The sequence below is a fragment of the Capsicum annuum genome, chromosome 11 (assembly GCF_002878395.1).
Source record: "Capsicum annuum cultivar UCD-10X-F1 chromosome 11, UCD10Xv1.1, whole genome shotgun sequence".
Lineage (NCBI taxonomy): Eukaryota > Viridiplantae > Streptophyta > Magnoliopsida > Solanales > Solanaceae > Capsicum > Capsicum annuum.
The window spans coordinates 64,623,310-64,695,398 of record NC_061121.1 but is presented as its reverse complement, the minus strand read 5'-3'; the positions used below and the strand labels follow the sequence as shown (position 1 = coordinate 64,695,398).

The window sequence follows — 72,089 nt, the reverse complement described above, 5'->3', positions numbered from 1 at the left end:
CTACTTACTTTATTACCTGATAAAATAACTCCAAAGGAAAATATGTTAGATTCGGTTAGTGATAAATAATTCAAGATATCCGACATAAAGCACACACATAAAGTTGCTTTCATCTTGGGAAAATTGATCCAGGGGTGGGTATTGACACAAAAAGAATTAACGGGCAGACTTTGTCCATTGATTTTTGGATAAATGGGTCCTAACGGGATTTTTTCCAAGTTTTCTAATTTTGGACTCATACGACTTTCTTTTGATAAAATGAGACACAGTCATTTTAAAGGAGAGTGGTCGGGCCGAGAGGCTTCCTACGTATCCCACAAAAGAGAAATCAGGCCATACATAGTTCAAATAGGCAAGGATAAAAAACTATTTCATTGAAATACCATTAGAATTCATTTTATTAGAAGAACATGAAAGGGAAAATGACAACAAAAAGATGGAACTGAATGACTAAGTCTTAGATGGATGCGGACATTCCCATTTCATTCTGCTTCTTCTACATCTTGATCTTCTACGGGTGGTATGGAGGAAATTCTAGCTCGACCCTTCTTGTATACACCAAGCTCTCGAAATCTATCTTAAAAGCATGGCAAGTCTCCATGTTGAGCCCTTCAATGCCTCCATGATAGTGACAAACCTCTCTGAATTTCTAACAACCCTTAGACATTGTATTAGGCTTTCTTTCCAATGGTTTTAGAATTTTGGCATGGATTAGTTTTGAATAGATTTCATGGTATGTATTTTCAAACCTTGTGAAGTCGTATTTATAAATCTGCATGTCTTTAGTGATAGGCATGCCTGGATCAACCTGATCACAATAGAGATTAGTTGTGGTCCCTATAAATTATTTATTTGACCATTGAGGATCATGTTGTAAATCCTGGCCTTCAGATCAAGACACTTGTCAGTGGTATGGACAAATTAATTCGGATGATAATAACATCCCTTGTGATCTTCCTCAAGAAAATAACCAAATCTTTCTGTTTGATCGGGGTGAAGGACCCTCATATCTCTTAGGATTTGATACACTGCCGAGCATGTCACAATCTGGGTGCACCGAGAGCATCCTCTAAAGAAAGCTATGAGTATGATCTTTTCACTTCCCGGCCTGATCCTAGTTAGCTAGATAACATCTCCTTTAATTTTGTCCTAGCGGTCCTCTCTTAAGTTTGAAGATAGAGCTTGCTCAAACTTCGTCTTTTCCTGCGCGATCAAATACTTGAATTTGGCAATTTCCTTGTAAGCCCGATCGACCCTCCTAATCAGTCTCTTGATCTCTTCTTTTTATATTTCTTCCACTTGGGTTAAATCCTCTATCCATCTTTTCAGTTGTGAGGTCCTTGAATCCATGAAAAAATTTCCTGAAAGAATAGGAATACGTTTGGAGTGGTTGACAAGGTTGTTTAACATCATTTTTAGGGCAAAGAAGATATCTGAAGCATAGAGGTGGAGTACAATGATTCCATTGTATAAGAACAAAGAAAACATCCAGAGTTACAACAACTATTGAGGTATTAAGTTATTGAGTCATACTATAAAGTTTGGGAAATGGTGGTAGAGTTGAGGCTGAAAAGAAGCGTGACTATCTCTAAGAATCAGTTTGGTTTCATGCCAGGTCACTCGACTACTGAGGTCATTCACCTTGTGAGGAGATTAGTGGAGTAGTTTTGGGAGAGGAAGAAGGACTTGCACATGGTGTTTATTGATCTTGAGAAGGTATATGATAGAGTTCCCAGGGAGATTCTGTGGAGGTGTTTGGAGGCTAGAAGGGTGCCCGTGGCGTATACTAGGTCGGTTCAGGACATGTATGATGGCACGAAAACTTGGGTGAGGATGATAGGTGGATATTTGGAGCACTTTTTAGTTTTGATAGGGTTGCATCAGGGATTGACTCTGAGCCCATTTTATTTGCCTTGGTGATGGATGTTTTGATGCAACATATTTAAGGAGAGGTGCTTTAGTGTATGTTATTCATCAATAATGTGGTACTGATTGACCAGATTCGGGGAGAAGTTAATGATAAGTTGGAGATTTAGAGACAGACCCTTGAATCTAAAGGACTTTGGTTAAGCAGGACCAAGATGGAGTACTTGGAGTGTAAGTTTAGTGATATGTCGCAGGAGGCTGACGTGGTTGTGAAGCTAGACTCTTAAGCCATCCAGAAGAGGAAGAGTTTCAAGTATTTGGGGTCTATGATTCGGGGTAATGGTGAGATTGACGAGGATGTCACACACCTTATTGGGGTAGGGCATTTGAAATGAAGGCTTGCTTCGGGAGTTAGATATGATACGAAGGTACCCCCAAAGCTTAAAGAGAAGTTCTACAGAGTGGCGGTCCAGTCGGCTATGTTGTATGGAGCGGAGTGTTGGCCAGTTAAGAACTCCCACATCCAAAATTTGAAGTTGGCAAAGATGAGGATGTTGCGACAAATGTGTGTCCATACTAGAAAAAATAGAGTAAGGAATGAGATTATTCAGGAGAAGGTGGGAGTGGCCTTGGTGGAGGATAAGATGCGAGAAGTAAGATTACGTTGTTTTAGGCATATGATGAGGAGGGGCTCTAATGCTCCAATGCAGAGGTGTGAGACACTAGCTTTTGATGGTTTTAGGCAGGGTAGAGGTAGGATGAAGAAATATTGGAGAGAGGTGATTAGCCATAATATAGAGCAGTTGCAGCTTACGGGGGACATGACCCTTGATAAGAAGGTGTGGAGGATGAGGAATAGAGTAGAGAATTAGGGGGCGAGAGTGCGTTGATTTCTTTATTTATGTCTAAAATTTCTTGTTCGTGGTGTTGAGTATTGTGTATGGTTTCGGATAGCCAGTTTTTAGCTTTATCTAGTGGTTGTAGTATTATCTTAAGACAAGTGGTGTTAGTTTATTTTGTAGATTGTACTAGTTTATATGCATTTATGATTGGTGTTTGGTATAGTGCTATCGGTCCTAATCCGGGGGTCAATTGGAAATAGCCTCTCTACTTCATCTAAGGTGGTGGTATGATCTACGTACACTCTACCCTCCCCAGACCCCACTATGTGGGAATACACTGGATATGTTGTTATTGTTGAAATTTTTGGATTTTGAGTTGAAATTAGAGTTGTATTTGGTCATATTTTTTTTCGAAAGATTTTTTAAAATTCAAAGTGTTTAAATATAATTAAAAAGTAAAAAATGAGATGAAAAAAGTGAAAATTATTGTGAAATATAAAATAGAGAAGAACAAGAGTAGAGAAAGGATAGAGAGAAATTCTTATTTCTCTTGAGGGATGAGAGATCATAAGATTGAGGATACAATGAAGAAAACTCCTCTATTTATAGAGGAAAATACTCTTTGTTTCTCTCTAAAAATATATAATTCATATCCTAATAGATATCAAATAGATCTTGATAGATCTTATCTATTTATTTGATAGATATTCACTATAATTTAAATACATTATACCACTCCCCCTTGAATGTCTAATTGATAGATAATGTGCCTCGTTAAAACCTTACTAGAAAAAACCCAGTGGGAAAAAATCTAGAGAAGGAAAAAGAGTGCACATCTTTAATAATACGCATTTCGGTTGCCTCATTAAAAACCTTACAAGAAAAACCCAATGGGATAAAATCGTAAAAGAAAAAAAGAGTACAGTGTGTATTAACTCCCCCTAATGAAAACATCCTTGAATCTTTGCATCTCGATCTTGTGCACCATCATCTTGAAAGTTGCAGTTAGAAGAGACTTGGTGAATAAATCAGTCATATTATCACTTGAGCGAATCTGTTGCACATTAATATCACCATTCTTTTTGTAGCTTATATGTATAGAAAACTTTGATGAAGTGTGTTTCATTCTATCTCTTTTTATGAATCCTCTATTAAGATGTGCTATACATGCTGCATTATCTTCATACTAAATTATGGGTACTTTGTCACATTTCAAACCACATTTTTCTCAAATGAGATGTATCATGGACCTCAACCACACACATTCTCGACTTATTTCATGAATAGCTATTATCTCAGCATGGTTCGATGAGGTGGCTAGATAGACTACTTTGTATATCTCTAAGATATGGCAGTATCCCCACGTGTGAACACATTAACGTTTGAGGCTGAGATTTATGCGGGTCAAATAAGTATCCAACATCAACATGATCAAAAGATCGGGACTGCAAATCATTAGAATAAAATAAGCTCATATCGATAGTCTCTTTAGGTACTGTATATGTGCTTGATCTTATTCCAACGTCTCCTAGTAGGAGCAGAACTATAACTTACTAATAAATTTACCGAAAAGCCATATCAGGCCTTGTAGTATTTGCAAGATACATGAGTGCACCAATTGCACTAAGATATGGTACTTCATAACAAATCCAAATTGGTATATTTCTTAATTCAGCGAATAATCTATTCCTTTTGAAAACTCTCCGAGAGTTTTAATAATTTTCAAGCTATAAGATTATACAATATAAGAATTCTAAATAAGTTTCCTAGAAACTTTTATATGCTTCAGACAGTTTGAATCCTTAGAAAGATTTCATTTAAATTTTGTCAAGTGACAATATTCAACATTTCATATGTGACATCTTCAAGTGTCTGCACTGCAATCAAATAAGCGTTATGCTTACCAAGATGCATCCTTCCGTGTCACTTGATAAATATTTCTACATCAACATGCTTAAATGTAGAATTCAGATCCTCGTAATCTTTTACAATATTACGTTAATATTGTATTAAAGATATTAACGATATATATCATTTTGTATCGGTTCACAGTGTGACATAACATTTTGAGATCTCATCACTTCATTATTTTCAGGTACCTGAACCTCTTCATGAAGTTTTATGTCGCAGGCTCTTTAAGAGCACATTGCCTTCTTATTATAATTATTTGCTCTTTATCCTTTTCAAGGATTATTTTATTTGGAACCGATTGGTCTAACACGCTTCATACATGCATAGACTTTGTCCTTTAGAGACACAAAATATGAGCACTTACAGCTTAAATATGAGATGTTTTCAGTAGTTGACTTGAATTATCTTTTGAATGAGGATCTGATGATAATTCCTAACATATTTCATAACAGCTTATAGTCTCCCCCTTATGTTAGGAAAACTAACATACATCTCAATTTAATTTAGATAATCCATCTTTGTGCATTATGATATATTCATTAATCGTATACCGCACATCAAAATTGTTAGATGGATAATGTGTGGTTCCTGACTCAGAATCAACTTTGAGGGAAAATTAATCATAATTTATTGGTTTAATACATGCAAGTACTTTTGTATATAATATATCATATTTCAGACCAATACATGAAGCTTTGTTCTCATTAGTAATGGTTTAGCTATTTATCGAAGTCATTTAATGCCAAATCATTATCATCAAGATGAATTGTCTTGATTACACAATATGAAAATTATGCTCTTAACTCAATTTTATTGAGAAAGCAACTTAATGAATATGAAACTGTAGGTAGATAATAAATGTACATGTGATTATCTTATTGATGCATCTTTTCAGCATATCACGTGATGGGTGAACGGGCCCTTATTCACCTTTTATACTTTTCAAATTTTGAGGGATCCAATCCCAATATTAGTTTGTTCAACCAACTTATCATGAGAACAAGCGACATACACAATTCTTGAAGAATCTTCTAGCTCTTCAATACATGTCTAATACTCAATATGCACATCTTCAAGATGTCACAATCATTTTCTTTAGTAAATTTCAAATTTACTATTACATGAATACATTTCAGATGTACTAATTTAAAAGTAGATTTCAAAATAACTCTTCTCAATTATTCTGACTCTTTCGGAGGTGAGTTGTGATACCATCACAATTCAGTGCACGATTTTATTAATAATGTAAGTCCCCATAAAATTCCAAGCCTAACTTAGTCCGTTATAGCGTGAAAGAGGTCCCAGACTTAGAAAATTTCAGCTAAGTTTGACACTTAGTCTCATTTTTTGGCTCAATAATTCAATGGCTTTATTCTCAATCATTATGACCTTAAAATATCGATTCTCAGATTTATTCATGATCAAGGATGTCAGTAGATATTGTCGTACGAGTTTCGAATATTTCAGACGTCGTTTGAGGCATGTTTGGGATTCCAAAATAATGGATCGACGCGATCTCGATGCATCGCGTTGACCAGGATTTTGTCACCAGCCTTCAGTGTAAATTCCAGTGAGCCAATGTGATTCAATGCATCACGTTGGCTATCGCGTTGACCATCGTCATGGCGCATCGGTCTGTGTGTCACTGGTCATAGTTTTTGCACTTTTAATTCTGTATCCAGAAGGGTTTAAGTCTTTTTCTCCTTTTAATCAGCCCCAAAAAATATGAGGTTAAGCCTTTCTAAAGGCAAATATCATTCATCATTCACTCATTCTCTCAAAAACACTCAAAAACAAAACCCTAGGGCATCCAATTCCAAGTTCAAGCATCAAGAACACTCTAATGATTTATAGAGAATTAATAATCCAGGTATGTTAGGTGTTCATCCTTGGGTTTCCTTTCTTTTAAAATCTCAAGTTAATAGTTTCATGAATTACATATATCAATTGGGTTGTTTTCATGCTTATGTTGTTTGTATGGGTTTTCAATTAAAGATTTAATTGTAGTTTTCATGAGTATAATCATGTATGTAATTGTTCTAATCCCCATGTCAAAACCCTTGAATTGTGAATTGATGGTTGTAGTCATGATGCATCAACATGTTGTTCATGCCTAAGTACAAGATTATGCCTCCTAGGTGTTTGACAAAATGCTTAATTGAGTTAATTGTGAATTTGTGATTCAGTAGTGACCTTAGTGTTGAACTCAAGCTATTACTACATGTTTAAATTACTATCATGCTAAAGCTATGCCTTGCAAGTATTTGTTGGAATGCCTATGTGAATTGAATGGTGCAATTATGACATGTTCACATGTATTCCTATTCATGTACATGTTCATGACTTCCAAGTGCTTGATGAAATGTCTCAATGATTGCATTGTGAACAGCTGTCTATTGCCACATTTTCAAGTATTGCCATGTTCTATTAGTATTAATGCTATTGAGCCTTGGGGGTATTCAATACCCGACAATCTAGCTGTTTACCTAGATTATAGTAGCTACGGGATAGTCTCAATAATGCCATGAATAGTAGAATTTAGTCAGTTACAGAACTTAGTGAACTCAGTCCAGTTCATTCCGTCAATACGATCAGTAACAGTTTAGTCAAGCCTAGTACAGTCTAGTGATCAGTTTACTTTCCTTTCACTTAGGAATAGGATTCATCACCGAGCGAACCCAGGGATAGAGGCATTCCTGCAAACATAGGGTTTGACCCTTAGTAGCAGTTCCTGCATTACAGAACTACATAGCCAGGGTAGGGTAAGATATCTTCCTGCCAGACTAGGGTTGATGCAACCATACATATAAATTATGGGTCTTCCAGCTAGATTAGGGTTTACCCAGCCCTATTAGTATCCTTAGGAAAGGTGCTAACACCCTTCCAAATGGGGTTATAGGTTGTACCCTAACTCAGCTTATATTGGGGTAGGTCGGTTAGAACACTCCCACAGTTACAGTTTTAATTCCAAACTCAGTATAGAACAAAATTCAGTTCTAAAGAATCAGGACTGTCAGAAATTGTCACCCAGTTTTCAGTAATTTAGTTATCAGGAATCTCAAATATCAGTCACCCTATTATTAGTAATTCAGTTATCAAAAATCTCATATATCAGTCATCCAGTTATCAGTAATTCAGTTATCAGAAATCTCAGATATCAGTCACTCAGTTATTAGAACTCAGTATTATTTTTCAGTATGATCCCGAATATAGCATATATTCATAGTATTGCATACTCTCATTCAGTCATGTTTATATCATTCAACAAGTGATTTTCTCATACATATAAACCCATGTATATCAGCCCACCTCACTTAGCATACCAGTATATTCAAAGTACCAACACACACCTTTTCTTTTGAACTATGATGTTTCATACCATAAGTTTGGATGCACAGGCTCCAGATCGTACCTAGCAGTTCAGATTATTAGCAGTGACTACAGTGGTGAGCCCTCATATTTTGAGGACTGAGTTATTCTTTGAAATGACCCAAGACTACCCCCCAATTGTCACACGATGCTTACGACCCCTCGAAGGACCATAAACTAACCCATGACTGATATCTGTTATGAGCACTGAATAATAATACTGTAAATAATGTAGAATCAGGCCAAATTTCCATAAGGCTAAAAACATCTAAAATATTAATAAAATGTAACGCCTGATAAAACATCTGAAAATGTAACACTGTCTGAACTGGTCTAGTCTGAAAGCCTCTAATTGAACTGTCTGAAAGTGGAGTTGATGGGACAATCCCCCAACTAACTCCAACTATTGAACTACTGAACTACTAATAAACTAAAATACTGAAATAAAAGCATATCCTCGATAAATGAGGACTCACTACTAACTCTGCTCCTCAATCTGTCGAGCATAGACCATAAGCCTAGAGATGTCTATCTCCTTAATCAATATCACAGTTCTGTACTCATTAACCACACTATATGATATCCTAGACACAAACTTGCTTATTTTGGACCTATTGTCTGCTACTACATGGGGAGCATACTTTAATAACTGAGTGAACTTAAGGGAATACTCTTTGACACTATACTGCTTTGCCTGAGATTAATGAACTCTAACACCTTGGCTTCTCTCAGCTTTAAGGAAAGAACCTACCTTGAAAAGCAGTAGCAAACTCTTCCAGTTCTATGGTCTCTGCATTTGTGCCCCTTTCTACCTTCCACTACTTAAACCACGTATAAGCTATATTTTATAGATGATAGGAAGCTAAATCAGAACTCTTAATGGAAGTCACTCCCATAATATTTGTGACTTTTTGAACCTGATCGAGAAACTTTTATGGATTCTCTTCTGACTTAGATCCTGAGAATAGTAGAGGATTCATTCAGGTGAAGTCCCAAATCCTGGCCGCAGCAGTATTAGTCACTAGGTTGGCCTGAACAGCAGCTGACCGTTCATTCTGTGCTATGATGGAATTGGCTAGAGTAGTGAATGCAGCTCTGAATTCTGTATGGGAGACATGGTCATCCAGGGGATCTGCCTGAACGGATTGAGTTACTAATTTCCGGTTCTCCTTTTGTTTGTCTTTTTGGGAGGGATGTTCTATAACCAGAAGGGCAAAAAGGATTAGACTGAGAGTTCAACTTGAGCTTATTCTCACTCGCACGACATGAATGCTGAAAGAAGGGAAACTTTTCCTAAAACATCTCATAGCCTCCTGTCCATAAGTATGGTGCGCTACACACCCATGCACAAGACTCTACTAGATGCGGATCTCAGACTCCCTAGGACTCTATTGAACCTTAAGCTCTGATACCAAGTTTGTAACAACCCGAAACCACCCCCTAGTCGTCACACGGTGCTTACGACCTCAAAGGACCATAAGCTAACCCATGACTGATATCTGTTGTGAGCACTGAATAATAATATTATAAATAATAAAAAATTAGGCTGAATTCCTATAAGGTTCAAAGCATCTGAAATACTAATAAAATGTAATGTCTGATAACACATTTGAAAATAAAATACTGTCTGAACTGGTCTAGTCTGAAAACCTATAACTGACCTATCTGAAAGTGGAGTTGATGGGACAAGCCCCCAACAAACTCCAACTACTGAACTACTGAACTATTGATAAACTGAAATACTAAAATAAAAGCATATCCTCAATAGATGAGGACTCACTACTAAATCTATGACTGTTGACTGGATCTGTCTAAGCATGGTCGAGAACTTGAGCGTCCGAACCTATGATATGAAACATTATAGCGCAGAAAGTATGCGCAAATACATGGGAATGTACTGGCATTCTAGATGAGGTAAAGATGAATGCAAGGGTTCATATGCATGAACAATAACTAACTAAATGATATAGAGTAACTGAACATAAGAGTAAATGGATAATTAATACTGTTGTAAATACTGAGTATGCACAACTGTGCATGTAAATAAGTACTGCGAATAAGCTTATCTAAAGCTAAGTAATGAATTTTGATACTGAGTAACTGATATCTGAAGTTACTAATAACTAAATTGTTGATAGTAAATGATTGTGTCTGACAATACTGATTCTGTAGAACTGAACTGAGTTCTAGACTAAAGACTAAAACTAAAACTATAGGGGGTAATCATCTAATAGACATTCCCCTCTCTGAATTGATTGGGGTCCAACCTGTAACCCCAGCTGGAAGGGAGCTAATACCGTGCTACAGGTACTAACACTGGAAAACCAAGATGCCAAGCCTAACTGACGGGTGACACCTGGGCGGAGCCAAGCCTAATCTAATGGGTGACCCCTGGGAGGTAGTCAAGCTAAGTCTGACGGGTGACTCCTCATCCTACTCCCAACTAAAAGACACTGAATCGAGTATACTAAACTGGACTGGACTGGTACTGAGTTTTTGAGTTTTCCTGAGTTTTGTAATTGATTAGATTCTACTGATTAGAACATGACTGATACTATTCTATAACTGACACTGGCTCTAGGTACATAGCTAAATTATCGGGTATTAAATACCCTCAGGACTCGATAGCATAAAATAAATGGCATAGAATAATCTTGAATAACATAACAATGTTCACTTGGTCATAACTCATTCATAAAGGCATTTCATCAAACACTTGTAATGCATTAACTTGTACATGAATGGAGAATACATGCTAACATATCATAACTACACCATTCAATTCACATGGGCATTTCAACAAACACTTACAAGGCATAACTTTAGCATGATAGTACTTTAAACATGTAGTGATGGCATAAGTTCAACACTAGAGTCACCAATGAATCACACATGCACAACTAACTCAATTAAGCATTTTGTCAAACACCTAGGAGGCATAATCTTGTACTTGGGCATGAATAACATGCTGATACATCATGACTACATTCATCAATTCATAATTCAAGGGTTTTGATATGGGGATTACAACAATTACATACATAATTTATTTTACTCATGAAACCTACCATTAAATCTTGAATTGAAATCCATACAAACAACATGAACATGAAAATAACCCAATTGATACAAGAATTTCAAAAAAACTATTAACTTAAGATTTTGAAAAGGATTCTTGAACTCCAAGGGTGGAAGAAAACCCAAGGATGAACACCTAACATACCTTGGAATTTTAATTCTTGAAGTTTTTTAGAGGAATTCTTGAGCTTGACCTTGGATTCTTAAACTAGGATTGTGCTAATTTAAGAGAGAGAGAGAGCTTGTTTATTTGGGGGAAAACTATTAAACAATGAGCTTAAAACATTTCTAGGGCTTAAATACTACCCTGAGCGGATTAAAATTATGGGAAAGGACTAATTTAACCCTGGACGAAACATTTATTTTTCATCAAAGTTTTCCGATTTGGGCCCTTAGCACGACGCAGCGCTATCGCGTCGTGTCACTGGAAATTGACATCTGAGAATTTGGCTTGTGGTATGATGTGGCACAATCGCGGTCCTTTACTGGAAACTGATAACTGGAAACTGAGACATCGGTGCGACGCGGTGGTATCACGATGGAACATGGAAAAAAGATAATTGTGAATTGAGCCTATGGCCCAACGCGCCAATATTACGATGGAGCACTGGAAAGTCCCAATTACCATTTAGCTTGGCTCCACGATGTACTGACTTTCTAGGGGGTAAACTGTCTTACAAAAATGGCTCTAACTCTTCACCCAGGTATCGGATAATTTTATATCATTGGAAAGCAAATTGAATTTTCTACGCAAGGACAGGCTCTAAAATTTTATATGGGATTACTCATGTACTAAGTATTTCAAGAATTTTATATGGGATTACTCATGTACTAAGACTTAAATTAGGCTAGGAAAATACGGGGTATTATAATATCTCCCCCTTGGAAACATTTATCCTTGAATGAGACTAATTAAGCTAAGAAATGCTAATGGACTGAGTTTACACATTGAGCATGCACAACTGAAGCATGACTAGCTGACTGAAACCACTGATACACTGTGTTTACATACTTACCATGTATAAATATGCAAGAAATACATGACTGAACTGATTCATGAATACATGGCTGAAATTGCAACAGTAAAGAATACCAGGTTTACAATGGTAACTAAATCAGGGAAATGAGTAAAGCTAAGGAAGACTGTCACCCTAAGCTGATAATACTAATGAACCTGAGATCATTTACTGAACATATATGAATGGGAACATGAGGGCATGACTAAGTCTTGAACGTGTTACATGAACTAAACATCCTGAACTGAACTGAGCCCCTGAATACATGGCTTACTACTGAGATTGGAATAAGAGGGTCAACTTATGAGTACCTATTACTCCAAACTGGATTCATTACGTAAAGAGAAACTAAAAGGTTTAGGAACTGAAATCTCGGGGGTTATAGTGCATCTTTCCCTTGGGAAATTACGTCCCTCGAAGAATGTTGACTTGGATGAGATACTGAGAAAAGCTGAGATGATGCATGAGGCACCTATGAACTGAATCGCCATTGAATATTTGGGATCTAAAACTAAGGCATGAAACATAAACTAGGATAAACTCATAACTACTAGGATGCTCTATCTTGGAATAGTCATATTTATGAAACTTCGGATAGTACAACTAGGTGGAAAGATGGGGAAATCATATGAACTTGACCGTTTGACCGCTAAACTAAATTATTGGTTGTACGGATTAACTCATGCTGAAAACTTATACTCAACTAGAGCATCTGTTGAACCTCTTTCTATAAAGTTCTACTGACTTTAGGGAGCAAGGAAATCTTGGCATGATCTGAATGAGACTCTGAATAAGGAATCACAACATAGCTAAAATTCTGTAATATGGGCACTAATAACTCTACCTACTGAGGTCTGAGTTGGACTGAATCCTCCTACTAAGTTCAAGCCTACTCAAATCTTCGAAATGTATTTAGCCAACACACATCAACAAGACATTCAAGCTTATCTTTATAACTAAAGCCTCACGTAAAACAAGCATTCAACAATCTTTTCACTACCTAAAACATTTACTCTCTCTCATATAAGAAACTGCTCATCACTATATCATTTAATAGGAAGAGTTCACTGAAGGTTAAACATGAGGACCTGAAGCATAAATGGACACTATACAGAACTTGACACTTAACTGAGGCTTAAGTAATAGAACATCAATAACCTAGATTTTATCAAAAAATCTAAACTGAGGATATACATGACGAAATCCAAAATTTAGATGATCATAAAAAGTATAACATAAGTCATGGAAACTGAGCACCTGTAAGGCATGAGTACATGAGTCATGAGCTGTATGTCCTGAGTTTGGAGTTTCTATATTCATAAAACATTATTTATAACAATGAGGAAACTGGAACTCCTTTATACTAGAAACTATAAGCATACATAATTTTTGATACTGAGCACGAATAGAAGCTATGATCATAGAGTTGACATGTACTTCATGAATAGATATCGTGATAGCTAAAGTGCAAATATTTGCACTGAGGTAAGAACGGGTTAGGCATCAACCTCTCCCATAGCTTCTCTACAGATACTAACATTACTACTAAAATCTGAAAGTCTGACTTGGTCACTTGTTCTACCATCTCCCCCTTAGCTTAAAATCGCTATTCTAAGTCATTAAAACCCTTAATAAACTCTAAATTGAGCTGAGACCACTTTACTCTAGAGTCTGAGATATGAAAATGCTCATAAACACTAAACTCATTATGAAGGACTACTCTTGATAATGTAAGGTCCACTGCTAGTACTTCCTTCTAACATAAAATTCTTAGCTTTGTATTGCCCCAACAATCATCATATAGCAACCTCAATACTGACTAGCTTAGAATCCTCAACGCTTCTTTCTACTAGCTCAATCTTAAAAGATTCAAATTTAAACATCTAAAACTGAGGCACTACCCCTTCATTCAATGATTGGTTCATCAGGAAACTGAAATGGAACGACTCTATTACTGAAATTAACTAAAGGCATTTTTTGGAATACTAAAATCGAGCAATTTTTATATACTTGTCTGGCTATGATAGACTGACCCACTGGGTAGACACCAAGAATGGTTCTATTAAAAATTTTGGTTTGACTTAAAGTTGACTGCTATGCAAGGAATTACAAAGGACAGAGAAGCTTCTGGGCCTAATAAGGCATGAATATGTAAATGACAGATCTATAACATACCCGTGACCGTAATAGGAGGACTTTCCTGATCTTTTCTGGACTGAAGTGCATAAAGCCTGTTAGGGTGTTGCCCACTGGCGGCACTAGAAGTGATACCCTGTTGATTCAGGCGATCGGCCTGAGCTGAAGGACGATTAAATTGACCCTATTGGTGCAATTCTCTTTCTCTATGAGCTATTACTCTACACTCTTGCATCCTATGGTCTGGCTTACCACATCCAAAATATACATCATTGCCAGCTCTACATATACCTAGGTGATGTCTACCACATTCTTTGCAAAGCGGATGGCTACGACCACTGCTCACACTACCCTGGGTTTTGGAGCCTGCTGCCCCATTATGACTTGCATTCCTAAACTTTGGTACTGGCGCACTAGCTGAGGACAGAGCTGGAACTGACGATTTTGTATGAAATTGGGAATGGTTACTGCCCTCTGACTTAGGCTGGTTAAAATTAAAACTACCTATTCTAGCTCTCTTGTTCTCTCTCTCCCACTTCTTAAACTTCTGCTCCTCAATCTATTGAGCATAGACCATAAGCCTAGAAATATCTATCTACTTAATCAACATCGTAGCTCTGCACTTCTTAACCATACTATATGACACCCCAGACACAAACTTGCTTATTTTTACCTATTGTCTGCTACTACATAGAGAGCATACCCGGCTAACTAAGTAAACTTAAGGGAATACTCTTTCACACTCATACTGCCTTGCTTGAGATTAATGAACTCTAACACCTTCGCTTCTCTCAGCTCTAAGAAAATAACCTACCTAGAAAAGCAGTAACAAACTCTTTCCATTATATGGGCTCTATATTTGTGCCCCTTTCTACCTTCTACGGCTTAAACCACGTATAAGCTACATCTTGTAGCTGATAGGTAGCTAACTCAACACTCTCACTGGAAGTCACTCCCATAATATTTGTGACTTTCTAAACCTGATCGAGGAACTTTTATGGATTCTCTTCTGACTTAGATCCTGAGAATAGGGAAGGATTCATTCAGGTGAAGTCCTGAATCCTGGCTGTAGCAGTATTAGTCACTGTGTTAGCCTTAACAGCAGCTATCCGTTCAATCTGTATTGTGACAGAATTAGCTAGAGCAGTGAATACAGCTCTAAATTCTTCATGGGAGACTTGGTCATCCAAGGGATCTGCCTGAATGGGCTAAGGTACTGATTTTTGGTTCTTCTTTTGTTTGTCTTTTGGGAGGCATATTCTATAACCAGAAGGGTGAAAAGGATTAGACTGACAGTTTAAGTTGAGCTCATGCTCACTCGCACGACATGAATGCTGAAAGAAGGGAAACTTTTCCTAAAACATCATGTGGTGCGCCACATACCCATGCACAAAAGTCCACTAGATGCAGCTTTCAGACTTCCTAGGACTTTGTTGAACCTTAGGCTCTGATACCAAGTTTGTAATGACCCAAAATTAACCCCTAGTCATCATACAGTGCTTACAACCTGGAATGACCATAATCTAACCCATGATTGATATCTATTGTGCGCACTGAATAATAATACTGTAAATAATATAAAATTAGGTTGAATTTTCATAAGGTTCAAAACAACTGAAATACTGATAAAATATAATTTCTGATAAAACATTTGAAAATAAAACACTATCTGAACTGGTCTAGTCTGAAAGCCTCTAACTGGCCTATCTAAAAGTGGAGTTGATGGGATAAGCCCCCAACTAACTCCAACTACTGAACTACTGATAAACTGAAATACTGAAATAAATGTATATCCTCAATAGATGAGGATACACTACTAAATCAGCGACTGCTGACTGGATCTGTCTAAGCATGGTCGAGAACCTGAGCATTCGAACCTATGATATAAAACATCATAGCACAGAAAGTATGCATCAATACATGAGAATGTACTGGTATGCTATATGAGGGATCATATGCATGAACAATAACTAACTGAATAATATAGAGTAACTGAACATAAAAGTACATGGATAAGTAATACTACTGTAAATATTGAGTATACACTACTGTGCATGTAAATACGTACTACGACTGAGCTTATCTAAAGCTAAGTACAGAATTCTGATACTGAGTAACTGATATCTAAAGTTACTGATAACTAAATTACTGATATTGAATGACTGTTTCTGGTGATCCTGATTCTGTAGAACTGAATTGACTTCTTGACTGAAGACTAAAATTGAAACTGTGGGGGGTAATCATCTAATAAACGTGCCCCTCTCTGAATTGATTGAGGTCCAACCTATAACCCCAGCTGGAAGGGATATAATATCATGCCATAGGTACTAACACTGGAAAACCAAGATGCCAAGCCTAACTAATGGATGACACCAGGGCGGAGCCAAGCCTAATCTAATAGGTGACCCTTAGGAGGTAGTTAAGCCAAGTCTGATGGGTGACTCCTCATTCTACGCTGGTTATGCAGTTCTGGAGTACAGGGATTGCTACTAACGACTCTGCCTCTCTGATGGGAAAGTCATCATCCCTGCACTCATTTGGTGCTAAATCCTACTCCCAACTGAAAGACACTGAACAGAGTATACTGAACTGGACTGGACTAATATTGAGTTTTTGAGTTTTCCTAAGTTCTGTAATTTACTGGATTCTACTGATTGGAATATAATTGATACTATTCTATAACTGACACTAGCTCTAGGTACACAGCTAAATTATCAGGTATTAAATACCCCCAGGACTCGATAGTATAAAATAAAAGGCATAGCATAATCTTGAATAACATAACAATGTTCACTTGGTTATAACTCATTCGTAAAGGCATCTCATCAAACACTTGTAATGCATTAACTTGTACATGAATGGGGAATACATGCTAACATATTAATACTACACCATTCAATTCACATGGGCATTTCAACAAACACTTGCAAGGCATAACTTTAGCATGATAGTACTTTAAACATGTAGTGATGGCATAAGTTCAACACTAGAGTCACCAATGAATCACAAATGCACAACTAACTCAATTAAGCATTTTGTCAAACACCTAGGAGGCATAATCTTGTACTTGGGCATGAATAACATCTTGATACATCACGGCTACATTCATCAATTCACAATTCAAGGGTTTTGATATGGGGATTACAACAATTACATACATAATTTCTTTTACTCATGAAAACTACAATTAAATCTTGAATTGAAACCCATACTAACAACATGAACATGAAAACAACCCAATTGATACAAGAATTTCAAGAAAACTATTAACTTGAGATTTTGAAAAATATTCTTGAACTCCAAGGATGGAAAGAAATCCAAGAATCAACACCTAACATAACTTGAAATGTTAATTCTTGAAGTTTTTTGGAGGAATTTTTTAGCTTGACCTTTGATTCTTCAACTAGGATTTTGCTAATTTAAGAGAGATGACTTGTTTATTTGGGGGAAAACTATTAAACAATGAGCTTAAAATGTTTCTAGGGCTTAAATACTACACCTGGGCGGATTAAATTATGGGAAAGGACCAATTTAACCGTGGACGAAACATTTATTTTTCGTCAAAATTTTTCCGATTTGGGACCTTAGCAAGACGGTGCTATTGCGCCGTGTCACTGGAAATTATCATCTGAGAATTTGGCCTGTGGCACAATGCGGAACAATTATGGTCCCTTACTGGAAACTGACAACTTGGAACTGGGACATCGACGTGATGCGTTGGTATCGTGACGGAATAATGAAAAAGGATAATTGTGAACTGAGCTTATGGCACGATGTGCCAATATCACGATGGAGCACTGGAAAGTAATAGTTGCCATTTGTCTTGGCTCCGCGATCCACTGACGTTCCAGGTGTTACACTGTCGTAAAAAAATGGCTCTAACTCTTCACCCGAGTATCGGATTTAGGCAATTTTTATATCATTGGAAAGCTAATTGAATTTCCTACACAATGGCAGGCTCTAAACTGAAAAATACTGAGTATTTCAAAAAATTTATATGGGAATTGCTCATGTACTAAGACTTAAATTAATCTAGGAAAATACGGGGTATTACATTTTTTTCAGTATTTCAGTAGACTCATTTTAATCAGTTGTTGGAGTTAGTTGGGGACTTGTCCCATCAACTTCTTATTCAGACAGTTAGAGGCTTTTAGACTAGCTTATCTCAGACAGATGTTCAGTTTTCTTTTCAGTATTACATCAGTATTTTAGTATTGGTTTTCAATGTTTGTGAACCTTATGACATTTCAATTATACTTCTACATTTTTACAGTGTTACTATTCAGTGTTTACAACAGGTACTAGTCATGGGTTAGCTTGTGGTTCTTCGAGATAGTAAGCATCGTGTGACGTTTGAGGTATAGAATCGGGGCATTACAAATAAGCTTCTTATTCCCCAGGAATGGAAATAATTGTCCCTTAATTCTATCAAATTATGATAGCTTAGAACCTCTTTCAAGATCGAGGTATGCAAGCATGTGAAAATATTATTATTTTGTCCCTTTTTCACGTTTATGTGCATTTATTCAACCACTTGTCTTTATTCAAACACGTTATATACTGCTACCACATTCACTTCAGGAATGGAGCATATTAAATAGGACATGTTTCATGACTTTTCACAAAATACACATTATTTTGCCTTAGCCATCATTATATCAACAATATGGTGCATTGAGATTCAAACCCAATGTCTAATCCATATAAAGGCGTCTTAGGTATAATAAATTGATGAGACTTGAATCCAAAATCTTATCATCATGATGCATCAGGATCTTAACCGGATGTCTTATCCATTTGGTATGATGACACTTAAATCAACCGTCTTACCCAAAATTAATACCATAATAGGCCATGTGTGCGGCCAAAAATAAAAAATTTGTGAATTTTGGTTCATCGCATGAGCGAAAGAACAAAAATATAAAATATAACGTTTGTTAAATCATAGAATACTATAATTATAAATACGAGCACCTATAAAATAAAATCATATTCCAATGACTGCCAAAGGTTAGTGCGTAATAGTAGATATAATTATTTACAAGCAATTAAAGCCTTCTAATTCAAATAAAAGGAAACAAAGGCAACCCATAAAAGGACAACAAAAATTGGAAAAATAAGGAGAGGAAGTGATACCCATGTATACAGGAATCTTATGTTTATAATATAATAATATTTTTTCAAGTATAACTTACCTTTGTGATTTATTATTAGTAGTAATAGAATGACTGCCACCCTCAACAAATGGATTACGATTACCTTAATTCAAACTTGACTATATGTACTTGCCTGGAATTTGTTTCACTTACAACTTCGATTATACTTACTACTGAAATTATTTCAACCTAAGTTGGTAGAGTCTTGTGTTGATAATGTTTTATGAAATATAAAATAGAGAAGAACAAGAGTAGAGAGAGAATAGAGAGTAATTCTTATTTTTGATGAAAGATCATAAGATTGAGGATACAATGAACAAAACCCCTCTATTTATAGGGAAAAATACTCTTTGTTTCTCTCTAAAAATAGATATTTCATATCCTAATAGATATCAAATAGATCTTGATAGATATTATCTATATATTTGATAGACATTCACTATAATATAAATACATCTATAACAAAAATAAATATTTAGGTGTTTTTACTTTTCTAAATACGACCTGAAGTTGTATTTAAAATTTTTGTAATTAAACATTATTTTTTGAATAAAGTGAAATAAAATATCAAAAAATAATAAAAAATTCTCATAAGGCCTTATAACACCCCGTTAACCCCAACACATACACAACATAACACCCCCTTAACCCCCAGCCCACACACATACAACACGTAAACGTAGCCTTTTTAATCACATAGCTTACCGTGGAAATTCACACACCCAAACAAACACACACCTAAAAAGGCATTTTTGGCAAACCTTGACATTATACAGTTTCTTCTTGGGCATTTTGAGGAAATTCTCACACATCACACACCCACAACTAAAAAAAAGAAAAATTACCTGAATAAACAACTTATGTTTCTAAATTACTAAAAATCACTCCACTTCTAAAATATTACTTAAATCCCAACATTTATAATTTTTTGGTAAAGTTGAGATACAAGTTAAAACCTCCTTTTCTTTAGTTGTAACTTTACCAAAAATTAACTCATTTTCTCCTCTTTGTAACCCTTAATTCAAGCAGTAGTTTCTATCCAATTTCTCTCTCTAATTCAAACCTTTGAATTAAGGTAAATTTCCTCTCTAAAATCAACTTCAACTTCTTCTATTCTTATCAACTTCAACTTCTTCTATTCTTATTTTACTTTTTTTCCAAAAAAATAATTTTGAAAAAATGACATTGTTTATCGGATTTTTTGTTGTAAATTTTGCGATTGGGTTTACAAAGTGATTTTTTTAGTTTTGGGATTGCACTGGGTATGTTCTTGTTATTGTATTCCTTCCCTTCCAATTTCTTCAAACTAATCTATCACTGACATAACTGTTGGTACTGGTGTCGTTATCTTTATTAACTCTATACTCTGGCTTGGCTTGTCGTATCAAAAGATATTATTAACTCTGTATCATGGTGATATACATTGCAAGGGAAGGGGATTCAAGATTTTAATCATAATTCAACTAGCTAGTGAAGTAAAGTTGTGATCAAAAAGCTAGTGGCTATCCTTTCTTTTAACTTCTTGTGCAGTTCCCCCCTTCTCTGTTGTCCTCATTTTAGCCTGCTTGTTTTGCAGGTTTATACAAGTTCCTTGAAGCTTGTGCGATCTATGGTATGTATTTTTCTTAGATCCTGTAGTTTCTGTTGAATAGTCCCCTTCTTATTTTGTTGTGTTTGTTTTATTACACTTGGATCCTATAGTCTCTATTGAATAGTCCCCTTCAATTTCTTCTATTCTTATTTTATGATTTTTTTTATAAAAAAAATTGCAATTGGGTTTACAAAGTGATTTTTTCAGTTTTTTTGTTACGCAATTTCTTTGATCATTGATTGTTTAGGCTATATTGTTTTGAATTAACATTATGAATAGAGATTTAGAAATATACTGGGTATGCTGTTGTTGATGTTGACTTCTCCTTTTCCTATTTTTTTTGTTTTGTATTCCAGTTTTTGTTGGTTAATGACTCAAATTTTTCTTTTCATCTTTACTAGTTCATATCTATAGCAGCGTTACTGCAATTAATATAACTAAAGATACAATTTTATAAGTATAGATACATGTTGTGATAACTTGTATCTGTGAGTTACTGTTAATGCTTTGATATGTATCTAGTGTTGTTTTAATTTTTTTGAAAGTCGTATTACAAAAGATACACGTTTATAAGTTCATAGATACATGTTGTGTTAACTAGTATCTGTGAGTTACTGTTAATGCTTTGAAATGTATCTAGTGTTGTTTAAATTTTATTGAAAATTGTATTATAAAAGATACAAGTTTATAACTACATAGATACGTACATGTTGTGTTAACGTGTATCTGTGAGTTACTGTTAATACTTTAACATGTATCTAGTGTTGTTTAAATTTTATTGAAAGTCGTATTATAAAAAATATATGTTTTTTCTTCTAAGATACATGTTCTTAAGATTAAACATACATTTTGTATTATTTTTTATCTAAATTATGATGTTTTTAGAGTTTTTGTACATATTATATTGTCTTACTGTAGATTTGTTGCATCTCAATTTATTTTATTTTTTTTGTTCTTTTACAGTTACATACTTTATGTGTAGTTATAGATAGAGGACATTAGGTAGTACAATGTTCTCAAAATAAAAAATATACATAATTTGCTAGTTTTTATCTTTCGACTTCTGTAACTTGGGTTGGTTATGGTGGCTAATGTCTAGTGATAGATCAATAACTGGTTTGTTATAATTCTTGGTCGGTTTTTCCTTTTCTTCTTTTTGATTTTCTTTTTTGCTTTTTTGGGGGGGATTGAACATAACTTGTCCTTGCCATACCTTTTCCTAGTAATGATTGCAGCTACTTATGTTATCTGGTTTTGGAGATTTTAGTTAAGTCTCTGCCGAGAAAGGTGTTGTTATTGTCGTGAATGTTGTTTGACCTCACAAGTAAATTTGTTAGCAATTTAGAGTTTTAATTGCATAATCATCTTGGCATTTTAAGATAGTCTAGTCTGACGTGATTTCTTTTTCAAATAAAATTGATTTTCAATTAATTTATACTCTATTTTGAATCTTGTTATCCATGGGTTCATTGGTCATTCATTGTTCTGTTATTACCCCTTAGGCTAGCATGCATATATATATATATATATATATATACTAGAGCATCGGCTAAAGGAAAACGTGTTCAGGTAAGTGCAATTTATCAACTCTCCTCTCACATGTATTAGCCAATGTGGCAATATGTTTAATGTTAGTATTATGATTAGAACAATGACTAACCACCTGAAAATGTCTTCAGTCCAATATGGGAGCCAAAAATCATGGCGTCGTCATTTCTGATGCAAACATAGATTTCACGATAAATGCTTTAGTAGCGGTTGATTTTGGTGTAGCTGGACAAAGATGCATCGTGTTGAGCACAGTTGTCTTTGTTAATAACTCAAAACCTTGGTAACACATTTCAAATTTCACATTATTACGCCACTTTATTCAAATTTGACATCTTTGATGGATGACAATAAATTAATCTTGCAAGGAAGAAAAACTATTGGAACGTGCAAAAGTCCTGAAGGTCAGCACTGGAACTGAACTTGATGTCGATCTTGGTTCAGTAATTAGCGAGCAGGTACATGGATCAATATTTCACAAACAAGCTACTCAATGACTCCTGCTCCTTTCAATTTTTCATGTATAAGATTCTAGACCGACGTTTTTCTGCTTTTATCCTTTTAGGCCACAAGCTAAAAATGAGTATGTTGATTAGTTCAAATCGGTGTTGATAGTGGAGCCAAATCATTGCTTGGCGGAAGATCCAAACATTGATATGTATCTAGTATTATTTTAGTTTTATTGAAAGACGTATTACAAAAGATACTTGTTATTTCTTCTAGATACATATTTTACTATCTTGTATCTATGGTCAGATGAGTATGTATTTTAATGTATCTAATGTTTTATTAGTTTTATTAGTTTTATTGAACTAAGCAAATAAAAGATACATGTTTTTAAACTTGAAGATACATTTTGAATTATCTTGTATCTATTGTATGATGTAAATACCACTAAAACTAAGCATTTTATATGTATCTCTTGTATTTTTAAGTTATATTGAAATAAGCATTCCGAAGATACATGTTAGTAAGCTTTGAGATACATACTATGGAGAAGGTTGTATTATATGTATCTGTTATAATTTTTTTTATGGAGTAGGGAATGTAACACAACAAGAAAAGTGCACTTGATTAAAGCGGACTTAGATTTTCGTATTTGTTTGAGATACGCATCACTTTTGTTCAAGTATGGGTCTCAAAAGGCAGAGAATGAAAACTTTAATGAGAATGACGACCCACCGAGGCCAAGGAGTAGCTTCATACCAACGAAAAAATATTGTCTTCTGAATATTGAATAGTTGTGTATTAGTTGAATATTTAAAACTTTTCATGAAGTTGATTGTTGGTTTTTACTGTTATATACACTTTAAGTGTTATTTTTGAAATTTTACAAAATATTTGATGAAAAAGTAGTTCAAACATATCTGTGTACCTTTTATATATTTTTCTTGATGGTTCTTCAAGTTTCTTATGTATTATTGTTTTGCCGCAGGTTTTAGTAACATCTATATTGACTGCATTTTATATATTTATATTATGTTGTACGAGATACATGTTGATTTTTTTGTATTTCATATGTTTTTAATGTATCTTGTTTAAAAACTATGGTTGCATAAATGTTTACTAGTTTGTATCTCATTTAAAAACTATGGTTGCATAAATGTTTACTAGTTTGTATCTTGTTTAAAAACTATAGTTGCATAAATATTTACTAGTTTGATGGTGAAGATGTTCTACTTTATCTGTAAAATTTTTATATATTTTTCTTGATGGCTATGCAAATTTTGTAAAAAGTTGAAATTTTATGTAAATATCAATAAACATGCCGTTATATAGGTAATTTTTACTTTATTAATATCAGCAATGCCCAAAATATTCATAGTTGTTGGCAGCTCTCCAAATCTATATATACATGATTAACATTTATTCATTTGGTTACACTTTTGAGAATTGTAGAAACTTTGGTGAAAGGACGTATAGTCAAATTATCCAGCACTAGCATTTGATTGTAAAACGACTTTCCGGCACAATCAATTCAATGTAAACTGAAAAAGACTCACTTCAAGATTTTCTACACTTACAATTTGTTAAATCTTGTGATTTTCACTATTAAGATGTCACGGCACCAGTAAATTGCAATTGCATCAACAAAGAAAATATTGAATAAACAACATATAAACCTAATAATTATTGTGACATTTCTATGAATACGAAACGGATATACACTTGGAGAATCAATATAATTTCTTAGTTAAAAATGAATTTTTTTTTAAGTATTACTGTTGTAGTACTTATGTTGCAAGTATCTCCAACAATGTGTCGAGCCTCAATTTTTTCGCTACCGCCGATAAGATGCTTTAAATTCTCAAACACAATTCTCCAAACGACATCTTAGGACATAGTTGCACTCATGTAAACAAAAAGGTCAGAATATTATACTAAAATAAGATGATTCTTACGTACTAAAATAAAAATATGAGAGATAAATTCACATCATAATTGATTACAATTTGTATCTATAACAATACTCATATGTATTTGAGTATGCATATTTAGCTAAAAATAAAATAAACAATACACATAAATATACACCAAGTATAGAACCACTGATACAAGAAACAAAAAATATATCATGTACAAAAAAATGTATCTCAGTTTTATTAACTTAACAACAAAAAAGTTACGTAGAATAATAACCAATTTAACGTTAGATACATAATTCATTAAATTAGATATAATTTCCAACATCTGATATGTTAAATAAGATACATACATTTTCCTGCCCGATCTTTTAGCATAGAAATTGAATGAATGCTCAATGGCATACTTTGCCATGACTGAAATTAAAATACACTTGTCCTTGTAGATTTGCCCAACCTTAACTTCACTATTTTTGGAATCAGTAATGATCTTGTTCCCCTTCATATCAAACACCGGCATAGGAGCAGAAACTTTAGATTTATAAGAAATTAATTCTGGAACTTTTTCACTAGGATTTTCCAAACACATTACAACACCAACTTTATCATCAAATAACTTCTCACTAGCAGACTTATCTTCTGTTGTGATGATAAGTGCATACATCTCAAAATCAAGCTCACTTTTCTTGATTTCAATATAAAACCTTACACCCATCTCATTACAGATCAACAACAGTGTCGTATTACCATCAACTATGTATTGAGCCTCAATTTTTTTCGGCTTTCGCCAAATTTCACCTCTACCGCAATTGTCAAAATCAACTTTTCATACGACACAAATTCACTAACAACGATTTCATTGCTCTTATAGCCTTCATACTTTATATCGTTATTCCAAATGTTGGAATGACGTAATAACACTGAAATATTCATTGCAATTACCTCAAACAAGATCAAGAAAAAAAAATTATTTCAATTTTTTCTATGTGGAAACTGATTTTGTTTGAGGATTTTGTTTAAAAGGTGGAATAACAAACTAATTACCTTATAATGTAGGATATTATTTACATTTTTACCTTAATTAGTTATGATAATTGCTACATTAATGCTATTTAGACAGTTACATCCCTTAAAACAAGCAAATTAATTTAATAATAATATGTATCTATAGGATGTATCTATCGCAAATTGAATGTATCTTCAAAGGCCATAAATTGAGATTTTAGAAAATTTTGAAAAAAGTTGAGATATTTAGTAAATACCACTAAACATGTTTATATATATGTAATTTTTACCTAATAAAAAGCTCATTTGGCATGATGGTACTAACCTAGAAGTTTTGATAGTTTTCACAAATTATGGAATTTTATATATAATAAAAACAATTTTTAATATCCAAATTATATATTCCAACAATTTCAAATTCTAATTAATGATTTGAAACATTTAGTAAGTACTTGTAAGAAATGTAATAAAGAAAACTATTGGACTTTTTCAATATTAATTGTGTCAGGTAAAATGGAAAGATGGGGTATTCTGTATTACTCCTGTCGTTTTATTATACTTGATTCCTATATCAAAAGTAGATGCTTTATTTTACTTATCCATTTTAACTAATTGAGAGAGTTTTATTATTTATTTTTCCATCCCACATTTAGCGGTTGTTTGATTGAGTATAAAAGAAAATACTGAATAAGGTGTATTAGTAAAGCTTGTATTACTAACGCAAGTATCAATAATGCTGATATTAGTTATGCAGACATTATTTCTTATACAGTGTTTGATTTGATTTATTAAAAATAATATATATTTACATAATTTTTATAAGAAAATACTTATTTATCGAAATATCCTTTTTATACACTACTATCTTTTCTAGCTTAGAGGAAAGTAGCAGCAACAGATTTGTCGATTTCAATTCTGCAGTAAAACTGAAAATTTTCTAACATAAAATTCAAAAAAAATGATATCTGGTTGTTTGGCATTCAAATCAAGAGGAATATGAGCACCCATGTTCTCAAAAATGAGAGAGAATCAACGGTAATACAAAGTCAAAATAAAATGAAAGCAACCACCATTATTATACCCAAATAATCAATTTTCATTGCAAAATGAAATCTGAGGAAGGTACCCAATCTTGAAAAAATAATTTTTACTCCTTCTCTAAATTCACTTTTTTTTTTAAAACTCAATTTTCACGTATTCTCCATATCCAAATGGCCTGAGAATGAAATCGATGAAAGTTGATCGGAATAAAAAAAAAGATATCGAAAAACAAGAGATGTTTGATTAAGAAGGACGAAGATGTGGAGATAGTGGGAAAGAAGTTGGTTATTTGAAGGGTAAATTTATCATTTAATAAGTTAATGCATGTATTGAAATTAGTTGTATTACTAATACATAGAAAAGAAGGCTATTAGTAATACATAACCCAATACTCAATAGGGGTCATTTGGTAGAGTATATTGATAAAACTAATGCATTCTTTAGTTAATCTGTACTACTAATATCTTATTTGGTACATCCTTTTGTCTATGTTAACTCTATTGTGTATTGAGGTGTGTATTAGTAATACACACCATTTCCTATGTATTAATAATATAAAGACTTTAAACACATGCATTAACTTATTAAATAACCTTAATACCCCTCAATTAAATCCTTGACTGCTGCCATTTATCTAAAAATATCAAACTAATTACTAGATCTCAATTCTGAAAACACTCTGTCTTTGAAGAAAACTTTAACTAAAAATTAAAAGTTTGCATTTTCTTCATTTCTTTGGTTCAAAGAAACATCAAAAACACAAACTCAAAAGATAGTGAAATTTTCTTGAAAAAACACAAATAATTTACAAAAGGGATCAAAGAAGTGGGATGTTACAGAAGGGGGAAGATTAAAAGGAATGAAAAACACAAGGAAAAATTTTGAGAAAAAATTATTGATTTTTCTTTTTAATCTTGTATTTTATTTTTGTTTCAATTATGTTAATCCGTCAACGTAGCATTTCATTCGCAAAGACGAAGGTCTTGCAAGTAATCCTATAGCTCTATATACTAATTCAGCAACACAAATTATGTTTGAGATGACAAAAGAATTTTGTTGCAAAGAAAGGTTACAAAGTCAAAGAAGGATGTTTTTGTAAACACATATTTATTTTATAGAATTTATGTCAGATATATTATTTCTAATACATCAAACCAAATAATATATAAGAAATAATATCGGCATAACTAATGCAAGTATAACTAATCCAAGCATTACTAATAGACTATATTCTGTATTAGTCTTATATATTTATATATATTCTGCAGTAGTTAAATTTAACGTTCTATAACATCATTGTCAAGGTTAGTTTAAAGGATGTTGTCAAATCAACATGGGAAAATAATATGAAACGGAACGAGTATATACACCAGCAAGAGAACACGCACACCCGCGTTAAGCGTATGAATTTTGGGATTTTTCTTTTCCCCAAAGTCGCACAACACAATACAATTGTTTGCTTAAACTCAGGTTGACTAGCTATAAACAAACATACATAATACACACACATAAACACAATACGATCTTTGGTGATGTTCAGGTTGACTAGTTTTAACTCGCAAAAAATGCACATAAATCGCAATATGATCTTTGCTTGAACTCATGTTGACTAGTTTAACTAAACACACACACAAATACACCTACGCATAAAACATACACATACACACAAAAGAAATTACTATCAAAATGGTGTAGTTGAATTGGTTTCTTACGCCTATAAGAAGCCTCTTTACCTTGTTGGTTAGATAAACACCATTCACAAAACAAACAAAGCAAAAAAAAAAAAAAAAAAAAAACAAGGAGAGAGAAAGAGCAAGATGGCAGATAAAGAAGGCAAGGCAAAGGGAAAAGCAGAAAAAATTGGAGAGATCGAAAATGGTGTATTTCCATTCACTCCCAAGAAAGGAAGTATAATTCCTAAAGAGAAAAAACATGTTTCCACCATGATGGGTGAGAAAATTGGTCATTCTTTTGTTTCCTTTGTCAAGAATACCAAAAACAAAATCAACCTCATCGATAGTTCCAGCATTGAATAACCAACGACAAGAAAATATTTTCCGTGATAGCAAACACGCCCGTAAATCTTTTTTTTTTTTCGAACATCACACCGTGTAATGTCTTATTTTTATTCTGTACTGCCATTACTTGTACTAAGGTACCTGGGAGGTCTCCCAGTATACAACAATGTTCAGTATTGTATTTGCATATGCTTTTGTGTTTTTGAAATGTTTCTCAAATTGAATTATGAAGATTTTCTCATATCTTCAACTATAACTCAATAAGCTGTTCAGTTCTCACAGATTTTCATGACCAGTGTATCCAAAATCAGTGTGTTACAGTGGTGGAGCCAGGATTTTCACTAAGTCGGTTCAAAATATGAATTAAGTAAACACACGAAGAAATCAAAGTGGTTCAACACCTACTATATATACATATAAATATAATTTTTACCATGTATAAATAGACTAAATAGAGCAATTTTCTGTTAAAGAGGGTTTGGAAGAACGCCCTCGGCCCTACCTTGCTGCGACTCTAATGCGTTAAGAGATGGGTTCTACTTTATAGTTTATATCTTCATCAGAATAGATAAACATATACGCACGGAGGATATATGAGAGAAAAAATGACGTTGGCAATGGTTTTAAATAAAACTTGCTCCCTGTATACACCAAATGCAGTTTGTATATCAAAGCAGCTTTGAAAAGAAACCAACATTTATCGTCATCAACATCATAAACTAGAGCAACTTGATGATTTAGTTTTATTTGTAAAAATGGGCGCGGTGGATTATGTTTATAACCATGCTGGATTCTTCAATGCGGTCACAACTGCCTTCACTTGTAAGTAATTCTTGAGACTGTATTCTGCCTTTTCTCTTCCCTGGCCACTCATCTTATAGCCACCAAAAGGAATTGCAGCATCAAAGACATCAAAGCAATTAATCCATACCGTCCCAACTTTCAAGGCTCGCGCCAAGGTGTTTGCAGTGTCAATGTTCTGCGTAAATACTCCAGCAGCTAGACCATACCTACTGTTATTAGCTCTCTGTACCACTTCATTAAGATCCCTGTAATGAACAAATTCATTATAAGTAGAAGCCAATATAAAAGCCCAACGTTAACATATATATAGATATATATATATTTGATCATTTTCACATACTTAAATTTTAAGATGGTCTGAACTGGACCAAAAATCTCATCCTGTGCAATCAGCATATCATCCTGACAATCGTACAACTTGTTAGTTATGACTGACTATATATGGACACTGATGCTGAGAGTCATGTCTATTAAATTGAAAATGTGTATACCTTAACTTTAGAGAAAACGGTGGGCTTAATATAGTAGCCCTTTTTACCGTGTTGCTCACCGCCAGTTTCAAGAGTAGCTCCACTTTCAACACCAGATCTAATGTACTTCATGATCTTATCAAACTGTTTTGAATCAATCTGTTGTGATAGGAAACTCTTAGGTATAGTATTATTACCTTAAAGACTTAAAAGGAAGGAAATATGCGTTTGTTTTTCCTCATACAGGATAAAAGACACTGTTTACCCGCAAATGTGATATCGATAAGAACAGCAGGATCGTATATATATTTTGGTCTTTAACAGCAATACAGAATGTAGTGATCATCAATACCTGTGGACCTTGCTCATTGCCCGATTTAAACGGATCACCAACAGTTCGTTTCAAGGCACGTGCCTTTGCCTTCTCTAGAAATTCATCATAAACTTTCTCATGGACAAAGGTCCGAGATCCAGCACAGCAACATTGCCCCTTTAGAATTAACGAAATTGGTATCAGAATCTATCCATGAACCTAACCAACACCCTATGCAGAAGTATAAATAGGAAATACCTGATTAAAGAACAAAGCGAAGTGAGCCTGTTCAACGGCTGTATCAATATCAGCATCCTCACAAACAATAAACGGGGATTTCCCTCCAAGTTCCAAGGTCACAGGCTTAAGATTGCTCTTAGCAGCCAATGTAAGTATAGTTTTCCCTGTATCTGTTGATCCAGTAAAAGCAAGCTGTTGTCGGAACAAAAAGTGAATCATTGTCCAATCCAGTGCAATATACTAGTATCTATTTACAAGTGTACAACTAAAATTTCAAGTGCTATCAACCCTATAATCCCATAATACAAACCAGAATTGATTAAGCATGAGAGTAATGCTAATACAGGAATTAAATGCTTGAATATGAACGAGGAGTAGTTGTGGTGTCTCTAGCAATCCTTCAACCCAAAGAAATTGACACTACATCGAGAAGTAGAACAAGCCACAAATTTCAGGTCTTCACATAGAATAGACGAAGAGACTGAAGAAAAGTAATTAAAGATATTACCTTATCCACATCCATATGACTACAGAGAGGAGCACCAGCTGTGGCACCAAAACCAGAAATGATATTCAGAACACCTTCAGGCAGCCCAGCCTGTTAGAGATAACTGAGTATTAGCGACATCCCGTGTCATAGATAACATGTAGCAAGTGGCAACAACAATGTATAAGAAAGAAAATAAGTTGTGCCTTATCCTCATTAACAAGTAGATGCTTCAATTTCTCATTATTATTAACACCATAAACTCATGAAACTATAGTGACTTAGGTATAAGAAGTTATGAAAAATTCAGACTCTAGGATATCATCTGTCAGGGATTAGTTTCATAAAATTTGAAAAGGAAAATCTGATGATTTCGCTCAAGATAGGGTGCCAATAAGATGAAACTTTGTGTACTTGCTGAGCGGTGTGAAATAAAAGAGTAAATCCGAATGCTACCTCCTGCAAAAGATTTGCTACATAGAATGCAGATAATGGGGTCTGCTCAGCTGTCTTTAGCACGATTGTGTTGCCACAAGCTAAAGCAGGGCCAATCTTCCACGAAAGCATGAGGAGAGGAAAATTCCATGGGATAATCTGACCAGCAACCCCAATTGGTTCATGCAATGTTTGAACATGATATGGTCCATCAGCAGGAACGGTCATACCATGAATTTTATCTGCCCAGCCTGCAGAACCAAAAGGTGAACATTAGGTGCTTAAAAATATTTTCAGGAACCAACACGAAAGAAGTGGAAAAAAAACAATTCTGCTTTCCATATGGCTTTCTAACATACCAGCATAATAACGGAGTACACGTACAACCATTGGTACTTCAAGTTTAGCAGCTTGTTCGTAAGGCTTCCCAGTGTCCCAAGCCTCGAGCATTGCAATTTGATCGTTATGTTTTTCAATCAGATCAGCAAGGCGCAGCAATATCTTTGACCTTTCCTGCAGTTATGAACCATTGACAATTAGGTGTAATCTCCCATGTACAACCATTAACATAGCAAAAGACTGTACTAAGAGATGAGAAGAAGATACATAAGCAGTCATCTTAGGCCATGGTCCTTCATCAAAAGCCTTACGAGCAGCAGCCACTGCCCGATTAATATCCTCTGCATCACCTTCAGCAACATGTGCTATTGCCTCCCCTGTCCTGGGGTCGAGGGTCGGGAAAGTTTTTCCTAAAATATCAGGGAATTAACTCCATTGTACAACAAAAGGGCCAAATATAGATATGAAAAAAGAGAGCTGAACTCCATTATGGTGATTGACATGGAGTAGCAAATTTACCTGATGCAGCATCAACAAATTGCCCGTTGATAAAAAGTTTAGTATGTTCGACATTGACAGCTGGCTTGATAGGCTCCTCGACAGCAGCTGCAGTGCTGTATTTATAAGCAGCTATTCTGCCCAGATGAGATCTTTTTCCTACACAAGAAAGTTTTTCTCATTACAGTTGTTCTATAAGACGTCAAGTCTAGCTCCAACTCTAACTAATTTAAAAGGGAAAATAGAACATCTCAGAACGTCATCAAGTCAGTAGGGAACAGCAAAGAACCGCGAAAACCTCCCAAATCAAGGAGAAGGAATGATAATGGCACATTGTAAAATTTTGTGAGAATTTAAGAAAATTGAAAAAGGATTGTTAATTTTCTTTCACTATAGAACTTTGTCACAAGTTCAACCAGAAGTTTGGGTATAAGATGTACAAGTCATATACTACTTTTTCTGTAGTTATTACAATTCACAGAGAGAACCAATTTAACAAGTAATGCTTCACAAAATAAAACCCATTCATCTATAATCTATGTTGCTCAGACTATTGTGTGTCAGATTTTTCAAAAGTAGTTTATTTTTGGAGAATCCGAGATAGATGATGCATCGAAAGTTAGAAGTCCACCCAACTTAGTCTATAGTCGGCCTTTGAATAATTTATAAGTATAATATTGTTCATCAAGATTTGAATTTGGTATTCAAACAATTCAATAAGTGTATTGGCTTAAGATTCAGAATGGTCAAAGTAAAAAAGGACTAAAACTCTTTAACATTCATCCATGGTCAGCCTTTAAATAGTTTATCAGTACAAGGTTGTTGATAAAGACGTTAACTTTATCCAATATGTCAATATTCAACAATTTTGATAAGAGTTCTGCCTTGAGAATTAGAATGGTCAAACTGAAAAAGGACTACAAAGTCTTTTAACATCCTACATTAATGAGAGAAAGAAAAATTATGATAATTTAGTTTTAAACATTCTTTGATTAATTGAGTTTAATTTTACTAAACATGTTGTTTATCGTTACAAGACTAGATCTTTAATTATCCTGAATTCAAAACCACTAAAGAGAAAAACATATGATCACCGGTGGAATTAGGAGATTTTTTTTACTAAGGGCGTGTTTGGTATGACTAGAAAATGTTTCCAATTTTCTTATGTTTGGTTGGCTTGTATGTTTTGAAAAATATTTTCTAAACCAATTTATTTTTCTTAAATATAAGGAAAATGACTTCTCCTCAAAAAGTAAGCAAAAATTTTTTCAAAACTGTCTTTCAACCTCACTTTAAAGTTGAAATATTGATACAATTCTCAAAATCATCTACCTCGCTCCCAATACCCTACCACCCCGACACCACCCCTACCCCCACCCCACCCTTACCCTTACCCTTACCCCTACCCTTACCCCATCCCCCCCCCCCCCCCACCCCCCCCCCCCCCCCCCCCCCCCAACCTAAAAAAAAAAAAAAAAAATTAAAAGATTTTCAATTTTTTTCTTCCCTTTCTTCCTCACTCCTCTACCATGACCCCCAACTCCTACAACCCCTCCCCCGGGCAATTTTTATTAATTTTTTTTAACAAAAAAATTCAAAACTTTTTCTTACCCCACCCCTACAGCCTATTCTGACACCCCCAGTCACCCGCCTATCAACCCCTTTCCCAAAAAATAATTTAATTTTTTAAAATTTAATTTTTAAAAAAGATTCTAAAATGTATTTTTACGCTTTAACTAAACACTAAAATGTATTTTTTGAAAAATATTTTTTTCATTCACCAACCAAATACTAAAAAATATTTTCCGAAAAATATTTTTATCCACCAATCAAATATAAGAAAACAAGTAAGAAATCAACTTATTTTCTAGGAAAATACTTTTCATTCATACCAAACACACCCTAAATGGTTCAAAAATTTAAAAGTAAACATAGGAAGAATTCGAAGGGGTCCAAGGGTAGTTTTAACATGTACTATATATGCGCAGGCAATAATTTTAACAATGTATAAACTTCCGCGAAGAATACGGCTCTACCTGGCTTTGCGCCTGCATGTGATGGACTCCATTATTATTGGTAAAACACACAAAGATTCAGAACTTCCCCTTCCAAATCTTGAAATACTATTAACAAGGTCATGAAATCCAATCACCCATAACAGATCATGAAGAAAAACAAAAGTGTTTTTTAAACAAACACCATATCATTATTTCAAGAATGCACATAACAAAATCATCAACAAAACAGAAAACAAAATCCAAGAAAAACAAAACATAAATAAATCTCTTAGATGACAAAACTCTAATGATTCACAAAGAGAATATACATACATATTTACATACCCTTTGAAAGAAGACGAGAAGAGGAAGTGAAAAAGCGAGATGCAAAAACACGAGCCGCCATTTTTGGAGATGAAAACTACACCACTTTTTGTATACAAAGGTAGTATGGACCAATATATATACAGAGAAAAGATTATCAAGTGAATAGTTTGTGAGTCACGGATACTATGGCAACTGTATGACTTAACTAATCCAAAACTACTGCTCCCACGTGTCAATTTGTTTATCTTTTAATTAAAATTTAATCCTTTTTTACCATAAATTTTTCAGGATATTTCGTTTATAGAATTAAATTATGTTTCAATTGAATATCTCAATTTTTATTAAAGTGTTTCAGTTAGAAATTTTTTATTTAAATTTCAAATTATGCATTTTTCCATTAGCTTAATAGGTAGTTAAGTTCATTCATAAATATGTCATCTCCTTTGATTATATATATTAATCTCAAATAGAAAATATTTACAATTTTACTGCTAACCGAGACAAATACATATCTTCAAAGAAAATACATAGTTTATGTGGATGAATGAGAACACAAAAAAATTAAGATGTAAAATCAAAAATGTCTGACTAAAACATTTTATTAAAGATTATGTTCAATTGAGTAGTACTTCTTTTATGCAATTAAAAAAAATTAAAAATTCTATCTATTCATACTAAATATTAATTAATTTAATCTTCATTATCAAACAAATTGATTTTTTTTATTTTTAAGAAAGGTATGCATGCAACTGGAATTAGTAGGGACAAATCATCCAAAAAGTTCTTTTAAATTAGCTGGCGCAATCTTTTCCTGGCAAAATCATTGCCCTTGTCATCAATAATTATTACTATTTTTTTTGCCGTTATTATCCATCGTCATTCATCACTTCAAGGTCGAACTATAAGTATAAAACACTACTTTTAATTCCTTATTTAATAATAGTAATAAATCTTAATACTACTTTTGATTCCTTATTTAATAACAATAAATTATAATTTTGATTCTTCTGATTCCTTATTTAATAATACAAAATACCAAATTTTAGATAATAGTATTTAATTTGAATTAATTAAAATATATTTTCATGTCCTTCTGTATATCGAAACTTGTAATGTTTAGATCATTTCTAGAACTAGTCAAAGTATACGTGCTTTATATGTGTGTCTCGTATTGATAAATATAATTATATATAAAGAAATAAAACTATTAAAAAATACAATTGAGTTGCAACAAATATTGTATCTATTTAAAAAATATAATTTGACACTAAAAAGTGTTTCATCTGAATCAATAAAACTATACATAAATTAAAATTTTAATTAATTAAAAATTTGTTGCTCATCAAAGAAAAAGATTTAGAGGAAAATTAAGCCACAAAGGAGCATTTGTTGTACATATACGTCATATTAAATTAAAATATAAATATTATTAGTACTCTACAATCCAATTAAGGATTGAGACTAATATTCATAATATAAAATATAACATAAAAGGAGAAAAAAAAAGTTATAAAATTAAGAAAACACAAATAAAAAAAACACTTTGTAAAAATATATTATTATCTTTTTATTTTGTCTAACATCACTCCTTTACCTTGTTACGACTAATGATCGTATATGGACAAACTTTTTACTTTCTTCAATTACTCAAAATCAATATTGTATATATCTTTAATAAAAAAACGTACATAATTAAATGTAAATATTTAATGATACACTTACGGCAACATCATGATGCTTATTAAAAGCTTTAACAGATGCTAACATTAAAAAGTAGAATTTCCTTAATTTGTTTTCTATTTTAAGTAAAATTCTTGCCAAAATAACCTACCTATTTTTGTTAAATTGTTGTAAAAAGAGACTCACAAATTCGATCAACAAATAACTACTAAAGTAGTATCTTATTAGTATTAAAGTTCATATTTAGTTAGTTCCTCGAAGGTGAATTAATAATTGAAAATCAATAGTATTTTTAATTATGTTTAAATAAGGAAGGTGAATTAATAATTAAAAATCAATAGTATTTTTAATTATGTTTAAATAAGGAAAGATTAATAACCAAATTTTAATGGGACACCTAAAGTATTACAAAATAATTAAATTATAATTTAGTAAAATGGTAAATAACAGCTTTGGTGAAGTTTTTTAATGAAGGGCAAAAAGTTCAAATCATTTTTCTAAATGTCTTCACACTTTTAATATATTACTAGTTTAGTTTACGTGCTTTGCACGTGTAACTTGCATCAATAAAATTATGTATCAAAAAAAAAATTAAAAGTAGCAATGATGCTAAAATAAATTTATGTATATTCAAATGATGTAAATAAATATTGTATATAGAATATGTTATTGTCCGTTGAATAAATTAAAGATCATGCTTCATACAAATCCATTATTGATTTTGTATTATTCATGTATAACCTTTAAAGCGATTAACTTAAAGAAATAACGAAAGGATGAAAAGAAGATAAATGAATGAAAGAAGATAACTAAACGTAGATGGGGTACAAAAACAGATCATATATGATGTAATGAAAATTTGTAAAATAACCTACCATGAAATAAAAAAGAGAGAGTATTAATTATTCAATTCTTTCAAATAAAGTAGGAATTCATACAAAACAACTGATTTTAGTATTGTTCTCTTTATCTTTAGGTTTAAATCCTTGAAAAAAAAGTTTATAGATAAATCAACCAATCAAAAAATTAAACCCTAGTATCATATTTATTTCTATGCCAATATTAAACGTTTTCTTTTTTATTTTTTTTTAAATCACTGTGTCAATTCCTACACTAATTAAGAGTACTTTTCCTGTTATTTTATTTTCTTAGCTACGATTCTATTCCATTTTCATAAAAAAAAAAAAAAAAAATCGAGCCCATTTAAGCTACACCAAAACTACTTGTTGTCTAATTGTTTATATTTTATCATGACAGTTTGACTCCTATTAACACATTAATTCTTCTTTTTTCTTTTTTTTTTGGTGCAATAGAAATCTTTTACATAAGGTAAAATTCTTAGTAATTTAGGAGTATTAAAATTATGATTTCTTACTAATATCAAATAAGAATTTTAATTAATTTTTAAGTCTTAAATCTAAAGATAATAATTAAATGATAAATATTATTTTTTAAAAAAGTATATGACTATTTTGTGATTGTAGAAACTTTTATTGAAGGATAAAATTAACAAAAAAAATTGTTAAAAATCAGCAATCGAAGATAGATTAAATTTTATATCATAAAGGATATAACGTGTAACCAAAAAAAAAAGACAATCATTAGAGCCTATTATTTACAATATCAATGATATATCATATCTCATCATTTATTCACAATTGAAACAATAACATATAATTAAATTTTAGAAGAAAATTCATATACAATTAGAATGACTAACCAATTTCTCATGATGGAATGTAATGATTCAAAGAATATGATAAAAATTGTAAATAATTTAATATTAAATTATTAATTATTTATGTCATTATAAACAAAAATTTTAACAAAAAAATTCTCAATTAGCAATTATCTATCAAGAATACATGATAACTTATTATATTCAACTTCCAGAACCTACTAAAATCATAAAAGAAAACTTTTCAATTAGCAATTGTTTATCAAAATATAAGATAATTTATTCTTGTAAATACAAAAAATATACTAAAATCTAAGAAAACTTACCTCAAAACACAAGCAAAATTATCTCTTCGATGGACCATACTATCAACATTTCACACACACAAAAAAAAAAAAAACTTCCCAGGTAGCAATAGTCTATCAAGAATACATTATAATTTATTTATTGTAAGCTTCAAGAACATACTAAAATTCTAGAAAACTTACAACAAAATAATGACAAATAAATTTATCTATTTAATTATAGATACTATCAAGATTTTAAACATCAAGAACATATTAAAATTTTAGAAGACTTATCTTAAATCACAAAAATTTATCTCTTCAATTATAAGAAACATCAAAAAATCACAAAAAAATGTTTCTCAATGAGTAATTCTCTATCAAGAATACATGATAATTTATTTTATAAATTTTAAAAACATAGTAAAATTTTAGAAAACTTTCCTCAAATCACAATCAAATTTATCTCTTTAATCGCATTTACTGTCAAAAATGTAAATATCAATAACATGCTAAAACATTAGAAAACTCACCTCACATCATATATCGAGATTTCACAAAAAAAAAAGGACCTTCAATAAGTAACTATTTATAAAAAATACAAGATAATTTATTTATTATAAATTTCAAAAACATACTAAAATTTTAAAAACTTACCTAAACTCACATGAAAATTTATATACATTAATAAAAAAATTCTATATCTAAACCTGTTTTTTCTCTACATGTGATAGTTTTGGAGAAAAACATCTAAACATAAATAAATAAAGATAACTATCATTAATTAATTAATTAAAGAATACTAATGTTAAAGTGATTTAAAATCTAAACAAAATCCTTTTAAAATTTAAAAAATTCAGGATTTTTTCACGCATGTTAAGGTTTTTCTTCCCTTTTTATTTTGTTTTTTTGGCCAACTTTCAAGTTTATATTAGGTTAAGGTCTTTTTTTTTTTTTTTTCCTTTTATATAGAATATGATTTTATTTTTTTGGTGTACAATCGTGCATTTTATTATGCATGTTTTCCCCCTCTATATTTTAGGACTCCTTTTTCAAGTACACAAGGAGGAAAAAAATCTATCAACATTAATTTTTCGTATATATATTTTTTTTACCACATATTGTAGCATTCATTTTAAATATAATAAATATAATGATATAATAATTAAAAGAAATAAGCGAAAAGATAATTTTGTCTATTGCAGAGACTTTTAATGAAGGGCAAAAAGTTCAAATCACTTTTCTAAGGGCGTTCACACTTTTAATATAGTATAGATTATAGGTGTAGGTTATAGATTGTAGATATAGATTATAGATATAGATTATAGATTATAGATATAGATTATAGATATAGATTATAGATTATAGATATAGATATATAAGATTTAAAAATAGATTTAACGGTTTGTCCTTCATTAAAAGTCTTTGCTTTAGACAAAATTATTTTTTCACAATTTTTTCCTAATATTTAAGATTTAAAAATTAATTAAATATATTTATGTTAAAACCTTTTCATATTAGAAGTCATCAGAATTAGTGACAATTAATATTTTTTTTCATTAGTTTAAAAATTCTAAATCAACTAAATTTGATACTAAGAAGATTTGAAAAATCTAAAAATAAATATAAAAAAGTTAAAATAAAATTTTTTTAAAAAACACCAAATTTTAAAAGTTTTTAAAATGAAATCAGTGATTTTGTAAAGATTTGACTTTAAAAATAAGAAAATTATAAATATAAAAAAAACAAATCATACCATAATTATGGTACAAATTAATATGTCTCTCTTAGCCTCTGGCAGCAAGAGAAAGAGGTACTGCATGACAAATGCAAAAATGATGATCAATCAACCACTTGAAACTTCAAAGGTAAAAATATGTATATGTGCTTACACTAAAATATATATTTATGTTTTACATTGTTATATGAAAATGTGAAGGATCTTTGGAAAATGAGTTAAATATTTTACACTTCAATAAAAATCTTCATAATAGACAAAATTATTTAATTTTAAATAATCAAATATTACACGTACGAGGTACGTGTGGTATGCTAGTATAGATATAGATATATAGATAAATTATATTACCTTTAGAATACATAGTAACAGTATAAGTCTAACATTAAACAATAATTAAAAAATTTAGTACTAGATAATAATCAACATTACTGTAACTGGGAATGTTTTTCACTTTTCGATTTGGATCTTCACTGGTATTTTCAATAGGACCAAGACTGCCCATTGATTTATTTAGCCCACACCTGCTTCCGAAATCCTTCTTAAACAACATCGAATTAAACCACCATCTTTCCATATCTCGTTAAGTTTAGAGAAAATGGTCAAAAGCCCTCCAAACCTTTACCCCAAATCCTAACTACACAATTATACTTTGCAGGGGTCCTATGACCCCCCTGAACTATTTTAAAGTGGAATTATTATTCGTCCAAAACCTGACAACCAGTCATTTAGATAAGGTGTGATGCACGCGCCAACAGTATTTTGACACATATTTTTTTGTTTAAAAGTAATTTTTATTTACTTTCTTTTCCATTTTTATTACTTTTGATCATTTTTCATCATTTTTTCACCATTATTTTTTTCACCATCACTTTTCATCTCTTTTCCTTTTCAAACTTTATTATTCCTACTTCTATGCCAATAATTTTTCGACGACCTTGAAGTGAAAAATAATGAACAATATCTAATTTGAAATTTTCAATGATCTTGAAGTCAAAAATAATAAACAACATCGAATTTGAAAATTTCTGACAACCTTGAAGTGGGAAACAATGACCATATCAATTATTAAATTTCTGACGATCTTAAATCCGAAAACAACGAATAATATCAATTTTAAAATTTTCAATGACCTTGAAGCCGGAAACAATGAACAATGCGGAATTTAAATTTTTCGATGACTTTAAAGTCGGAAATAATAGAGAATTTTGAAATTTTCGACGACCTTGAAGTCGGAAATAATGGACAATACCCATTTTAAATTTTACGACGACCTTGAAGTCGGAAATAATGGACAATATCGATTATGAAATTTTCGATGATCTTGAATTCGGAAATAATAAACATCGAATTTAAAATTTTCGACAACCTTGAAGTGGGAAACAATGAACAATATCAATTTTTAAATTTTCGACGATCTTAAATTTGGAAACAACGAAGAATACCAATTTCAAAATTTTCGACGACCTTGAAGCCAAAAATAATGAACAATACCGAATTTAAAATTTACAATAACCTTAAAGTTGGAAACAGTAGAGAATTTTGAAATTTTCAACGACCTTCAAGTCGGAAACAATGGACAATACCCATTTAAAAATTTACAACGACTTTGAAATCGTAAATAAAGGACAATATCGATTTTAAAATTTCCGACAATCTTGAAGTTGGAAACCATGAACATACCCATTTTAAAATTTTCGACAAACTTGAAGTCGAAATCAATCGATTTTGTGATTGGAGATGAAGAAAATGATAAATTAATTTTGGATGACATTGATGAGTTCTGGAGAAGAAGAAGAAGAAGGAGAAAGAAAATAAAGAAATACTAAAAATAATTTTTTAATAAAAAAAATTCGTTTTCACTCTCTTAAAAGAGAGCGAAACACACTCTCTTAAAAGAGAGCGAAACACACTCTCTTGCCATGTCTTCATTCAGAGGGGTAATAATATCGATTTTAAAATAGTTCAGGCGGGTCATAGAACCCCCGCAAAGTATAAGTATGTAGTTGAAATTTCGACTAAAGGTTGGGGGGTAATATACTATTTTCTCTTAAAGTTTATGAAGATTTCATCAATTACAGGAACGAAAGTGCAAGATAAAAATCAAAATTTATTAATATTTAAGGGACAGAATGCAAATTTCGCTAAGCTAAATATTATGTCAAATAAAGAAACCAATTAACACCTAACATTAAGATCACTATAAAAAAAAAATAAGAGTTAATTCCTCAAAATGTCATTGAACTTGTGTAAACATCCCACTAAAGTAACTTTGTTTCTTTTAGAACAATATTGTCACTGAACTATGTACTTCTTTCCATTATAAGGTAAAACTAAGAAATTGTTAAGGATATATTTGGAGAACCACAAGGAAAGTGAAATTAGACGTAATTACATAGTCCAATTCTCAGTTAGGAATAGAGAATTAGGTGCAATTACGTGATGTAATTACAAAGTTACATTTTCTTTCTTTTTTTAATTTTAATTTCTTTTTCTTTTAATTTTATTTTTTATTTCCATTATTTTAATTTCTTTTTATCTTTTATTTTTTTTTATTTTACATTATTTATCTTTCATCTCTTTTCTTCTCATTTTCCAACCTTTACTTCTTATGATTCAATATAATTACTCGTATTTTTTTCTTCATTTAGCGCATTATTGCATTTTTATTCTAGTGTTTGAATTAAAGTAGTATTTCATTATTGAATGAGATGACTTATGTGTTTTTCCTTTCTTTTGAATTATTTACTTGTTGAAATTTTATATAAGAGTATTGTGTTTTTTTCTTGAATTTTCAATTTGTGTTTTGTTTTATGTTTCAATTTATTTATTTTAGTACTATACACTTGTTATTTTATATTGCATGTCACTTCAAATTGTCGAGTTAATTTTCCAAATTGCCATTGAACTTGTGCAAACATCCTACTAAAGTAACTTTTGTTAATTTCTTTTAGGAAAATATTGTCATTAAACTATGTACATCTTTCCAAAATAAGGTGAAACTAAAAAATAGTTAAGGACATATTTGGAAAGTCATAGAAAAATTAAAATTATATGTTATTAGACAATTTGCAGTGACATGCAATATGAAATAGCATGTCTATAATACTAAAACAAATAAATCGAAACATAAATTCAAAATCCAAGAGAAAACATAATACTCTTATATAAAATTTCGACGAGTAAATATAATTCAGAAGAACGAAAAACACATAAGTCTATAATCTCATTCAATAATAAAATACTACTTTAATTCAAACACTAGGATAAAAATTATAAAAAAATTAATAATGCGCTAAACAAAGAAAAAAAATATGAGTAATTATATTGAATCATAAGAAGTAAAGTTGGAAAATGAGAAGAAAAGAGATGAAAGATAAATAATGTAAAATGAAAAAAAGGTAAATAAATAAATAAATAAATAAATTAAAATAATAGAAATAAAAAAGAAATTTAAAAGAAAAAAATATTAAATTTTATTTAAAAAAAGAAATAAAATGTAACTTTGTAATTACATTACGTAATTGCACGTAATTCTCTATTCCTAATTGAGAATTGGACTATGTAATTAAATCTAATTTCACCTTCCTTGTGTTTCTCTAAACATATCCTTAACAATTTCTTAGTTTTACCTTATAATGGAAAAAAGTGCATAGTTCAGTGACAATATTGTCATAAAAGAAACAAAGGTTACTTTAGTGGAATGTTTAGACAGGTTCAATGAGATTTTGAGGAATTAACTCTCAAAAATAACTTAAAGGACTTGAAAGATCTAATTTATGGATTTAAGTTAACTATATTGATAATATAAATATATTTTTACTTTGTTGGTAAATTACAACAAATTAATTAACTTGTAATTATTTTAATTTATTTTTTACGTTTATCTAGAAGCCCTGTTTATTTTGCTCATTTGATATCTTGAAGTTGAACCCACAACTTTAGAGAAACTGGGGAGTATTTATCATCCGACCAAACCTAATTTGCATTATACTCATAACTATGTAAGCTTTGGATTAGATTGGAGTGTAGGATCTGTGTGTGTATTTATGATGATAATCAAAATTAATCATAGAGATACTAATAGATTTCTTTTTCCCTTCTAGATCAAATATGCGGCAATCTGATCCTTAATTAAAAAGAGATTAATACAATTTTAATAACAAATATCTTTTAGGACTATTACGGAAACAAACAATATAATTATTATCCTATGTTCTAGGATAAGAGTTGAAGCTAATTAAGTAAAGAATTATTTTTAAAAATATGTATTTCAAGAATTATTAATTAATTGTAATTAACAGATTCTAAAATTGCCGTATGAGTCGATATTTTTGGCCACAAAACCATAAAATCCATAAATAATAGTAGTATGCTGTATATGTGCTAATGTCTATCCAGTTTTGTGAATGTGGACTTACCTTAATGCAACAGTTTGATTTCATGCCTAATTTTAAGATTTTCAGTTTTATTACTATTTCTCGTTTTAGTCTATCGGAAAAAAATAACAAAAATGGAGCGAACTTGATTAAATTGAGTTTATTAATTTTACATCCCTAATTAGTTAAAAAAAAGTGTAAATAACATAAATGCCAACATTTTAGAAGTAATTACCTCCCATCCCACTTTTTTGAATTAGTTTAGTCTCTCTCCCTTTTAATTTACATTCATTAAAAGGCATATACATAACAAGTAATGTATATTGTAATCTGTTAGAGTCCTGAAAAACAGGAAGTAATGGACATTCAGTATTCATTGACGTAAATGGCGCAACTAATTTAATACGTGAATTACTGCATCCCATAAATCATATTTCATCAATGGAATTTCAAATTTTAAAAATCACAAATACATAAAAACGCAAATTTGAAGCAAAATCATAAATCAAAAATCAAATTTCATCTCTGGTTTTTGTTGTTTACTGAATAGAGCAAATTATTTCGAATTATTGAAGATGAATATTGCTATTCTTTTAAGGTACTCGGGTAAATGGAGATCCCAAACAGAATATGTGGATTATAAAAGTGAAGGGATTATTATTGCTGAATCAGTAAATTATTTGAGGTTGATTTCGTTGATTGCTGATGAACTAAACATTGACGAAACTCAAAAAAATATTGATGTACGTTATGTTTTTGACGGGAATGATTCACCTTTTCATATCTGTGACGATAATAACGTATGATTGTATGTCAAGTTGAAAAAAAGTCAGCCGGCGTTCATGATGTATCCGTTATGTATTTCAACAACAGAAAAATGTGACGACAACATATTGTTCGATAGGGAAACAGGAGCTGTGGTTTTCCTGGAAGGTGTTGAATCTAATGCTTTGACTTTATCTGTTGCTGAGACACAAAATGAGTATGCTTTTTATGTCCCGGAGGTTGAAGATAACTTGATATGTTATAGCAAGAATATTAATGTAAAGGTGAAACAGGTGTATAAGGATAAAAATACTCTTGTTTCAGTGATGTCGAAATATAAGGTGACTAATGGATTCAATGTTAGAGCAAAACGATCAGACAAAAAAAGGTGAAATCGTATCTTTTTTATACTAAGCAGTACGATATATGAAACCTTGAATATTTTATATTATTTTTTTAATTAAAATGTTATATATAGTTGCATGATCATGTGTATTTTTTTGTGCTAAAACTAAAATTGAAATACAAATTATCAATGTGGCCGTTGCAATATCTGTTTGTTAGTATGTTGAAGTTATGTATGTTTATGCAAGGTAATGAATTTCAATTTACAGAACTTTTTTTATATTTTTATTACTGAAAAGCCATTGCATACATACAACACAACTAGTTACCATTTTTTTTTGGTATAATATTTGTGAGGTGCTTGGTAAACATACATAGAAGTTGCTATGTATATGTTTTAAATTGTTTATATTAGCAGTTTTGGTAAGGGAAAGCAGTTATGTATATTTAAACATTTACATGAGCGGTTATGTATGTGTAAACATATACATAACTGGTAACATGTCAGTGAATTTGTTATTTAATCCATAATCTGCATACTTTGTCTTTAAAATTTATTACGTGAATTATTATATTGTATATAGCTGTTTTTGATGAAATATTATGTATGTCTATGCTGTATTATGATGGATTTGTAACAATTAAATCATTAAAACTTATGAAATGATGCAAAATATAATCATGTGAATAGTATTTTTTATATTTCAGCTATGTACTCTGCTGTTACAATGATGAATGTACGTGAAAGTTGGAAGCATCTAGTTATAAAAAATAGATGTTTTTATGATTCAAAAATTTAATCCAGAACATACATGCAATTTGAGGGATAGGGTACTACAGAATATTTTGGCAACAACTTCTTTTGTATGTGAATTCACAGCTCCAAAACTAGTTAACTATAAGAGAAGACACACACTGGGGGACATCATTGAAGAAATGAAAGTTGTATATGGTGTGGATATAAATTATATGAAAGCATGGCGTGCGAAGGAGCGTGCCATCGCTTTGCTTAGAGGCTGACCTGCGGATGGTTATAGACAGATGCCGAGATACATTTATATGTTAAAAAATGCATATCCTAATTCACACGTTGCAATGCACAAATCATGAAATAATCGGCTCATGTATTTGTTTATAGCATTGCATCCCATGATAAGGGATTTTGAGTATTGCAGACCTGTTATTGTTGTTGATGGTGCACATTTAAGTGGACCATATCAAGACACTTTCGTCTCATCAAGTACTCTTGATGGTGTAGGTACGTGAAAAATAATAAATCCCTATTTTTTTTTTTTTGAAACATACATTGTATTTCATATATTTTTTTTTAAGTTATTGAAAAAACTTTTGTTAACTTGTTTTTTGTTTTAAAAAAAAACAGTAAAAATTGTATTTATTATCACGTACGTAGTTATGTATATTCTAATAACATATGTTAACTATGTATATATTAACATATACATCTATGTATATGTTAACACATATAAAGATTTTGTCCAGTAGACTATAAGAAAATCTTGTTGTTCTTTTACTAATACAGTTTTTACTTAATTCAGGATGTATATTACCACTTGCATATGGAATTGTGAATACTGAGAATGATAATTCATGGATATGATTTTTCAATCAGTTGAAAGTTGCATTCGGTGAACGTGAAAACATGTGTGTTGTATCTGATAGGAACGAAAGTATTATAAAAGTTTTCAGTGTCATATATCCAAATGTCCCACATCTTGCGTGCATATGGCATCTTTGAAAAAATATCTGTAGTAACTTTTGTAAGAGCAAAGAAAGTATCAGTGATTTGTTTTATTCAATGGCTAAAGCTTATAGGAAAGATGATTTTGAATATTTGATGGTAAAGATTGAAAAAGCTGATCTGAGAGTGAAAAAATATTTACAAGAAACTGAATATGAAAAGTGGAGTAGATGTCATTCACCGGTAAACAGAGGTCAGATAATAACCTCGAATATTGCTAAGTGTATTAATGGTTGTTTGGTAGAGGCTTGGGGATTGCCAATATATGGATTCTTATAAGAAGTTCGAATATTATTTGGTTCTTGAAACTGTAAGAACAATGAAATAACTTCTTATACAAGTACCACTTTGGATCGTCGATTTGAAGAAATTCTTACTCTCAACGGTGTGAAAGCTTTGAGAATGACGGTATGTATAAGCTTTAACTTTTTGAAATGTCCATGTATATGTAGTATTTGTTTGACTGAAAAGAAGTCTATTTAAATTTAAATTTTCAGTAAAAAATAATTGGATGGAATTTTGTTATTTCTTGTTCAGGTGAAGGCTTCTTCAACATATATATATATATTCGGTTTATGAATCTGGGAGAAGATACATTGTTGATCTAGAAAATGGCTCATGCAACTACGCAAGGTTTCAAATAGATCAAATACCTTGTGCTCACGCTATAGTTGTATTGAAGTCTAAACAAGTAAAAGATTTTAGAGAATACTGTTCAGAATACTACAAGCCAAACACATCGGTCAAGACATATGAAGTTTTAATCTTGCCAATGTCAGACAAGAAAGACTGGGATGTTTCAAGCAGTGTAGATGAGGAAGAAGTGTTGCCACCGTTATACAAAAGACTTCCAGATAGATCGAAGAAGGGGAGGAAGAAGAAATCAAGTGAAATATTTTCTTCAAGCACAAACCGTTGTGGATGTGGCCATGAAGGGCTCATAGGCGTTCATGTAGTTTTTTTTTCAAAGAACTAGTTTATTGTTTTGCTATACTCTTGAAGAGTACTAATTGATTTATTTCCGTTTTATTTTTTCTTGAAATAAATTTTTGTTTATTTCAATTTTAATTGTAGTGTTAATTTATTTTTATTATTTGTGATTTTTATGTATACTCTGGTGTATTTTCATAAGTGCTTTGAAATATTCTAGAGTAACATAGTTATGTATATTATCAAACAATGATAACTTGTATATCATAAAATGTACATAGCTCCAATGTAAAAACTGTGATGTGTAAGTTTAATTTTTTTAAAAACTAAATTTTGAAAATCAAATGTTATGTGTTTTCTATATAATGTTGAATTAACTTATTGTTTTGCTATACTTATGAAGAGAAATGAAATAACTTATGAAAACCAATATGTGATACAGTTATGTATATTATATAACATACATGAATTGTATTTATAGCCTTTAACTCAGATATATATTTTATGTATATTATATATTAACTAATATATATCATTTAATATACATAGATCTGTTATAAAACGTCTGAGTTGTAAATATAAACATATAGTTGTAAACAAAAAATTTAAAAAATAAATATTATTAGTTTTACATATAAAGTTGAATTAACTTACTTCTTTAATATATATTTTTTTCAATTAAATATATATTTATATATATTTTCCAGACCTTATTAGTTAGTTCTATAATGTAATATGTATATTAGAATATATACACTCATTAAAATTAGGATGTTTTGTGTATATTAAAACATATACACACATTACAATTATGTAATTTTACAATATACATTAGTAACTTTTATAATTTACAATGTATATGAAAATATATAAACACATAACAACCATAAATATATGTAAATGTTTTCATATGCAACATTCATCAAAAACTGCATTCGACATTGCTAAAAAATACATATGTTAAACAAAAACTTCATCATATTCATTAAAAAAAAACATTCATTGTATTCTGCTTTCAAAACAACTAAATAATTAAAACTTTGAAAATTCCTAACAAATTTCAGCATAATACAATAAAAATCTTAACAATATTCTTCAGTAAGACTACTCAATGCAAACCATTTTATTTTCATCTGGAAGTTTAATAATTCTTGACTTTGGTCTTGGAGGGTCATCATTTTCACTAACATAACCTTTCTCTTTTTTTTGAATATCATATTTTCGAAGTAGTGTGGCATAACGCATTCGATGGTATGCTGCTTCAAAACCATTAGAAGGCACGTTCATTTCTTCACTTAGGTATTCTGCATAACCAGTAACAAAGACTCCACAATCCCTTTTATACATACAAAAAAGAATAGAATTTATTACGTAATACTTACTAGCAGTGAAAAATATAAATACATTAATACATGTACAGTAATATTGCAAACAAAAAGAATAAATAAGTATACTTACACACTGTCGCATTCTTGTTGCATAATATCTTGAACATACTCAACGTCAAAGGGATGTTCATTCAGAATTGATGTCGTTTGAGTAATCTTATCCCTATATGTTTCAAGATTAGGCCAATCTGTACGAGATGTATCATCATAAAATTTGCTGTCAGAGAGGTAAGTTGATAGCATCTTAGCCAACTTTTGAATTTCAGTAATTGATTCTGTATTTCTTTGTCTGGACAACGAATCGTAGACGCGTATGCGTCTATCCTTCAGGGCAATAACAGCTAACACCCATTGAAAATTCTCATTGCAGTTGATAGGAACATACACCTCATCAACTTGGTGCCATGGTAAACCAGATGACATACAATATCCCTTGATTATATGTGTTATTGCCTCTTCAATTAGAGCCACCCAAACAGATTCAACATAATCTTGCTGTATAGTCAGGAGATTGTATCTGTATCGTCTTCATAGTATTTGGAGTATGTCTTGTCAATGTAGTTCTTGAAAAAATAGTTGGTTATTGTGAACCTATAATCTTGATCATTCCTTAATTTTGATTTCTTCCACAAAAGATAAAAAATGACATCAATATACTACAAAAGAGGAGAAAAAATGAAACGTATTATGTCCTATATAATAAAAATCACATACTTATAAGAATAGTGATTGTAGACATACATCTAGATAATCCATGCATATACATAAAATATGAGAGAAAATGGCCAAAAGAGCCCCCAACCTTTGCCCGAAATCTCAATTATACACTTATACTTTCTGGGGGTCCTCTGACCCCCCTTAACATTTTAAAAATGGAATTGTTATCCTCCACCCCAAAAAATCACACCCAGATGAGTAATGGAAAGTGAGCAACACGCACCTGCCATGTCATGCCACGTAATTTCCACGTAATATTATATTTTTATACTAAAAAAATAATTATTCTCTTCCTCTATATCTTTAATAAGCTAATATACTTTCTATCTTCTCTCTAACTTTTGGATACTACGAAAAATCTACAATTTTCATTTTTTAGAAACTAAAAAAGAAGTATTAGTCATTGTTAGTTTTTTGTGCTTAAATTTCTGTATTTTGAAACAGTGCCATATAAAACATTGATATTCACATCAAATTATTTGTCTTTTATATTTCTTGTTCATTTTGTGTTCAATTTTTGAATTCAATAAGAGATTTTTGGATTTTGTTTTCATGGATTGTGTTGAATCCCTGAAGTATTTGAGTTTGAATGCTGATTTGGGATTTGGGTTTTTGGTGTTTGGATAAATTGGACAATTGTATAAAGTTTTAGAGTTGTTGTTGTTGTTTGATTTGGGATTGAGGGTTTTGCAATTTAGTTGGTATTGTAAGGATTGGAACCCTTTTTTGTGATTTTTATGGAAAATCAAGTGAATTGATAAATGGGTGTTGTTCCAAAAATGATTTTGATGGAACATGTAGTGAAAAGATGAAGTCTTGTAAGATTGGGTTGTTGATGAATTCGAACTTAGAAGAGGAAAAAAAAATGGTGGTTTATTAGAATTGGATGATGAGAAGGAAGAGTTTGAAGAAGAGTGTAATGATGAAGACAAAGTGTTTGATGTTTTGTCACTGAGCAAAATGATAAAGATGAAAAGACGGAGAGCAAATATTGTTTGTTTGAAAGATAAATAGAGATGAGGGAGATAAAGAGATTGGCCATGGTAGCCATTGAAGAGTTGTTGAAGCTTTTTATGAGAATATTTTGGGATGAAGAAGAAAGAAAAAATAAAATAAAAATAATATATATATATATATATATATACATATATACATATATATATATATATACATACTTTTCTATTAAAAAAAATGTAAAAAATATTTTTTTAAAGATTTTCAGACTACTCACCCTCTCAAAGAGAGTGAGATACACTTTCTTTGCCACATAAGTCTTTAGGGGTATAATAATTCTATTTTTAAAATGTTCAGGGGGGTCATAGGACCCCCGCAAAGTATAAGTGTGTAGTTGAAATTTGGGGCAAAAGTTGGGGGCTCTTTTGGCCATTTTCTCTAAAATATGATGAAACCTGAGTATGCAAGTAAGTCCCTAACTACATACATTCAGTGATGTATATTATTAAATATACATAGTGACCATCAAATTTTAACTTACATAGCCATTAGCAACCTCATAAATATATTAAGGTAGATCTATACATATGTTGTTGTGTTATAATTGAGTTAACATATAGGTTATAATATACATAGATGATGTCTATCTGTTTTAGCAGTGATGAATTTGTTAACATATACACAAACTTTTTTGTGTGACCCGAGGCTATAAGAACATACATAATATAAAAATCAACGGTGATGTATATTATAAAGTATACGTAGGTGTTGTCAAATGTCTAAACTGGTCATATAAAAAATGAACACATATACAGTGCAAAAACATGATGTACAGAAAATAGAAATTTAAGTATTAGTTTAAGAGAAACATAATTTATTTAAAATTTATTTAACACATACAAAATCTCAGTAGTAGGTTAACACATACATACCATGCATGTATGTATACAACATAACAGAACAAGTAAAAATGAATGATTATCAAATTAAAAAGTTTAAATACCTCATCATTTCAACACATATTCTTTTGAGACATCAAGTAAAATTATTTTTTTGTCCGTGCATGAGCAACCACAAAATCGATTTCATGAACTCTTAGCGAAGGTGATTTTACTTTGTAGTGATCATCATTATATTTTCTATAAAAAATAAAATTTGTTAGTATAAAAAAAAGATAGTACATTCATTGAGTGAAAAAATAATTTTAATATCGATAAAAACTTACTTTTTAGCATGAAACTTCAATAATTCTTCCTCCGCTCACTGTTTGAACTGTTCAATTACACCATTTGGCATAATGTCAGATATTAGAAAACCATCAAAAGCAAATTGTTGTTTCAGTTCTTCGATCTGATCCTCAATTGCTTTAGAGCCAGAAGCATATTTTGTTGTGTATGGAGACTTGAAAACTTTGAATCTCGTCCTGATTCTCTTAGCAATCTTAGCAGAGGTTTTCGCAGCTTGATGAGCCGCGACAATAGCATCAGGAAAATCAAGAGAAAGCTGACTATCAGAGATGTCGTGTTGGTTCACAATTGGTTATGACGGTGAAACTATTTCTGTAGGAACGTCATCCACTGGTGCTGCAATAACTTTCAATATCACATCTAACTCGACTTGAGCTAATTCAGGAAGTGTACTCAAATAATCAATTTAAGATTAAATTTGAAGTATGTATTGTTAGATTTGATTTAACGCGCATATAGAAGTAGTGTCATGTGTGAAAAATAAGACATGCAGTTTGAAAAAAAATAATTTCGTGAAGTTACCTGCATAGTAGATGTTCCATCCTTATCATTATCAGGTTTCAGTTTTTCCATAGCTACGACGAGATATTTCAATATGGCAGGCCCAATATCAGCACTAATTCCTTCAACATCCTTGAAGAAATAACACAAAACATATACAAAAGTAGGTGATTATTTAGATTTAACTGTAAGCAAAAAATAGTACATTTCTTACATATTTGACCTATGGCTGAAAAAAATGACTTTATTTATTTATCATGTGATCACTATGGACATACACAGTAGTAGATGTTCCAACATTGGTGTTGTCGAAATTGTGATTTACCATGAATTCTACAAGAATATCTAGACTGGCAGTAACATTATCCTCACTGCATCCTTCGACATCCTAGCAATCATAATGTAAAACATATACATAAGTCAGTTCAATGTTTTAATTGTAAACGTTAAATTCTGAGATTTGTAACCTGTGATTGTTGTTGTATGGGACTGGGTTCCAATTAAAATAGTGACCATCCATTGGATCATCAGCAAAGTATACGTCTGTTGATTTATTTATCTCGCCGACAATCTACGAATAAAAAATGATTATTGCTTTATAAGTTAATTGCTTTCATAATTTGTGTTGTGCTGCATATGTATATTATAATAATATACATATAATATAATACGTATACATTGTAAATCATTACATAACTGCCGTTAAACGATATTCAATATGTACCAAATTCTAAGCTAGATAAAAATCATAAAATTAAAGAAGTAACGAAAAGTAATATATGTAACGAAGTATGTATAATTATCACTTGTGAATAAATACCTTTTTTTTTCTTTCAAGGTTTTGAAGATTTCAATATCTTCAACATCTTCTTTATATGGTACATTTTCTGTTTTTTCTACTTCCTTCGTTTAAAAAAGAATGACCTACTTTGACTTGGCACAAAGTTTAAGAAAATAAAGAAGACTTTTTAATCTTGTGACCTTAAATTAAAGTTGTGTCAAATGTGACAAAATGCCCTTTAATCTTATGGTCCTAAACATGCCATGTAGAAATTTGAAATTAAAGTATTGCCAAAAAAGGAAAGGGGTCATTCTTTTTGAAACGGACTAAAAAGAAAAGTAGGTCATTCTTTTTTAAATGGAGGGAGTAACACAAAGTAAATATTTTATGTATATTATAAAATATTATATAAATAATAGTTAAATAATACGTAGTACAATTCTAATTCAAAATATGTATAAATTTACAAAATTGAAGCAAAAAGAAATACAAAATCATGAATTGTATAACTTAAATCAGATTTGGTGTACCTTTTTATTTTTTTGGTTGTTCTATTTCAATATTTGGATGAGTTCGCCATGTTGTTTATCCATTTTTTCATTTGAGTCTTGATGTTGTTTGACTATTAGATCATGAAGAAAGTTGATTTTTGTGTCAACCTGCATGTCAAAATGAACTCACATAAGACTACATGTTGATGAAAGTTGAATTTTGTATATACCAGCATGTCAAAAGCTGAAGAAAGTTGACTATTAGATATGAATGAACTTACATACACTAAAAAAAATCGCGTTTAGCAACGGATTTTTAGCAATAAGCTCATTTTCGTCGCTAATTAACGATGAAATTGCAACAAAATAGAAATTTTGTTGCTAAATAAATGAAATTAAAATTAATAGCCTAATTAGTGATGGATTAGCGACAGAATATTAAATGCGTTGCTATATTTTGGCGGTAAATATTGGCGCCTTTATTTTGGTGACAAAATTAGAGACATAAATGGGGGGAATAATTTTTTGACATGGTGGAGACGGAAATAGCAATGGAAGTTTTGTCACTAGAAGTATTTTACCATTCTTAGAAAACATATTAGGTATATTTTTAATAAATAACTAGCAACACATTTATAATCCGTTGCTAAATCCGTTGCCCGACCAACTAATACTATTTTTTTAATAAATAAGGAGCAACAGATTTTTATCAGTTGCTAAATCTGTTATCCGACCAAATAAATATTAGGTCTAAGTCTTTTATTTCACTTTGTTATCAACGTTGTATCATCCACCTCTCTCCAAAAAATATTCTTTTTTTTCTTTTTTCTCCCTTTTCTCTCAATTGAGAAAAGGAAATCACTCAATATCAGTCGAAAAGGATGTCAATCGGTGAATTTCGAATTGAAACTAGAGGTAAAATTCTATATCTCATAATTTTAGTTGCTTCTCCTCTTTTAATTTCTTAATTTCTATGTTAGAAGTCACTTGTATATGATAGGTTTAGAATTTTTTTAGCTCTTTCACTTAGGGTTGTTAGATTATTGCGTTAAAAGGCTTGATAAATAATTATTTACTCGAAATGAAAACGTTTTTTCTTAAAATTTCTGTTTGTGGGGTTTTTGATATTTCCTGTTGCTCTTTATTAATCTAAAATTTCTTCAACAGATTTTCTCTTTGTGTGGTTGAATTTTCAGTGTTTTACGTACACTGATTATGTTAGGGTTTTTGATTTTTTTTTTCAGAAGTTCTATTTGTGGTTTGTTTGAGCTCTTTCACTTTGATTTGTTAGTGGGATATTGTGCTGATAGGCTTTGATAGTATGGAAGAATTCTTGGGGTGAAAGCTCTAAAAATGAAATTGGTACTGATTTCTATACAATTAAAGCAAGAAATTAAAAGATTGGCTCTACTCCTGGGGCATGTGCATAGTTATGTAGTTTTTAAAAGGGAAGTTTAAAGACTAGTTTTTTTGCTTTTTAGTGTTTGTGATATTGCTTCAAATTTAGTAACCAATGTTTAGTAAAACACCGAAGTGCATTTTAGCCAGGTATGTTGCTCCATCATTTCTATATATATGTAAGAGTTGCCCGAATACAAGCTAAATTTAATAGTTTTACTGGTTTCCTCGCTATTCTTTGTTTCTAAGTTGATGATACTCCCTCAATTTCGATTTTACTTATCACTTTTGACATGGCACACTCATTACAAAAACGATAATTGGTATAGTGATTTTACCACATTACTAATATTAATAGATATTTAGCAATAGGTATTGAAAAATAATTTGAGGAACAACTAATTAATGCTAAGTGTAAAACATTGAAACAAAATTTCGGCTTTACTTGATTTGTCAAAAATGACAAGTAAAAATAAAAATCAAATTAGGAAAATAGTGACAAGTAAAAGCGAACGGACGGAGTAGCATTTTTTATTGTGCCAAGTAATTAAGGAATCTTGTGGATACATAAGTAAATTGATGTTATGGTAAAGTCCCAATTGTTTGCTTTAAGGATTTATATGTATACTATTTTGGAGATACTATATTTGTCCCAAGTTATTTGTCGTGATCTAATTTTTACTGGGAAGAGTTGATATAGCACTTGTTTTGGTTGACGATTATGTAGTGAAAAAACTACGTTTCTCCATTATCTTGTTTGCCTCACAATAACATTCAATCTTTGGGGTTATGTCATGAATCTTGATCCTGCTGTCTTGACCCTGCCATTTGGTGAATCGTTATTGGAGACACTATTCGATACAAGAAAGTCATGAAGCAATTAAATCTTGGGCCAAATGGAGGAATTCTTACTTCACGGAACTTGTTTGCCATAAAGTTTGATGAGGTAAATTTTGATGCGATCTGTTTTTTATTTTACTGAATAGGCTGTGAGACGATGTTTCCTATCTCTCTTGTGTAAGTACATAGATAGCCCTTAAACTTTGCATAAATGTCTATTAGATACTTCGGTTTTGCTAGTGGTCGTATAGACACTTCAAGTAGGGAGGATTGTATCGCGTTAATAAAGAAGTCTGACATGGCATACAACTTTATCACTCAATTTTAAGCACTTAAAAGACTTAAAATGAGCTGACATAGAGTTTCTTCCCACACTTTTTTTTTACTCTCTCTAATTTTTATCAAGTTGTGTAAAGGGGTGATAAGAAAATTAAGTTAGGGTGTTCATTTATTTAGTTGTGTAAAGGGATGCTAAGAAAATCAAGTTACGGTCGTTTTCCTTGATAACCAAATTGCTACTGATTTTATAGAGAGGATATGCATGATTATATTTCTTGACTAAGTACATCAAAACTTATTATGCTTATTTTTATGGTCTTGTCCACTTTGCAGATGAGAGACTTAGGTGATGCAAGGATCATCACTAGAATGTAAGTCTCATAATCTCATGCAATTTCAGAATTTTGCTTGTTTACTATTTGTCTAAGATTTTTCCTGGAGGATATATGAAAGGATTGATATATGTTAATGTTTCAGAGGACGCACGAAATCATGAAGTAATAGGTTGGAATACCCTAGCCTATGTTTTCTATTCAGGATGTAAAATGCTGATCGGGTGAAAATTTGTAAGATATTAATATTAAAGATCATTTGATATTCATGATAACAAGATGATTTTGTTGCTCTTTTTACTCCAGCCCACTGGCATAGGTCGACAGATTCGTTCTACGAGGCTACAACTCCTGATGAATCTTCGGTTATTTAGGATAGTGATCTTTAGCACATGATATTAGACGTCAGAAAAAAGAAAGTAAAACTCTTCATATATTCAATGTCTAGATTACACGTTGAACTTTTTGAGCCTGCAGTAAAAGGCACAATTAATATTTCGAAGGCATGCTCTGAGAAAATATTAAGAGAGTTGTGTTTGTATCTTCTGTTGCTACTTCTGTTTTGAACCCTAACGGGCCGAAGTCCAAATCGATGGATGACTTGTTGGTCTGACAGAAAATTCTGCAAAGCAACAAATATAGAGTTTGTGAATTTGACTTCTGTGTAAATTTAAGATTATTATTCATGTTTCTTGCATATGATACGTAATGTTGGTATAGTAATATATGATCTGTATATTAATTACTTAATTACTTGAGCAGTGTGCTGTCTGATTGAGTTAGTCCTTATAATATAAATTCAGATTTGACTCTTAAGTGCTTATTTTGCTAGAGAAGCTCCCTATCTGAATGTGTTTTATGGTTCCAAATGCATGCAGAACTGGTACTGTTAGCTGAGAAAGAAGCTTGGTCATATGCAAAGTAAAGGGGAAAAGATATGGTAACTGTGCTCCCAACACTTGTTATAGGGTCAATGTTGCAGAAGACAACAAATGCAAGTAATTTGGTTCTCATTAAGCTGCTGAAAAGTACCAAGAAATCATAGTTATACTTCACTATTTTAGTGTTTTTGCATCATTTCTTCTTCTTCTACATTTCTTTCATGAGTTGCTTTGAGAATAATCAAAATTCACTTTTCGCACAAGCTTCTTAATTATTTTTTTCTGGCAAGCATGAGCGTACATTTAGCATGCAGATTGTCATTTCACTTTTGTTCCTTCCGAAAAAATTGACACAGGATGGTATTGTATCAGTTTCTTGAACTGAGTATTATATTGGAAGATATTAAGCTGATGTGTGTTAGCTAGATTGTTTATAGTCAAAATAACATTTTTCTCCTGATGTTTTGTCCAATTTGATAATGTTCCTGCTTGTAAAAATACCAAGCAAAAATCCTTTATGGTGGCAACTACAAATTCAACCAAAGTCCTAATAAGAGTTGCTTCTCTGCAGATAGATTTTACTTTTGTTGTTTATCCATCATTAATTCTTGCTTATATGGGACAAACTGCGTATCTTTCCAAGCATCACATTATTGAAAGTGATTACCACATAGGCTTCTATGTATCAGTACCTGGTATATTTGCATGTTCACGCACATAGTTATTAAGAAAAAATTTTCGATGATGAACATTCCCGAATCGTCCATGTAAGACTAAATCTTAATGTAGTAGTTTACTTAATTCTTATTTTTTAGTTTAAAGTAGTTTTTGGTATCTAATTATTTTTAAGTACAATTCGTTATAATTTCACTTCATCTATTACAGGAAAGATATGAAGAAATATTATGAGAAAAAATATTTTCAGAATCTGATATTGATCAAATTGAAGCATATTACCAAGCTGTGGGGGGAGAAAAAAGTAAAGACTATTTGGTCTTGGATATGAAGCAAAAGGCTACTACTTTGGACGATCTTGATTCCTTAGTTGATGATTGTAATCTTGATCAGTTGTGATACTTTTGATGATCAGTGCATTGGTTTTTGATGGTCTATTTTGTTGAAAATTTTTAAAATTATGCAACAACAATATACACTTGATGGATGTGGGTTATTTTAAGAATAGTTTGTAGATGTTTGGTCATAATTGTGTTTAGATGGGTGTTGTGATACTATGGATGTTTTGGACATAATTGTGTTTAGATTTTGCTATCTTTGGTATTATGGATGATGTGGGTTCTTTTAAGGATAGTTGGTAGATGTTTGCAATGGATTGAGAAAAATAATCTTTTGTCACAAAAAATTGGGGACTAAATATAAAAATTTTTAGCAACGGACTAGCAATGAAATATTTGGTCACGAAATAATCAAAATGACGAAATACAATCTAAAATTAGTAACGGCATTTATAAATATAATAACGAATTTATTCGTTGCTACAAATGGCAACGGATATAGGTCATCTCTATAACGTTGCAAAACTAGCAACAGATTTTATTTTTTCTGTTGCTTAATGGTTAGCAACGCGCAAAATAGCAACGACACATATTCCGTCGTTGATCCATTTCTAAATTGATATAGCGATGGATATATGTTGATTAGCAACGTTTTTAGTCTGTTTCTAAACGCGATTTTTTTGTAGTGATAAAACTGCAAAAATAACTTTATATCATCCCACTTTTTATCAGAATTGTCTTGACAAACTGACTTGAGTGACGATGATGGAGTTGTCTTTTCGGCATGAACACGCTCCAAATCTGAAGAAGCTATTTTTTGAGTTGGCACAGTTCTTGTTGAAACAAAAGATGGAGTTTTCCAACAAACTTGCTCCTTGGCAATTATGGAATCAAAACAGACTGTTTTACGCTTCTTAGTAGGATGAGATGTTGAAGCATCAGTAATCAAACCCGCCTTCTTGAGAATTTTTGTAGGAGGGACCGTACTAAATCCCTCAAAACCTTGTATATCGAGGTCTACTTGTGACTGTATATCGACAACAGATCTTTTATCGGAATAACCGACAGCAACATCTGGAGGAAATCCACATTTAACTTCTTTTAATTGAAATCCCTCAATCATTTGCAAATCAAGACTTTGTACTTCTTCATGAGTTGGTCGTATATTGTTGTATACAAACTTTTAAACAATAAAAAATAGCACTATTAACAGTCTATTAAAGTAAACACGTTGAACATTAAAACTAAGCTTGAAATAATATACATCATACTTACCTTGCTGAACATACCAGCCATAAACTTCTCGTACTTAACTTTGATTCCAACCACCTGCCAATTGAAAATTCGGGGAATTACATTTTCCACCTGCTCGGCTATCGTACTGTCTACCTCAGAACAACATTCATACATCCAAACATTCAACACGTGAGGCATTCCCCCCATCGAGTATAATTGTTTTGCAACAAAAAAATCCTGTCTCCACGATGTAATAAGCTTTTCAAATGAACTCTTCCCTCATAAAAATTATTCGTAACTACCATTCTCAACCATCACAAAATTCAATTTGCTAATTGTAGAATCACGTACTTGTGAATACAGAAAGGTGTGAATGAAGTAAATTATTGATATATTCAAAGCATCAAAATTGTTTTCAAAGTTATCCAACTTGAATCGCTATATAAAGAGACTACTTTTGACAGAACTCTTAGATCCTAAAAAATACTTCGCCATTAACGCGAACTTTGATGTATCAGAAAAGAGGTTCTCCTTGATGTTCCCTGAATATTTAAGACCGGATATAATGGCATACTCAATAATAAAAAATTCGAGTATGTTTTCCTGCACGTAAACGTGTATTTTCTCCAAGTTGTCTAGTTCTATCTCGAGCATGAGTAAGCATTTGAATAATTGACCCAGATAATTACAATTCAACATGTTTAGGAATAAACTAAAAATTATTTGTCGAAACAGATTTACAACTTCTTCACCAAGACAATTATTTATTTCTTCTTAAAATTTTCGATTGCAATAACTACCGAAATGCAACGGATGCGCAGGGACCTTTCTTATCCTGTATTTCATACCCTATTGAGAATGAAATAATACACGATATGTGAGCATGTGTTGTCAAATGAAATAACACTCAACTTATGTATATTACTAACATATATATAAAATTGACTTGTGAGAGTTATTGGTTCTAAAACACAAAAAATAATATATCATAAGTGATGTATATGTCAAAATATACATAGCTGATATCCATTACCTTAACTATCTTTTTATATAATATACACATATACACAGAAAACACGATTTATATGCACTACACATCACAATAGTAGTCTACCAACATATTGAAATTTATGTATATATTATTCATAAACACATGACATATTTAGTGCATCAAACTAAATAACAAAACATAAACTATATAAAACAGTGTAGTTCAAACAAAAATCCCACCACAAATTTATATACCCAATGTATATATGTCAATATGAGTATGTGTTGTCAAATTAAATACTAAACTTATGTATATTACTAACATATACATAAAATTGAATTGTGAGAATTATTGGTTCAAAAACACAGCAAATAAAATATCAAAAGTGATGTATATGTCAACATATACATACTTGATATCCATTACCTCAGCTACCTCTTCAAAAAATATACACATATACACAAAAAATATGATGTATATGAAGTACACAATGCAATATTAGTTTAACAACATATTGAAGTTTATGTATATGTTATTCATATACACATTGCATGTTCAGTGCATCAAACTAACATAACATAACGCAATGAAAAATCTAACTTATGTATATGTGCTGAGTAATGTATGTGTAACACATACATACAAATTTACATAAACTCATTATTTATTTATTTATATTAAATTATATAGATCGTATTTCAAAAGAAAAAAGCTCACCACAAATCTATATGCTCAACATATACAAATATAAAGAAATTATATATACCTTAGGAAGACGTGGACGTCCTGAATCATCTTTTTTGAATAATCTTGATGATTTTCCAACTGCTTTTTTCAACTTTTCAGTAGCAGCTTTTCTAATCTCTTTCATGTTGTTGGGGTCGTTACGAAATTTAGATCTGTTTTCAACAAAGTTAGGTTCTTCGTAGTCAAAAACTCCGGGAACGAACCCAACTATCGAATTTGTATCTAACTGAGTTAATCCTAAGCTAAAAGAAAGAGAATCCTCCATTAACAAAGTACAAATATGTTTATTTCTACTTCAAATGGACAAATATGTTTATTTCTACTTCAAATGGACGATTTTGAAACAAAAAAGGGACAATAATGATATAACAATTAAATTTTGTTAAATTAAAATCCCCCAAAAATACTTAATAAGAACATGCAACAATTTATTCTTTCGAAAAGCCCCAAAATTGAATCAAGGAGAATGCTCCATTAACAAAGTACTAAGTTGTTAATATCGTACTTCAAATGGACGATTTTGAAAATTTTGTTAAAGAAGAAACCCTAAAAAATACTTAATAAGAACATGCAACAATTTGTTCATTCAAAAATCCATAAAAATCGGTTCAGTAAATGATGAAGAAAAATTACTAACCTCAACACTTAAAAATCAAAATGATTAATGGAGATTAAGATAAAATTTAATGCTGTAAGTTGAAGCCAAGTACAGTTGTATTCAAAATGGTAACCGATGCTTGATTTAAGCCGAGTTTTAAGGGTGAAAAACGGTGAAAGAAATCATCCTACTTATGTATATTTGCTTTTAGAGAGAGAAACACCAAAAATGAAATTTTTGTGATAAGTTTGAGGAGTTGGAATTTTTTGTAATTAATGAAAGATAAGTTGTGTTATTTTGTAATTTTTAGAAAAAAAAAAAAAAAAGATAGTGCTAAATGGCCACAAAAATTTGATCCAAATTTGGCCACAATAATAAAAATACTATATTACCCTTTTTCTTTCAAATAGACAAAGTTATTTAATTTTTAAAGTAAAAGGGAAAATGTCCAAAAGTTAACTAGTTCATAATGTGAACATAACTTTTTTTTTTTGTGGTCAAAAAAATTCATATGCTCTTTGTGAATGATCCAGAAATTCAATGGAGTAAGAATTTGAAATTAACAAGTTTGGAATTTTAGTTCCTTAAAGTTAATCAGTTTTAGACCACTCCTTTCTACACATATTAATGAGAAAAAGGGAAGAAAAGCATGAAATCTAGAGAAAAAAAAATAATAGAGAAAGGTTAACGAAAGTGATAATGATGTTAATGAAAAAAAAAAAAAGGAATTTACGTGGGATTGGGTAAAAGTTGGCTTTTGATTGATGTCTTAAAGTTCAGAATTTATTTTTGTACATGGCTTTAGATGAGCATTTAATTTTAATAGCTTATATATGAAATTTTTTTTAGTAGCTTTGATGACAAAAGTTATTTAATATGACTATTTTTAATGTTGTGTATAATGTTAAGATGAATTTTTAATTTTTTAAAATTTTAAAATGGCCAAAAAAACATAAAAAGGATAAATAATTTTTGAGACCTCTAAGATATGACACATAAGATTGTCTAAGAGTCTCATATATATATATATATATATAATATATTGATCAACTTTCTCAAATATTTCATTAATGTCACATCAATTGAGACAAAAAAATTGCATTTACTATCAGAAATTATATAAAATTACTATAAATTAATAACTAATAACGTAAAATATTTAAAAATATTTTAAAAAATTTATTAACTTTTTAAATTTTATCTATATACATAAATTAAAATAAAAAAATAATATATATTGAATCTGTACGGACTCGGACTTTATTATCTAGTTATTGGATAAAAAGTAGTGCACGAGGAGCCTTTCGAGAGGTGCAAATAAAGAAAAAAATTGACCCTGATCCACTATACTAATTCATTTACATTGTTTATTACTTTCGGGTAAAAGAGATAAATTAATCCTGAATACAGCTTCTTCTTTGTTTAACGAAGTTTTTCAAATTAAAGTTTCTTTAAAAAATATTAATATTGCTGTTGAATAAAAAATTTATTTAGCTCTCAAAAATCTATCAAAATCACATAAAATGAAACAACGAAAGTAACATATTTGAAAACAACATAAAAGTAATATAAATCACCATAATGAAAAATTTAAAATATTTAAAAGACATATAAAAATATGATTGACTCTCCGAATTCTATCAATGCCAGATAAAGTGGAGCAGAAAAAGTAACATACATTATTTGAAATTTACGTAGAAAGTACTATAAATCATAATAAGTAACAATTTAAATATATAAAAACTGTATAAAAAATTTAACTGACTCGTTGAATTCCATTAGTTCCACGTAACTTGAGACAGAGAAAAAATCATACATTATCTGAAAAATATAATTAAAGTACTATAAGTCACAATAAATAACAACTTAAGATCTCTAAAAATCTACTGAAAGCTTGACCGACTCTCAAAGTTTCTTAAAAAAAAGTTAATATTGCTGTTAAATAAAGGAAATAAGGAATAATTACGTAAAAAATATTATAATTACGATATTTTATAACTTAAAATATTTAAAGACATAAAAAATTTCATTGACTCTCAAAATTCTACCAGTAACATATAAAATGAAATAGAGAAAATAATATATATTCTTTAAAAATGAAGCGAAAGGATTATAAATCACAATAATTAACAATTTAAATTATTTAAAAACATATAAAAAATGTGTTTGATTCTCCAAATTCTATCAATTTCAAATAAAGTGGAGTAGAGGAAACGACATATATTATTTGAAAATTATGTCGAAAATATTATAAATCATAATAAATAACAACTTAAATATATAAAAATTATATAAAAAATTTGATTGACTCTCCGAATTTTATTAGTGCCACGTAAATTAAAACAGAGAGAGAATCATATATTATCTGAAAATTATGTAAAAAAATACTATAAATCACAGTATTTATCAACTTAAGATACTTAAAAATCAACCAAAAGTTTGATCTACTCTCTAAATTTCGTCTATATAACATATATAAACTAAGACATAAAAAAATTATATAAAAAATACAACAAATCATAATAATTAACAACTTAAAATATCTTAAAATCATACAAAATTGATTGACTTTCTAAATTCTCTATGTGTCACAAAAATTACGTGGGTGGGTGGGTGGTGTTAAGATAAAGTTGGAGGGTGTAAATAATGTCCAATAATACTTATTTAGTTTGAATAATTTATCCTTTTTATTCTTTTTATCTTTGTTATTAAATATTATTTATCACTCAACGTATTTTTTAAGATATTAAATTTATTGTATTCAACGAATAATATAGTAAAATTATTTCTATTATTTATTATTTTTTAATTTATGTATCATATTAATAATAGGCAACTATTATTGAATAGAGAAAGTTATAAAATACCCAATTTTTTCCTATTTGTTAGAACATACACTAATTTGTACTTTAGTATAATACATCCAATTCCAAAGCTTTTTGTTCCTATTTTAGCTATAAGCAGTAAGCTCTGTGTTTGGGTAGGAAAAAGGTACAAGTAGGCATAACGTTTCGATCCATGTCACCCTTTGTTTTGTCGTTTGATTGAATTAAATAGCTTTAATTTTTAATATGAAAAATAATTTACTATTCTCTTTCTTTTGTGTTAATCAATTATTTTTTTTATATACCTCTTAAAAATTATAAATAAAAAGCTAATTTTATTAATTTACACTTAATAAACTTTTCTTTTGAAATTTTACAAACTTATTTACACTTTCAAAAAAATTGTAAAGTTAAAATGATAATTTTTAATTAAATCTCTCTTAAATTTTCAGTAAATTGACAAATACTATAATTATTTTTAATAAGATGTACAATTAATATAGGGACTTTGGATTAAAAGGGACAAACAAGTTTCCCAATTAAGTGAGGTCCTTCAAGCTTTTAAAATTAGGTGAAAGGGACAAAAAAAATTCAGTTTTTTTTTTTTAACTATTTTCGTTCCAACAACTTTGCGAAGTTGTTCAACAACTATCAAAGTTGTTCAACAACTGCATAAAGTTGTTCAACAACTGGGCGAAGTTGTTCGACAATTTTGCGAAGTTGTTCAACAACTATCAAAGTTGTTCGACAACTGCGTAAAGTTGTTCAACAACTGGGCGAAGTTGTTCGACAACTTTGCAAAGTTGTTCAACAACTATGTGAATTTGTTGAGACAACTAATGCAGTTGTCGAACAACTGTCCCAATTGTTCAAGCGACTTTATTTTTTTAACTTAATAAGATTGTGGGATCCACTTATCCCCTTTTTTAATTAAAGACTTGGGAGGGTCTATGGACTCATTTTTCTCCTTAATTTTTGACATTAAATTTTTGAAGAAATAAATCTCTCTCTCTATATATATATATACGAGGAGGATCATGAATAAGGTGATGTGACACCTCTCTGTGATCTTTATTCGTATTTTTCTTTTTTCTTTATTTTTTATTAATTAATTTATTTACCAATTTTAAATACTATCATATTTATTGCAATAGTTATAATAAATGAGTTACAAAAAAACTTCAACCTATTTATATTCTCTAGATAAATTACATGTCTCTTCAACTCTCATGTACTTAATCCATATAGTTGAACCATTCTATAAATAAAATCATCTATGAAGTTGTTCAATGCTCATCTTCATTTTCTACATCTTCTTCTTTATTTGCTTTATTTTTTTTTTCCTTTTTTGATTTTTTCTTTCATGTAGGTGCGAAGTTTTGGTTGATTAAATTTTGAGTGTATGAAGGTATGTGTTATTTTTCTTGCATAATGTCTCATATTTAAAAGTCTTACTTTACGTTTGTGTATATATCTCTATATTATATTATAGCATATGTATATATAGTTCAGGATAGTAATGATCTTTATTTTAGTTTGTTTATATGTTATTATTTCTTACAAATTTACTCTTGTGAATTTATTTGTTAATATATGAATCGAAACACACTAAGTATTGTTGGGTTATATAATCACCTTCTATAGATGATTTCATTTCATTTATTACCAGTAACTGTATAATTATAGAATTATTAATTTTTGTAGGCAAAATTTTAATCTAGATTGGTGGTATAAAAAAAATAATAGTTACAGATTAAATGTAAAATTATCCTATTTTGTATTTAATCATGAATTTATTAGTTTAGAGGTATATTTTGTGTAGTTACCATTTTTCTATGGCTTTATGATAAGAAAACATTTTCATGTGTTTTGATTATTCTGAATTGTGAACACATGGTTACTTATATTTCTAGAAGTCATATTAAGCTCATGCGGCTTTAATTTGGATGTGGGAAAGGAGTGATATAGTTTTGAAGAGCACTTCGACAAATAATGTCCTCTATTCTTACTTCTAATTGAAGATAAACAACATACATTTGAAGAAAATAGAAAACTTCATGACTATTAAAGTCAAAAACTATATGGGTTATTCGAGTCCAGAAATCACTTGCTTAGTGCTTTATTATGGACTTGATTTACCCCTCAATAGTAATCTTCTGAGTACCTTATTTATTGTACACGTATTCTTTTAATTTGTTAGCGGCTCACATACATTTTATTAACCAAGTAATATTAACTATGGTTCCAAACATTTTTCTCTTCTCGTTTTTTTTATATCATGTATTTTAAGAAGGAATGGTACCATTATGTGTTTCTCATATCCGTTTGTATTTCATAAGTGAGTTTTGATAGTTAATTTTTAATATAAATTTATTCAAATCATGCATAATTTAATTACACATCTATTGCAAAGAATGTAAAAATAGAGTTGCAAGAAGAAAATAAAATGGCAGTATTTATACACCTTATTCATATACATTGATATTCCTTTTGTTATTCTGAAGACATAAAGGATTTCAATAATGCTTATACATCTTTTTCCGTCTCTACGGACTTGAGTTTTATTTCTTGAAATCTTTTTTTTAAAATATATATATATATATATATATATATTTCTTTGGTAAATCGACATTATTATTTGAATACAACAATTATATTTTTTTCTTTTTTAAAAAGAGGGCAGCCCGGTGCACTAAAGCTGCCGCTATGCGCGATAATTTCTTTTTAGTAATTCGTAATATATAATTTTTTTGACTAATAATAATATTTTGGTAATCGCATGAATGTCATGTTGCTCCATGACTTTGTTGGTTCAAAATGCATGTATCTTTTGTATTATGTCGAAGTGTCAATCCCCACTTCATGTTTACACTTAAGACATTTTTATATATTCTTTGGCTACAACATCATACCCAGTGTATTTCCACCTAGTGGGGTCTGAGGAGAGTAGAGTGTACGCAGACTATACCACTACTTCAGGAGAAGTAGAGGGGCTGTTTTCGATAAACCCTAGGCTTAGGACCTATAGCAGTATAACAAACACAAAAGATAAGTGCATATAAACTAGTATGGTATGCAAAACAAACTAATAGTATAACAAACACAAAAGATAAAGTGCATATAAACTAGTATGGTATGCAAAATAAACTAACACCGCTAGGCACAAGCTAATACTATAACCACAACACCACGAACAAGAAACTCCAGACACAAAAGAGCGCTTCCCTACTATTATCGATGCACTCCCACCCCTTAACCCTCTACCATAATCTGTGTCCTCCACACCTTCATGTCCTCCATAAGCTGTAACTGCTCCATATCATGCCTAATCACATTCCTCTAATATTTCTTCGGTCTACCTCTACTCCGCCTAAAACCATCCATAGCTAGTGTCTCACACCTCCACACTGGAGTATCAGCGCCCCTCCTCATCACGTGCCCGAACCAACGTAACCTCACTTTTCGCATCTTATCCTCCACCAAGGCAACTCCCACCTTCTCCCAAATAATCTTATTCCTCACTCTATCTTTCCTGGTATGTCCACACATCCATCACAACATTCTCATCTCCGCCACCTTCAACTTTTGAATATGGGGCCAACACTCCGCTCCATACAACATAGCCGGCCGAACTATCACTTTGTAAAACTTCCCTTTAAGTTTTGGGGGCACCTTCTTATCACATAGAACTCCCGAAGTGAGCCTCCATTTCAACCACCCTGCCCCAATACGATGCGTCGATGTATGACATCCTCGTCAATCATACCATTGCCCTGAATCATAGACCCCAGATACTTAAAAATCTCCCTCTTCTGAATTACCTGAGAGTCCAGCTTTACAACCACTCCAGCCTCTTATGACACATCACTGAACTTACACTCCAAGTACTCTGTCTTGGTTCTACTTAATCGAAATCCTTTAGACTCAAGAGTCTGTCTCCAAACCTCCAACTTATCATTAATTTCACCCCGAGTCTCGTCAATCAGTACCACATCATCTGCAAATAACATACACCAAAGCACCTCCCCTTAAATATGTCTCGTTAAAACATCCACCACCAAGGCAATAAAAATGGGCTAAGAGTCGATCCCTGGTGCAACCCTAGCAAAATGGGAAAGTGCTTCGAATCTCCACCTACCGTCCTCGCACGAGTATTCGAACCATCATACATATCTTGAATTGACATAGTGTATACCACGGGCACCCCTCTAACCTCCAAGCACCTCCACAAAATCTCTCTGGCAACTCTTTTATATGCCTTCTCCAGATCAATAAATACCATGTGTAAGTCCTTCTTCCTCTCCCGAAACTACTCTACTAATCTCCTCACAAGGTGAATGGCCTCAGTGGTCGAGCGACCTGGCATGAAACTGAACTGATTCTCATAGATCGTCACGATCCTTCTCATCCTCAACTCTACCACCCTTTCCCAAACTTTCATAGTATGACTCAACAACTTAATACCTCTATAGTTGTTACAACTCTGGATGTCTCCCTTGTTCTTATACGCTGGGATCATCGTACTCTACCTCTACTCTTCAGGCATCTTCACTGCCCTAAAAATAATGTTAAACAACCTTGTCAACCACTCAAAACCTGCCCCACTAGTGCTCTTCCAAAAACCCACTAGAATCTCGTCTGGCCCTATCGTCCTACACCATTGTATCCTGCGAATAGCTTTCTTGACCTCCTCAATCTTGATCTACCTACAATAACCATAATCGTGACACTCCTCAAATTTCTCCAAGTCATCCAACACGAAACCTTTGTCCCCCTCGTTGTTAAAAAATTTATAAAAATAGGACTGCCACCTCTCCCTAATGGGGGAATCCTCAGCCAACACTGTACCATCCTCTCCTTTGATGCACTTCACTTGGTCAAGGTCATGACCCTCCACTTTCTGGCCTTGGCCAGCCTATACAACTTTTTATCTCTATCTTTCTCCTCGAAAGCTGCATACAGGCTCTCAAAAGCTGCTGTTTTAGCCACCATAATTGCTAACTTAGCCTCTCTCCTAGCTACTTTATGCTCCTCCTTATTCGTCTGTCTTTCCTTATCATCCTTGCGCTCAACCAACTTAGCAAAAGCCATATTCTTAGACTCCATTTTTCTCTTAACCTCTTCATTTTACCACCAGTCTCCTCGATGTTTGCCAGATCGACCTCTCGAGATACCCAACATCTCTCCAGTGGTCTCCCTAATACAACTGGTGGTCATCTTCCACATACTATCCACACCTTATCTACTCTCCCAAGACCCCTACTCTTTAACTTCTCTTCCATTTCTAAAGCACTAGCCAAAGTCAAGCCACCCCACTTAATCCTGGGCCAAACCTTCATACTTCTCTTCTTTTTGCCCTTATTGATAGCCAAGTCCATCACCAACAACCTATGCTGAGTCAAAAGATTCTCGCTAAGTATGACTTTACAGTCTTTATATAGCGGTCTATCCCCTTTTATAAGAAGCAAAAAGTCTATTTGAGTCTTGGCCACTGAACTATAAAACATAATAAGGTGTTCCTCCTTATTCGAAAAGCTTGAATTTTCTATCCACAACCCAAAAGCCCTAGAAAAATTCAAAAGAGAAACTCCTCCTTTATTTCGCTCCCCAAAACCAAAACTGTCATGCACATCATCATAACCTCTCGAAAAAGACCGAATATGCCCATTGAAATCCCCTCCCATGAAAAGCTTGTCAGTGCTCGGGATTCTCCTCACCACCTCATCTAAAACCTCCCAAAATTCCTTCTTCTCTTTCTTGTTTAAACCTATTTGCGGGACGTTAACACTAATAACGTTCATCATAGACCCTCTAATGACTAACTTAATAGACATCAACCTATCACTAACTCTCTTTACCTCTACCACCTGCTCCCTAAGTTCTTCATTTACTAAGATACCTACCCCATTTCTATGTCTTGCGCTACCTGAGTACCACAACTTATTACCTTCCACATCTCTCGCCTTAGTGCCTACTCATTTAGTTTCCTGGACATACGTTATACTAACTCTTCTCTTTTTAAGAATCTTCACCAGCTCTATAGACTTACCCTGTAAAGTTCCTATGTTCCAAGACCCAATTCGCAACCTAGAAGCTCTCTTATCCCACCTAACCTTACTTTCCCTTATGCCTAACCCCAAATTTGATCCTAGACCCGACCCTGACCCAACCTCTCATCCCTCCTAACCCCAAACCAGACCCAACATCTCCCAACCCTGACCCCTACCTATGACATGACCCTAGTCGACCATCTCCAATCATAGCCACTAGACAAATAGGGGAAAATAATGAAAAGAAAAAAAAAAGAAAGATAACCAGAGGGAATAAAGATAAGGTTAAAAGGACACACTGGTTATAATGAAATCAGTAAAGGAGCTTGAATCTGTGCCCACTATATGCTAAGGACACAGACAATAATCTATAATATATAAAAAGCAATAAAACCAATAATATAACGCAAGT

General features: G+C 31.5%; 1 protein-coding gene and 1 pseudogene across 2 annotated transcripts; one reads left to right on the top strand and one right to left on the bottom strand.

Annotated features, from left to right (window-relative positions):
* Positions 1-29,532: 29,532 nt before the first annotated feature.
* On the bottom strand, positions 29,533-35,026 carry LOC107848079 (benzaldehyde dehydrogenase, mitochondrial-like). 2 transcript variants are annotated; one of them, XM_016692747.2, is made up of 11 exons: positions 34,869-35,026; positions 32,548-32,685; positions 32,296-32,438; positions 32,049-32,202; positions 31,711-31,940; positions 31,276-31,365; positions 30,786-30,959; positions 30,567-30,704; positions 30,236-30,373; positions 30,085-30,146; positions 29,533-29,989 (listed from the first exon to the last, which is right to left on the bottom strand). In XM_016692747.2, the coding sequence occupies exons 1-11, from the start codon at positions 34,927-34,929 to the stop codon at positions 29,716-29,718; spliced, it is 1,602 nt and encodes a 533-aa protein (XP_016548233.2). In that variant the 5' UTR covers positions 34,930-35,026; the 3' UTR covers positions 29,533-29,715. The 2 variants fall into 2 exon arrangements, with proteins under 2 accessions (XP_016548233.2, XP_047255622.1); XM_047399666.1 differs by lacking the exon at positions 34,869-35,026 and adding an exon at positions 33,163-33,309.
* A 15,964-nt stretch (positions 35,027-50,990) lies between these two features.
* On the top strand, positions 50,991-51,527 carry LOC124888845 (annotated as a pseudogene).
* Positions 51,528-72,089: the final 20,562 nt, after the last annotated feature.

Excerpts from the sequence above, each read along its gene's own strand:
- LOC107848079 (XM_016692747.2), bottom strand. The coding sequence starts at position 34,929 with ATGGCGGCTCGTGTTTTTGCATCTCGCTTTTTCACTTCCTCTTCTCGT. Across the intron at positions 30,960-31,275 it reads GTCATATGGATGTGGATAAG|CTTGCTTTTACTGGATCAAC; the intron begins GTAATATCTTTA and ends TTCCGACAACAG. Across the intron at positions 30,374-30,566 it reads GCAATGAGCAAGGTCCACAG|ATTGATTCAAAACAGTTTGA; the intron begins GTATTGATGATC and ends CTATCACAACAG.